The sequence below is a fragment of the Aotus nancymaae genome, unplaced genomic scaffold (genome assembly GCF_030222135.1).
Source record: "Aotus nancymaae isolate 86718 unplaced genomic scaffold, 86718_ANA_hifiasm-v0.15.2.pri h1tg000001l, whole genome shotgun sequence".
NCBI lineage: Eukaryota > Metazoa > Chordata > Mammalia > Primates > Aotidae > Aotus > Aotus nancymaae.
Window position 1 is genome coordinate 14,696,884 of NW_026988412.1, and position 72,089 is coordinate 14,768,972.

At 38.6% G+C, this 72,089-nt stretch overlaps 1 protein-coding gene and 1 pseudogene across 1 annotated transcript; both read left to right on the forward strand.

Moving 5' to 3' along the window:
• The first annotated feature begins 2,577 nt into the window (after positions 1 to 2,577).
• On the forward strand, positions 2,578 to 24,362 carry LOC135273437 (zinc finger protein 726-like). Its single transcript, XM_064372729.1, has 4 exons — positions 2,578 to 2,596; positions 3,521 to 3,663; positions 23,657 to 23,783; positions 24,259 to 24,362. Exons 1-4 carry the CDS (start codon positions 2,578 to 2,580, stop codon positions 24,360 to 24,362), a joined length of 393 nt encoding a protein of 130 aa, XP_064228799.1.
• A 17,273-nt stretch (positions 24,363 to 41,635) lies between these two features.
• On the forward strand, positions 41,636 to 42,360 carry LOC135273452 (MAPK-interacting and spindle-stabilizing protein-like; annotated as a pseudogene).
• The last annotated feature ends 29,729 nt before the right edge of the window (positions 42,361 to 72,089 follow it).

Below are 72,089 nucleotides of genomic sequence, written 5' to 3' on the forward strand. Positions count from 1 at the left end.
CAGCCACGACAGTATCCCTTTTCCAAAACCTCTCCTAGGGATCAGTACATGGGGAAGAAATGGTGAAAGAAATTTCATGCCCCTGAGAAACATTGACAAAGACAGGAAATTACTTAAAGTGCTGTGCCACTGAGCATATTATCTGACTTCTTTTTAACAGTCCTCTTAGTGCATTATAAGAATTGTCTAAAGGCAGGTGGGTAAAAACATAATTGCACATGTTTATTATTTATGCTTCATTTTAAAATATCTTTATTTTGGCATAATTGTCAAATGATAAATTTCATGTTAATATTGTATAATTTGATAAGTTTTAGCATATATATGTTTGTGAAATCATAACCATAATTGATATATAAACATGTCTATCATCTGTGAAGGTTTACACATCTCCCTTCATAATCTCCCTGTAATGGCCCTCTCTGTCCCTTGCTCTCCCATCACCAGACAACTCCTGCACTGTCTTCTATCACTATAAATTAGTTTTCATTTTCTAGAAATGTATGTAAATGAAGCCATCTACTATGTAACTTTTTTGTCTGGTTTACTACTAATAATGGAAAGTTGGCAAAATAATTGAACTGATAATTGACCAGAAGACATAAACATAGCAAAAAGCAAATAAGATTCTCAACATTTTTCATCAGCAGATAAATACAAGTGAAAACGTGACAAGCTACATGACACAAATACATAAGTTGTTAAAGTGATAATAAAAAATAAAACTCACAATCTCAAGTTAGAAAAGATGCAGAGTACCTGACACAGTGAAACAAAGCATGGAGGGATGTAAAATGATACAGCTACATTGGAAAATAGTTTGGTAGTCCCATATAGTTAAACATAAAATCACCAGACAAACAGAAACACTTTACTCATCATATTTTAGCCAAGCAAACACTTTAGTTTATGGAAAATCCTATACAGAAATGTGTATAGTGTCATTATTTGTAGCTGTTCTCAAATTAAACTAACCCAAAATTCTTTCAACTGGTAAACAGAGGAATACATTTGCCACAAAATTGAATATTACTCAGTAGTTAAAAAAAACTGCTTGATATACACAACAGTCTGCACAAATGTCAAATGAGTTTTGCTGCCTGAAAGATAACAAACTCAGATTGCAGGGACCAAGGATATGATTAGATTTCAGTACATGATACTGCTTGTATGACATCATGGACAAGGCAAAACTATAGGAACTAGAAACAGATTCCTGTTGACAGGAGCTGGCAGTGTGAGGAAGGATTATACAAAGCGTTAAAGGAGAATTGGGATGAGATTGATGGAGTTGCTTTACATCTTGATTATAGTGGCAGTTAACATGCTTATACATTTGTTGAAATTCGGAGAAATGTACAATGAAAAGGGAAAATTCTATTGTAAAATTATCATCTTTAATACAAAAAGTGGAATAAAGGATATGCAATTATATATTTTGTATAAAATGCACATTTATTTGCCATAGCCCCCTTTTCCTTCCTTCCTTCATCCCTTCCTTCATTCCTTCATCCCTTCCTCCCTTCCTTCTTTTCTTCCTTCTCTCTCTCTCTCTCTATATATATATATACACCCACACACACATATATGTATTTACAAAGTAGATTGGCTTACTTGCAGTTTACTCTCTCTCTCTTTCTATATATATATATATATATATAAATTGATTCTATCAAATAATAAAGCCAAGACATTCTACTGGTAATTTTCCACATCTTTTTAGTAGAGACGTGGTCTTATGTTTTTCAGGCTCAGGTTATATATATATATATGTACAACAATTGATTCTATCAAATAATTAAACCAAGACATTCTACTGGTAATTTTCCACATCTTTTTAGTAGAGACGTAGTCTTCTTACTCATGCTCTGGGGTGGGCCTGGCTCAGCTCAAGGAGGAAGCCCTGCCTGAAAAGGCTGCAGCTTCGGTTGTCACACGTTCTTCAGCTCCGTCTGATCGCATCTTCTGTCACTCAGGGTCAGAGAAGGCGGGGTCTTAAATGTTATCCAATCAGGGACCCTGGTCTGGGAACTGTCCAATCAGGCACACAGCGGGAGCGGACATGGCGGCTTCCGGGATGTGGGGGGGTCTTTGTCTCTTGCTGCGGCCGGACCTCCATGTCTCTACTTCACTGGTCTCTGCCCTTTCCTTTTAGAGGCCGAGCCTCTGTGACCCTGTGACCTACAGGTATTGGAGATCCACAGCTAAGACGCCAGGACCCCGGGAAAGCCTAGAAACGGTGAGAGTGCTGGGTCCCACATTCCGACAGAGGGGTTGGGGCTGATTGGAACCAGTGGGACGTGGCTGTGGTGGGGCTCCGGCCTCCCCGCTGTCAGCTCCACAATCTGTGCCCCTAGTTCTCCTTGCCCAGCTGGGCTCCAGTCCCCTTCAGCCATAAGATGGCGGCTGCGTTGACAGTCGGCTCCCGGGCGTCTTGTCTTTTCCCTGCCCAGTGACTGTGCCCTGGCCTGGAGCCCTCGCTGGGCAGCTCTGCACCAGTAGGCTCCCTCTCTCTCAGATTGTGCAGGGACCACTGGAGGATCCTCAGGACGGAATCCTGACTCGGGGTGCGGGTTCATGAATGGGAAGAGCTTTGGTCCATGGAGTTCCCAGGCTTTCTTTTTTCCTATTAAAAATTTACGGGCGTCACCGTGGAAATATTAAATAATCAAAGAGTGATTCAAAAATTGTAGAGCACCCAGCTGTGGTTTGTAATTTGTGGTCCATGGAAGGGACTTGGTGGAAAGATTTTTCTGACGTTCAGGATAAAGAAAACCAAATTCAATAATTGGCAAGGTATGTAGTGTTTTTTTTTTCTCCCCGGAGACAGAGTCTCACTCTGTTGCTTAGGCTGGAGTGCAGTGGTGTGATATCAGCTCACTGCAACCTCCGCCTCCTGGGCTCAAGCGATTCTCATGCCTTACTTAGCCTTTCTAGTAGCTGGGTCTACAGGCAGCCGTCACCACACCCAACCAATATTTCTTTTATTTTTAGTAGAGACGGGGTGTCACCATGTTGGCCAGGCTGGTTTCGAGCTCCTTACCTCAGGTGATCCACCCACCTTGGCCTCCCAAAGTGCTGGGATTACGGGAATGAACCACCATGCCTGGCCTAATTTATTGATTTTTACAATCTAGATGGAAATACCCTGGTTGTGTAATCAGAGCTTACTTGACAGTTTAGAGTTGTTTAAGCCTGAATTTTGTTCCAGCAATGTAGGAATTTACCAAAAAAATGCTCTTCAGTTTAGTTGTTTTTTTTTTTTTTAAGAAATTGAAATCCGGGAGCTAGAGCCACCTCAGTCTAATTGCCTGCTGCATAATTATTTTCACACTCCACAGGGGACTGATTTTTCCCTGAATTTTTCACATGTGCTTCAAGCAAGGCCTCAAGTCTTCCCTTGTCTGCTATTCCTCCAGCCTAACTCTGGCTTGCAGTAAAATACTAAATTTCCATTTATTTCTGACATTTCCAAATGCCAATTTCCCCTTTCTTTTAATTTTCTTTCTTTGTTTTTGAGATGGAGTTTTGCTCTTGTTGCCCAGGCTGGAGTGTAATGGTGCAATCTCGGCTCATCGCAACCTCTGCCTCCTGAGTTCAAGCAATTCTCCTGCCTCAGCCTACCAAGTAGCTGGGATTACAGGCACCCGCCACCACACCCAGGTAATTTTTGTATTTTTAGTAGAGATGGGGTCTCACTGTGTTGGCCATGCTAGTTTCGAACTCCTGATCTCGTAATCTGCCTGCCTCAGCCTCCCAAAGTGCTAGGATTACAGGTGGGACCCCCTGCACCCAGCCCAATTTCCCCTTTCTAATTCACTTGATCAACGATTTGATTCTTAGTGTACATTTTGATACCTATATTAATTTGCCTTTTTTTAAAAAAAAAAATTCTTGAGATGGAGCCTTGCTCTGTCACCTAGGCTGGAGTGTAGTGGCCCAATCTAGGCTCACAGCAACTTCAGTCCCATGGACTCAAACTATTCTCCTGTCTCAGTCGCCCAAGTAGATGGAATTACAGGTGCCCACTGTCATGCCTGGTTAATTTTTTTATTTTTAGTAGAGACAGGGTTTCACTATGTTTGCCAGGCTGGTCTCAAACTCCTGGCCTCAAGCTATCTGCCTGCCTTGACCTCCCAAAGATCTGGGATTACAGACATGAGCCACCGAACCTGGCCAATTAGTTAGTTTTTGACAAAGCATTTGATGGCACATTAAAAAAATTTTTTTTTTTTTTTGTAAACATTTCCTATGAGAAGAAAGCAAAGAATAATTTCCTGACACTGTACTGTAAAATATCTCTGTGTGTTTTTTTGTCGTCTCTTTTCCCTAGACACAGATATTTTTTCAGAATGTTTTTGGGTAAAGTTTTCCTTTTGGAAATTTTATAGGGTGATGTGTCTTCAGTCACCTTTTAGTTTTTTCTTGGACCTGGGTTTCAGTACTGTATGGGGATAAACCGAGATACCCACCATGGCCCATGGCTATGTCTGCTACAATGTCTAGTGAATATCAGCTTCTGTATCATTTTCTCTCATAGGACAAGCTGAGGTATTGAGTGTAGCTTCTCAAGTGTTCAGGTGGTTGTTGAGAGGATAAGAGGCAATTCTTGGTGCACTTTTTTTTTTTTAAGCTAATTCCTTGAGACATTCATTCTTCACCCAACCCAGCTTTCATTTCTTGGAGACACGTTGCTGGTCAGCCAATCAGATACTAGTATTGAGGAGAAAACAAATAATTTTTGCCTGCTGGATTTTCTTAGGGGGCAGAAAAGTAGTAAAAAATTTCTAGGCTAAAAAACAAAAAACAAACCAGGCTGGGTGCGGTGGCACACGCCTGTAATCCCAGCACTTTGGGAGGCCGAGGCGGGTGAATCACGAGGTCAGGAGATCAAGACCATACCGGTCAACATGGTGAAATCCCGTCTCTACTAAAAATACATAAAATACAAAAAACAAACCAAAAACCCCTAGGACTCCAAAAGACAAAAAGAAAAAGAAAGAAACAAACAAAAAAATGACCCCAGTGAGATGGGATAAGAACTTGCAGAGTAAAATGTGCCCGAGGCATTCACTGGCATAGTTCAGAGTCTCTTGTGAGGAGGTTATTGAGCTCTCAAGTGAGCAGGACGGGGTGGGACAATCTCTCAAGTAATTGAATGGCCTGACTTCTTGACACATGAGTAAGACATATCTGTATCTTGAAAAGATTTGTTCACTTATTTTTACCTAAAGTTTTTTTTTTTTTTTGGACAGAGTTAATCTCTGCCACCCAGGCTGGAGTGCAGTGGTAGCATCTCGACTCACTGCAACCTCCAAATCCTGAGTTTATGTGTTTCTCATGCCTCAGCCTCCCAAGTAGCTGGGACTACAGATGTGAACCACCATACCCAGCTAGTTTTTGTATTTTTAGTAGAGACAGGGTTTTGCCATGTTAGCCAGACCAGTCTCAAAATTCTGAGCTTAAGTGACTCACCTGCATGAGCCTTCCAAAGTGCTGAGATTACAGGTGTGAGCCACTGTGCCCAGCGGACCTCAGTTTTTTAAGTGTATATTGCATTTTATTAGTAGAGCTTGAAAGGCAAGAAAATATTTCCAAAGGGCAGAAAAGACGTGAGTTACAAAAAGTTAATATCTAATAATATATTTATTTGTTGAAAATTTTCATTTACCTTTTTCTTTCTCAGAGTGAATTTAGAAATTTTCTCTGGTGTGTGTTTTATGGCTCAGTGATTTCAGACAGAATTCGATCTAGCTTTTAGAATGTTAGCTACCAAAGAAAATAATAAAGAAAATTTCTATTCAATTTCAGCTTTAGAAAATGAATACATTTCCACAAAAAATGTGGTAGATAATTGGTGAGTTACATAGATTTCTGAAAACTTCAGTTTTTTTTTTTTAAACCGGGTAAACTTGTGACAGTGAATATCTTTGTTTTATATTCTGGTTTTTGTTTGTTTGTTTTTGAGATGGAGTCTCACTGCGATGCCCAGACTGGAGTACAATGATGCAATCTCAGCTCACTGCAACTATCACTTCCCAGTTTCAAGTGATTCTCCTGCCTCAGTCTCCCGAGTAGCTGGGACTACAGGCACATATCACCACACCTGACTAATTTTTGTATTTTTAGTAGAGACGGGGTTTCACCATGTTGACCAGGCTTGTCTTGAACTCCTAACCCCAAGTGATTCCACCACCTTCACCTCTCAAAGTGCTGGGATTACAGGTTCGTGAGCCACCAAGCCTGGCCCTATATCCTGTTATTTTGATTTTTGAGTTTAATGCAAAATTTTATTTTATTTTATTTTATTTATTTATTGTTTGAGATGGAGTCACTCTGTTGCCCAGGCTGGAGTACAATGGTGTGATCTCAGCTCACTGCAACCTCCAGTTCCTGTATTCAAGCATCTCCTGCTACAGCCTCCCAAGTAGGGATTGCAGGCATCTGCCACCACACCTGGCTAATTTTCATATTTTTAGTAGGGATGGGGTTTTGCCATGTTGACTAGGCTGGTCTCGAACCCCTGACCTCAGGCAATCCACCTGCCTCAGCTTCCCAATGTGTAATTATAGGTGTAAACCACTGCATCTGGCTGTTTACTACATATTTTTTAATACAAATAATGAAATAATACATTTATTGTTTGAAAGAAATAAATACTTTTTCTTTTCTTACTCAGGTATAAAATGTAAGCACCTTAAAATTTTCTCCCCTTATATGAAGACTTTGAGGAATTTTGGGAAGGTCTTATTGAAGATAAAGTTGATATTTTTTAAAGATAGCTTCTTGACTATTTAAAATAAAACAGACACATGTAAAAAATTGAATTTCAAAGGAGTATTGCAACAGGAGGAAGCAGCAAATGTAAGATTTTTAAAGATTGCAAAGATTAGGCAGAAAAGGGCTATTTTTTTCTAGGGAAAAGCAAACAAGATTAGTAAGGAGGTTGGAGGGTAATGTTTAAATGTTTAAATGGAGGGTGATCAAGTCAGAATTTAGATCAGAGAATGTTTTACCCTGAAGCCAGCATGTTCTTAAGAGGGGCACAAAATGGGGTTGTATGGTGGCTCAGACTGAGTAGCTCAGAGTTCAGGAGTCATTGGGAAGAAAATAAACTTCAGTTCAGTTTGATTAAGAAGTATTTTATGTTGATTTTTAAATGAGAAAAAGGAGAAAATGTGCAATCATTTTTCTGGGTGTGTGATAGGTAAGAAAAGAAAGCACCATTTAAGTCATAGTGGAAAGTGTTTTTTCTTTTCATAAAGTGTTCCTGGAAAACACAAAGAATAGAGAATTTTATTAATCACAGCTGTGGATCATTTATATGCTTCATCTTTTCTCACCTTTTTCTTGGTCCTATACTTGACTTTCGGGGGGGTTGTATCTTTTTTTTTTCAGATGTTAGTTTTGCTCTTGTTGCTCAGGCTGGAGTGTAATGGCACAATCTCGGCTCACCACAACCTCCGCCTCCCAGGTTCAAGCAATTCTCCTGCCTTAGCCTACCGAGTAGCTGGGATTACAGGCATGTGCCATTATGCCCTGCTAATTTTGTATTTTTAGTATAGACAGGGTTGCTCCATATTGGTCAGGCTGGTCTCGAACTCTGACTTCAGGTAATCTGCCCATCTCAGCCTCCCAAAGTGTTGGGATTACAGGCGTGAGCCACTGCCCCTGGCTGGGATTGTATCTTTTGTATAAAAATGGTAAATATAACTACAGTGTTCTGCTGAGTTCTGTGAGTAACTTTATCAAATTGGTAAATTTCAGTAACATTGTGGGAGTCCTCAATTTTTAAACAGTATCTCAGAAGCATAGATGGGCTTATGGGGTTTGTGATTGGCATCTGCAGTGAGGACAACATTGTGGGACTGAGCCCTGAATCAGGGTCTGTTCTGATTCTGGGTGGTGTCAGAATTCAAGTGTTAGACAGTAAGTCGGTGTTGCAGAATTGCTTGTTGTTCAGAAAACTCGACAGATTTGATGGCAGAAGAAAGATATTACAGTCTCCTGGCCTAGAATAAAACTTTGGATGTCCAGGAATGGGAGGCTATGCTCTGCTTTACACAGGCTGTCACACTGTTTCTTGTTCTGTGATACCAGCTCTCCTTCCAAGGTGACAGAGGACTAAAGACTTAGAGAAAAGCAGCTCTGATGACAGGCCCCTTTTTCCACAGCTGCCACTACAAGATTTTCACCCACTCACAAACATACCCACTAGACATTAATGTATCCACGACTCTCCCAGGACAAGGAACCACACTCAGGTGATCAAAAATTTTGCCACAGCATTTTTGATCATCGTGTTTTTTTTTTTGCCAAAAACACAAAAGTGTCTAGAAGTCTCCTGACATATTCTCACCTCCAGACACTCAATCTGCAGTAGCAGCAACCTGTTTTCTCTACCAACCTAGGGTTCTGGACCACCAGTTCATAATGTCATCTGCCTGCATGGACCCAGAAATAAATCAGAGTACAGCCCCACCTGGGCCACCATAAGTAGCACAAACCAGTCCTTCGGCCTGCATTGCACTCTTTCCCACCCAGGTATTTTTTTTTTAAACTTTTATTTGTGGTTTAGGGATACACGTACAGGTTTGTTGTACAGCTAAAATTGTGTCATGGGGGTTTTGTGTGTACATTATTTTGTAACTAAAGTACTAGCATATCACCGAAGAGGTATTTTTTTCTGACCCTGTTTCTATTCCCACCCTCCACCCCTAACTAGGCCTCAATGTCTGTTGTTCCTCTCCGTGTTCCTGAGTTTTAACTTTTTAGCTGTTATAAATGAAATGCATTTGGTTTTCTGTTTTTACATTAGTTTTCTAAGAATAATTAGTTTTCAAGCTTTATCCATGTTGCTGTAAAAGACATAATCTTGTTTTTGGTTTTTTATTGCCACATAGTATTCTATCATGTTTATGTACCATATTTTTAAATTATGTATTTTATGTTACGTTCTGTTGTTTCATTTTTGGAGACAGGGTCTCACTCTATTGCCCAGGCTAAAGTACAGTGGCGTGATGTTGGCTCACTGTAGCCTCAACCTTCCAGCCTCAAGGAATCTTCTTTATGAGACAGTGTCTCTCTTGTTGCCCAGTGCGAGTGCAGTGGTGCAGTCTCGGCTCACTGCAACCTCCACCTCCTGGGTTCAGGTGATTCTTCTGTCTCGGCCTCCTGAGTAGCTGGGATGATAGTCACCTATCACCACCGTGCCTGACTAATTTTTGTATTTTTAGTAGAGACAAGGTTTCACTATGTTGGTCAGGCTGGTCTTGAACTTCTGACCTCAGATGATCCACTTGCCTTGGCATCCCAAAGTGCTGGGATTACAAGCATGAGCCATCATGGTGGGCCAAGCAATCCTCTTATACCCCAGCCTTTCAAGTAGCTTGGGACTACAGGTTTGTGCCACCATGCCTAGCTATTTTTTTTTTTATTATTGTTGTTTTAGAGATTGGATTTCTTTATGTTGCTCACTCTGGTCTCAAACTCCTGAGCTCAGACAATCCACGTGTTTCGGCCTCTCAACGTGCTAGGATTACAGGCATAAGCCATTGTGCCCGATTATACTAAATTTTCTTTATCCAGTCTACCATTGATAGGCATTCAAGTTGATTCCATGTCTGCTATTGTGAATAGTGCTGCAGTGAATACGCTTGTGCTTAGGTCTTTATGATAGAATAATTTATATTTCTTTGAGTATATACCCAATTATGAGGTTGCTTGGTGAAATGATAAATCTGGTTTTAGTTCTGCAAGGAATTGTCACACTACCTTTTACAATGGTTAAACTAACATACACTCTTAACAGCAGTGTGTAAGTATTTCCTTTTCTCAGCAACCATCACAACATCTATTTTTTGACTTTTTAATAGCTGTTCTCCCTGGTGTGAGATGGCATCTTGTGTTTTTTCTTTGTATTTTTGTAGTGATTATTGGTGATCATTTTATTATATGCTCGTTAGCCACATATTTTTCTTCTTTTGAAAAGTAACTTTTTCATGTTTTTTGTCTACTTTTTAGTGAGGTCTTTTTTTTCTGTAAACTTGTTGAAGTTTCTTATGGATTCTAAATATTAGATCTTTGTCAGAAGCATAGTTTGCAAATATTTTCTACTATTTTGTAGGTTGTCTGTTTACTGTGTTGATAATTTCCTTTTCTGTGAAGAATCTCTTTAGTTTAATTAGGTCCAATTTGTCAATTTTGGCTTTTGTTGCAATTGTTAAGTTGCAACAATTCCTAAGGTATCTTCCAGGGTTTTTTTTTTTTATGATTTTAAAATACACATTTCAGTCTTTAATTATTCTTGATTTGATTTTTGTATATGGGGTAATAAAGTGGTCCAGTTTCAGTCTTCTACATACTGCTAGCTAGTTATTCCACCACCATTAAAAAAATAGGAAATTCTTTCCACATTTCTATTTCCATTGTCACCTTTGTTGAAGATCACATGGTTTTAGGTGTGTGGCATTATTTCTGAAGTCTCTATTCTGTCGTATTGGTCTATGAATTTGTTTCTGTACCATTCCATGTTGTTTTGTTTACTGTAGCTCTGTAGTATAATTTGAAGTCAGGTAATGTAATGCCTTCAACTTTGTTGTTTTTGCTTGTGATTATCTTGGCTATTTGGACTCTTTTTTGGTTTTAAATAAATTGTAAATAGTGGGGTTTTTTTTCCTTTAGTTTTGTTAAAAATATTTTGGTCCTTTGATTAGAATAGCATTAAATCTGTAAATTTTGGGGGCAGTATGATCATACTTAGGATATTGAGCTTTTCTATTTATGAGCATAAAGTTGTTTTCTATTTGTTTGTGCCATTTCTGATTGCTTTAAGCATCGTTTTGTCATTCTTATAGAGATCTTTCACCTAGCTGGTTAGCTATATTCATAAATATTTTATTCTTTTTGTGGCAATTGTGAATGTGATTGTGTTTATGATTCATATTTGGCTTGGATGTTGTTGATTTACAGGAATGCAACTAATTTTGTACATTTATTCTGTATCCTGAAATTACACTGATGTTGTTTGTAAGTTTAAAGAGCTTTTCTGCCAAGACTATATGGTTTTTCAGATGTAGAGTCAGGTAGTCTGCAAACAGGGATAGTTTGATTTCCTCTCTTCCTGTTTAAATGCCCTTTATTTTTATATTTTGCCTGATTGATTGCTCTGACCAGGACTTCCAATTTTATCTTGAATAGTAGTGTTGAAAGAAGGCATCTTTGCTTTGTGCCAGTTTTCAGGGAGGAATCCGTCAAGCTTTATTTTTATTTTTATTTTTTATTTTTGAGATAGAGTTTTCTTTTGTTTCCGGGGCTGGAGTGCAGTGGCACAATCTTGGCTCACTGCAGCTTCCACCTTCTGAGTTCAAGTCTTCTCCTTTCCTAGCCTTTTGAGTATCTGGGATTATAGTCAACCACCCTCACATCTGACTAATTTTTGTATTTTTAGTAAAGACGGCATTTTGCCATGTCAGCTAGGTTGATCTCAAACTCCTGACTTCAGGTGATCCACCTGCCTTGCCCTCCTAAAGTGCTGGAATTACAAGTGTGAGCCACTGCATCTATCTGCTTCCAGGTTTTGTCCATTCAGTATGTTGGCTGAGGTTTTGTCATAGATAACTTATTATTTTAAAGTATGTACCTTCAATGCCTAGGTTATTGAGGGTTTTTAACATAAAACATGTTAAATTTTATCGAAAGATTTTTCAGCATCTATTGAAGTAATCTTGGGGTTTTTGTGTTTAGTTCTGTTTATGTCATGAATCACATTTATTGATTTGTGTGTGTTGAACCAGCCTTGCACACCCAGAACAAATTGTACTTGATCATAGTTGGTTAGCTGTTTTATATGCTGCTGGATTTGGTTAGTCAGTATTTTGTTGAGGATTTTTGCATTAATGTTCAAAGATATTGGCCTGATTTTTTATTTAAATCTCTGCCAGGTTTTGGTATTAGAGTAATGCTATTCTTATATAATAAGTTGGAGAGAAGTTACCTTTTCTTAATTTCTTAGAATAGTTTCAGTAGAAATAGTACCAGCACTTTTTTGTACATCTAGTAGAATTCAACCCTGAGAATGTCTGGTCCTTGTCTTTATTTAATTGGTAGGCTATGTATTACTAGTTCAATTTTTGAGCTTTGTATTTATCTATTTAAGGCTTTTTTTTTAAATTTGTTCATTCTTGGAAGAATGTATTTGTTCAATAATTTGTTCTTCTTTATTTTTTTGAGACGGGATCTCACAATGTTGCCGAGGCTGGAGTGCAGTGGCTATTCACAGGTGCGATCCCACTACTGATCAGCATGAAAGTTTTGACCTACTCCATTTCCAACCTGGGGTGGTTTACCCCTCTTTAGGCAACCTAGTGGTCCCACATTCTTGGGAGGTCACCGTATTGATGCCGAGCTTAGTGTGGACACCCGATCAGCATAGCTCACTTTAGCCCAAAACTCTTGGACTCAAGCGATCCTCCCACCTCAGCCTCCCTAGTAGCTGGGACTACAGGTGTGTGCCACAGCTCCTGACTTTTTTCTATCTTTTTTTTTTTTTTGAGACAGAGTTTTGCACTGTCGCCCAGGCTGGAATACAGTGGCCTGCTCTTGGTTCACTGCAAACTCTGCCTCCTGGGTTTAAGCAATTCTCCGCCTCAGCCTCCCAAGTAGCTGGGATTACAGGTGCCCACCACCACCTGGGCTAATCATGGGATTTCACCATCTTAGCCAGGCTGGTCTTGAACTCATAACTTCATGATCCACTTGTCTTGGCCTCCCAAAGTGCTGGGATTACAGGCGTGAGCCACCTGTGCCCGGACAGTTTATTTATTTTTTTCAAGATGTTTTTGTTTGTGTACACAGAAATGTTCATAGTAGACTTCATTATATTTTTGTGGGGTCAGTGGTAATGTGTCTTTGGTTATTTCTGATTGTGTTTATTTCAATCATTCCTTCTTTCTTCATTAGTTTAGCTAGTGGTTTATTTATCTTTTTTTTCATAGATTTAATTACTGGATCTCTTGATATTTTGTACAATTTTTATGTCTAAATTTAGTTAAGATTTGATTTTGGTTATTTCTTGCCTGCTTCTAACTTAAGGGTTGATTTGCTTTTGCTTCTTTCATTCTTTTATTTATAATGTCAGGTTGTTAAATGAAGATCTTTCTAACTTTTTGATTTGGGAGTTAAATGGTATAAATTTCTCTTTTAACACCACCTTAGCTGTACTGCAGAGATTCTGATGTGTGTGTGTGTGTTTTGGTTGTTCTTTTTTGGTTTCTTAAATTTTTTTTGAGATGGAGTTTCGCTCTTGTTGCCCAATTCAAGTGCAATGGCACGATCTCAACTCACTGCAACCTCCGCCTCCTGGATTCAAGCATTGTCCTACCTCAGCCTCTCAAGTGGTTGGGATTAAAGGCATGTTCCACCACTCCCACCTAATTTTTGTAATTTTAGCAGAGATGGGGCCAGGCTGGTCTTGAACTCCTAACCTCATATGATCTGCCTGCTTCACCTTCCCAAACTGCTGGGATTACAGGCATGAGCCTCAGTGTGTGGCCTGTTTTTTTGTTCTTATTTGTTAAAAAAACAAAAACAAAAATACATACTGGTTTCTGCCTTAATTTCATTATTTACCAATAAGTTAGTGCAGGTCATTTAATCTTTATGTAATTGTATGGTTTCAAGTTGTCTTCTTTTTATTGAATTATATTTGTGTCAAGCTGTGGTCTGTCTGTATGGTTTGCAAAATTTTGAGATTTTGAATTTACTGAGGATTGTTTTATTTCTGATTGTGTGGTCAGTTTTAGAGTATATATAAAAATATTTCTATATCTATATCTATATATTTTTTTGAGACAAGATGTTGCTTAGTCACTCAGGCTGGAGTGAAGTGTCACAGTCTTGGCTACATACAAATAAGAGAAAATAGCTTACTAAAATATTCTTAAAACATTTAGATTATGTGTAGATTTTTATCTTCTTTTGAAATATATGTAAATCATATTAACAGCTAAATAAATGTTTTGTCATTTTTTTTCTTTTTGACTCAGGATTGTCTTTATCTGGGACCTGACATCAATTGCTTGGTTTTTGTTTTGGCAAAAGATGATTCTTACTATTTTTAGTCTTTTAAAGTTGACTCAGATTTGTTCAGAGCAAAGCTCATTCCAAGAGCACGTAAAAGTTGAGCATAAATGCCGGATGAAATTTAGCAATACAGAATTATAAAGACTAAAAGATAGTGAGTAAGTTGTTTGACAGAAATGTGGTTATCCAAAGTGATTTTGCAGGCTGAATTATTTATACTACAAAAGCAAAAAGAGTTCAGTTTTCTTTCTATCTTTCTTTCTTTCTTCCTTTCTTTTTCTCTTTCTCTCTTTCTCTCTTTATTTCTCTCTCTCTCTCCTTTCTTTCTTTCTCTCTCTTTCTCTCTCTCTCTGTTTCTTTCTTTCTTTTCTTTTCTTTTCTTTTTTATAGAGATGGGGTTTCTCCATGTTGGTCAGGCTGGTCTCAAACTCCTCACCTCAGGTGTGATCTGCCTACCTCGGCCTCCCAAACTGCTGGAATTATAGGCATGAGCCACCGCGCCCGGCCTTTTTTTTTTTTTGAGATGGGGCTTAGCTCTTGTTGCCCAGGCTGGAGTGCAATGGAGGAGTCTCAGCTTACTGAAACCTCCACCTTCCAGGTTCAAGCCATTCTCCTGCCTCATCCTCACAAGTAGCTGGGATTACAGTTTCCTGCTACCACGTTTGGCTAAGTTTTGGTATTTTTAGTAGAGGTGGAGTTTTGCCATGTTGACCATGGCTGGTCTCAAACTCCTGACCTCAGGTGAGCTGCCCACCTCAGCCTCCCAAAGTGCTGGGATTATAGGCATGAGCCACCATGCCTAGCCTCAGTACATAAACTGAACAGTGGAGTCTGTTGTCAAACTTTGATTTCTATTTATTATTTAGTACAATTAGCATAGTTATGTGTAGTGTTCGTAAACAGCCTGCATTCATATACATTCAATAGTATTTTCTACAATAGTATGAGTATAAAGTCACAATATTTACTTTGAATGCATTCCTTAGTTATTTTAATATTGTGTTTCATACTTTTAAAAAGTAAAGTTTCTCAACAAATTTAATTACAGAAAATTTTTGAAAATCTTATATACATTTGGACTAGTACATTAAAATTATTGATATTTACATATTTATAAATAATATCCCAAAAATTTACTATCAAATTGTTACAGTAGCTATTAGTCTGATATGATTATCAATTTAACCAGTAAGGAGAATTATATGTAAGCATAATTTTAGTGTCTTTTATTTTACAAATTGGAATGCTGCTATTACAGGACAAATAAAGGCAGGTGTTGTGGCTGCCCCAAAACCTTAATAGCTTTCCATTTAGCTATGTTTCAGGTTCACATATATTCCACTATATTACCACAGGAAGTTTTAAATTTTTTATCAAAAAGTGCTGGTGGAAGTTGTCAGATATATTTCGATATAGATTCTGCATTCAATGGCTAGAAGATTAGAGAGCAGCAGAGATTAAAAAAAATCTTTTAAAATTCTACTAATAATATGGCCCCTTTCTTCATAATACTCATGTTTCTCATGCTGAGAGTAGCTATGCACTTTGAGCATTTAGAGAGAAATTATTTTTAGAGAAATATTTTTTGGCTGACTTAATAAATCTTATATCTGATCTCAGTTTTCTTCTTAAGATGCTTTTCTTTTCTTTCTTTCTTTTTTATTTTTTTGAGATGGAATTTCGCTCTTGTTACCCAGGCTGGAGTGCAATGGTGCGATCCTGGCTCACTGCAACCTCCTCCTCCTGGGTTCAGGCAATTCTCCTACCTCAGCCTCCTGAGTAGCTGGGATTACAGGCACGCGCCACCATGCCTAGCTAATTTTTTTAATTTTTAGTAGAGACAGGGTTTCACCATGTTGACCAGGATGGTTTTGATCTCTTGACCTCGTGATTCACCCACCTTGGCCTCCCAAAGTGCTGGTACTACAGGCGTGAACCACCGCGCCCAGCCCTTAAGATGCTTTTCTTTTTTTCTCTCAATATAGTCTTTCTTGAAGTGAGAGCTGTTTTTCTTTGGAATGCTTTGTGTCTGTTTTAGAAGCCCTATGGGTATCACATAAAGTTTGTGAAAAGTGTAGGCTGTCACAGTGAGAACTCTTGGAGCTATCTCTGGATGCATGGTGGAAATCCAGCAGTATTTCTTCCATGTCACCATTATAAATAGACACTGTAGATTAAATAATGCTCTTATTCCCATTATTGTGAAGGTGCAGTTCTACCCAGGAGCCCTGCAGGCTCTGCTCCTGCAGCTTAGGCTTCACTCTGTGATGTGACACTGAAGTGCTGCTGTGGCGATTGGCGCACACCTAAGATGTGAGCTGCTACCTGTAAACATTGTGCTGTGGGCTGTATCTCAGTGGCAGATGGTAGAAAACAAAAGAGAACGCTGGCCACCAGAAGAGGGGAAGCAGGAGTGCTCTAGCCCAGTCCTCAGGGAGTAGAGAGCCACTGCTTTAAAATGCAAATAGCCAAAAAGATACCAACCTATTCAAGCACTTTTGTAGAAGAGTGAAAGTCTACCTTAAGCAGGCACCTGGCTTCAAGTTGCAAAACTACCTTCTGTCCTGAAGATGTGAAAAGCTTATTTTGTTATTGAATATAACCAATTAGCATACATGAATGGCCTCTCCAAGGACCGGATGAATTTAGAATCAACTATGTATGACATGGTGCTTTAAATTCTTCTACTTGTGAACTAATTGTGGTAACTGTCTTTCTGTCTTTTTAATCTCTTAAGCCGACTGACTGTAATACATGTGACATTCAGATTTAATTGTGTAATGAAACAGTTTTCTTTCTGTTCTATTATTGTGGTTTCTCTGGAGCTGAAGATAATTTCTTTAAAAATTGTATTTCCCAAACACTGTGTAGAATTACCAGACCAAATATAAACATAAGGTGCCAACCAAGCTTTATTCTACAGGGGATGTTTCCTCTCAGGCTTCCAGTCAACCACTGGAATTTCATGCTGTCACCTAAATATGCAGGCAGAATTGTGTCTCTGCCTATTTGGTATCTATAGTCCTCTACAGTGACTTTTAGAGAGGCTAGACCAGCTTTTTACAAACTTAATGGGCAGATATTAATCATTTTACTTCTTTCAATGGCTCTTGTGTCTTCAGAACTGAAACTGACTCAGAGGCCATAGAGCACAGAAACCCAATCTGAGTAACACGTATGCATTGAGTAGACAAAGACATGAGAATCTCCACTTCTTTTTCCCTCCTCTCGCTGAAATGCTCACAATTGCAGGTAAAATCTGCTGCTACTCCACCCATCTGGGACCTAAATCTGGAACTCTAAAATCTAAATTTAGGTCTTGAAATTTTAAAAAACAAAACAAAATAAAAAAAAAACAAAACTTTTATTTGAGGAATGCAAGTCTTTTTACTTATAAAGTTTAGAGAGACTTTAAAATAAGAGCACAATTATGTTTTTCTCTTTTCTTTCAACTATTTGTTTATCTTTTGAAACCGTTCACTACTGCCACAAGTAGGTATACGTTAAACTAATAATGTCACACTGGACACTATGTTCTATACCTTAACATTAATAATGTTAAGTCAAAAAGTAATTAAACTTATTTATTTAAATAAGTCAGTGTCAGTAGCAGGAGAGGGCACCTGAGAACAAAAAAAGAGAAACTTATATTTAAAACTGCCGTCTTTATTTCTGTGGAGCAGCTCATTGTTCCTGAATCATTTCTGTTATAAAAGACAGAAATTGTAGTTTTTCTATCTTGGGCCATCTGCCTTTGGGTGTGGTGGTGACAGGTAAACATGTGGTGCTCAAAATTGTAAAGAACTATTCTAAAGATGCAGGTGTAATTAGTCCAGCAGATCTCACCTGAGAAGCAATTCTAGAGGTGGAGGAGAAAGAGAAAAAATGACTTTTTTTTTTTTTCCAGTTAAATATGTCTCAGATCAAGAGTTGTGTTTGCTCTGCCTCCTGCAGTGTGATGCATTTAGTACTTGCAAATCTTTACTTCTATTACCCGTGTTTTTTCTCCTTAATGAGTTTTTCAACTTAAAAAAATGCTTATGATAGTCAAGGGTCTCTGAAAAATATTGTTTTTTTCTAAATATCGTAGCCTTCTCTACATCGTGGCTTCTTATATGCCATGCAGAATTCTCAACATAAATTTATCATCTGCAATATTGAAAATGTTCACTTTGTGGCTGTTGAACATGGACAAGTGTGGATAATATTTCTATGGGGAAAACCTGGGGTTCCTAGTAAAGATGGAGAACATATAATGTTGAGGTTATATTTGTATTTTTTTATATCTCTATGTATTACATGATTAAGAAAATGCTCATTTAAACAGGATGACATTTATTACCCAGAAAGTTCTGAAAAAAATTATCAGGAGTTACTTGCTTATTAGGGTGCTAAAGAAAGACTACTTAAAATTCCTATTAAAAATTGTAGAACATGGAAGATATCTGTATCTTGAACTTTCCATAAAACTATTTTCTTAGGTTTAAATTTTGACTGTAATTTACTTTGGTGGTGGCAGTATCTCAGTAGTAATGATGTGTTCTGGGTGTATCAGTACAGTATAAAAACTTGTCCTAGTGCAGTTGATGTTAATAAGCTTTTTTGTAGATTTTTTCACTACAGAGTTATTTTTTTCTTCATCATTAATTATCTTTATGAAGGTAATATGCATAAACCATCACATTTAATCTGGCAGCTGTCCCCCCATATTTTTTAAGGTTTTTTTTTTCTTAATTGTACTTTAAGTTATGGGGTACATGTGCAGAACATGCAGGTTTGTTACATAGGTATAGACATGCCATGGTGATTGGCCATATCCATCACCCCATCATCTACATTAGGTATTGCTCCTAATGCTAGCCCACCCTAGACCCCCAGCCCCCGACAGTCATAGTATGTGTGATGTTCCCCTCCCTGTGTCCAGATGTTCTCATTGTTCCACTCCCACTTGTAAGTGAGAACATGCAGTATTTGGTTTTCTGTTCTTGTGTTCATTTGCTGAGAATGATGGTTTCCAGCTTCATTCATGTCCCTGCAAAGGACATAAACTTATTCTTATTTTTATGGCTGCATTGTATTCCATGGTATATATGTGCCACAGTTTTTAAGTCCAGTCTGTCATTGATGGGCATTTGGATTGGTTCCAAGTCTTTGCTATTGTGAACAGTGCTGCAATAAACATACCTGTGCATGTGTCTTTAGAGTAGAGTGATTTATAATCCTTTGTGTATATACCCAGTAATGGGATTGCTGGGTCAAATGGTATTTCTAGTTCTAGATCCTTGAGGAATTGCCACCCTGTCTTCCACAATGGTTGAACTAATTTACACTCCCACCAACAGCATAAAATTATATCTATTTCTCCACATCCTCTTTGGCATCTTTTGTCTTCTGACTTTTTAGTGATCACCATTCTAACTGGTGTGAGATGGTATCTCAATGTGGTTTTAATTTTCATTTCTCTAATGACCAGTGATGATGTGCTTTTTTTCCATATGTTTGTTGGCCACATAAATGTCATCTTTTGTGAAGTGTCTGTTCATATCCTTTGCCCAGTTTTGATGGGGTTGTTTATTTTTTTTCCTGTAAATTTGTTTAAGTTCTTTGTAGATTCTGGATATTAGCTCTTTGTCATATAGGTAGACTGCAAAAATTTTTCTCCCATTCTGTAGGTTTCCTGTTTACTCTGATGATAGTTTTTTTTAGCTGTGCAGAAGCTCTTCAGTTTAATTAGATCCGATTTGTCTAATTTTGGCTTTTGTTACCGTTGCTTTTGGTATTTTATTCATGAGGTCTTCGCCCAGGCCTCTGTCCTGAATGGTATTGCCTACATTTTCTTCTAGGGTTTTTATGGTTTTACGTCTTACATTTAAATCTTTAATTCATCTTGAGTTAATTTTTGTATAAGGTGTAAGGAAGGGATCCAGTTTCAGCTTTCTGCATATGGCTAGACAGTTTTCCCAGTACCACTTATTAAATAGAGAATTCTTTTGCCATTTCTTGTTTTTTGTCAGGTTGGTTAAAGATCAGATGGTTGTAGGTTTGTGGCATTACATCTGAGGCCTCTGTTCTGTTCCATTTGTTTATATACCTGTTCTGGTATCAGCACCATGCTGTTTTGGTTACTGTAGCCTTGTAATATACTTTGAAGTCAGATAGTGTGATGCCTCCAGCTTCACCCCCACCCCTTTAGAATTGTCTTGGCTGTGTAGGCTCCTTTTTTGGTTCCATATGAAGTTTAAGGTGGTTTTTTCCAATTTTGTGAAGAAAGTCAATGGTCGCTTGATGGGGATCGCATTGAATCTTTACATTACTTTGGGCAGTATGGGCATGCTCACCATATTGATTCCTCCTAACCATAAGCATGGAATGTTTCTCCATTTGTTTGTGTTCTCTCTTATTTCCTTGAGCAGTGGTTTGTAGTTCTCTTTGAAGAGGTCCTTCACATCCCTTGTAAGTTGTATTCCTAGGTATTTAATTATTTTTGTAGCAGTTGTGAATGAGAGTTCACTCATGATTTGGCTCTCTGTCTGTTACTGGTGTATGAGAATGCTTGAAATTTTTGCACATTGACTTTGTATCCTGAGACTTTGCTGACTTTGCTGAAGTTGCTTATCAGCTTAAGGAGATTGTGGGCTGAGACAGTGGGGTCTTCTAAATATACAATCATGTTGTCTGCAAATAGAGACAATTTGACTTCCTCTTTACCTATTTTAATACCCTTTATTTCTTTCTCTTGCCTGATAGCCCTGGCCAGAACTTCCAATACTGTGTTGAATAGGAGTGGTGAGAGATGGCATCCTTGTCTTGTGCCAGTTTTCAAAGGGAATGCTTCCAGTTTTTTGCCCATTCAGTATGATATTGGCTATGGGTTTGTCATAAATAGCTTTTATTATTTTGAGATACACTCCATCAATACCTAGTTTATTAAGAGCTTTTAGCATGAAGCATTGTTGAATTTAGTTGAAGGCCTTTTCTGCATTTCTTGAGATAATCGTGTGGTTTTTGTCTTTGATTCTGTTTGTGTGATGAGATACATTTATTGATTTGCATATGTTGAACCAGCCTTGCATCCCAAGGATGAAGCTGACTTGATTGTAATGGATAAGCTTCTTTATATGCTTTTGGATTTGGTTTGACAGTATTTTATTTGCAGATTTTTGCATCAATGTTCATCAGGGATGTTGGCCTGATTTTTTTTTTTTTTTTTTCAGTTGTGTCTCTGCCAGCTTTTACTATCAGGATGATGTTTGCCTCATAAAATGAGTTAGGTAGTATTCCCTCTTTTTCTATTGTTTGGAATAGTTTCAGAAGGAATTTTACCAGCTCCTCTTTGTACCTCTGGTAAAATTTGGCTGTGAAACCATCTGGTCCTGGACTGTTTTTGGATGGCAGATTATTAATTGTTGCCTCAATTTCAGACCTTGTTATTGGTCTATTCAGGGATTGAACTTCTTCCTGGTTTAGTCTTGGGAGGATATAATTGTCCAGGAATTTATCCACTTCTTCTAGATTTACTGGTTTATGTGCAAATAGGTGTTGGTAGTTATCTCTGATGGTAGTTTGTATTTCTGTGGAAGCAGTGGTGATATCCACTTTATCATTTTTTATTGCATCTATTTGATTCTTGTTTCTTTTCTTTTTTATTAGTCTGGCTAGTGGTCTATCTATTTAGTTGATCTTTTCAAAAAACCACCTCCTGGATTCATTAATTTTTTGAAGGGTTTTTTTGTGTGTGTGTCTCTATCTCCTTTAGTTCTGGTGTGATCTTAGTTATTTCTTGTTTTATGCTACCTTTTGAATTTGTTTGTTCTTGCTTCTCTAGTTCTTTTAATTTTGATGTTAGTGTGTTAATTTTAGATCTTTTCTGCTTTCTCTTTTGGCCATTTAGTGCTAAAAATTTTCCTCTACATACTGCTTTAAGTGTGTCCCAGAGATTCTGGTATGTTGTGTCTTCATTCTCATTGGTTTCAAAGAACATCTTTATTTCTGCCTTCATTTATTTCAGTACTCATTCAGGAGCAGGTTGCTCAGTTTCCATGTAGCTGTGTGGTCTTGAGTGAGTTTCTTAATCCTGAGTTCTATTTGATTGCACTGTGGTCTGAGAGACTGTTTGCTATAAATTCTGTTCTTTTGCATTTGCTGAGAAGTGTTTTACTTCCAATTATGTGGTCATTTTTAGAATAGGTGCAATGTGGTGCCAAGAAGAATGTATATTCTGTTTATTTGGGGTGGAGGGTTCTGTCGATGTCTGTTAGGTCCGCTTGGTCCAGAGCTGAGTGCAAGTCCTGGATATCCTTGTTAATTTTCTATCTTGTTGATCTGTCTAATATTGACAGTGGGGTGTTAATGTCTCCCACTATTATTGTGTGGGAGTCTTAGTCTCTTTGTAGGTCTCTAAGAACTTGCTTTATGAATCTGGGTGCTCCTGCATTGGGTGCATAGATATTTAGGATTGTTAGCTCTTCTTGTTGCATTGATTCCTTTACCATTATGTAATACCCTTCTTTGTCTCTTTTGATCTTTGATGGTTTAAAGTCTGTTTTATCAGAGACTAGAATTGTAACCTCTGTTTTCTTTTTGCTTTCAATTTGCTTGGTAAAAATTACTCCATCTCTTTATTTTGAGCCTCTGTGTGTGTCTGCGTGTGAGATGGGTCATGACTCTTTATCCAGTTTGCCAGCCTGTTTCTTTTTATTGGGGTATTTAGCCTATTTACATTTAAGGTTAATATGGTTATGTGTGAATTTGACCCTGCCATTATGATGCTGGTTATTTTGCCCATTGATGTAGTTTCTTCCACGCATTGATGGTCTTTACAATTTGGTATGTTTTCCAGTGACTGGTAGCAGTTATTCCTTTCTATGTTTAGTACTTCCTTAAGGAGCTGTTGTAGGGCAGGCCTGGTGCTGTTCTTTAGGTTTTCTTTGCACTTATCTTTCTTTGGTAAATGAAAGCTTTCTTCTTTGTTTACAGGCCAGAAAAACTGAAAACAAACACACAAACAAGAAAACAGGCTCTTTCACTTACTGGATGTTTGACAAAATAGTTTTTGGGGCCAAAACATTGGCATTACTGGTGAGCTTGTTAGAAATTCAGTAACTCAGACTTTATTTCAGATCTCCTGAAAAAATAATCTGCATTTACAAGATGTCCAGTTTTGTACACATTAAAATTTGAATGGTACCTTCTAACTCAACATGTCTATCTTGTATGAAAAATAAAAACAACTATGTCTTTTTCTTCTGAAAAATATACAGAACTCATTCTGTATTATGTAAATATAGCACACAAAAATGCACATGTTAGTGTTTATGCCCTCTATTTTCCACTTTATCATCCAGACGAGTATCATATATACACTGATGTTGTGGATATTATGCTACTCTCTTTTCTCAGAGTTAGAGAATATGTTACAAAATGTTTCTATATTGACAATTATTTTATTGGATAGTTTCAGCCACTCTTATAAGTCAGAACCAGTTCTATTCACTTTCTCATTTTACCTTGAGTCAAATGAAAAATTCTGCCCGTACCTACTTTGTAAATATGTGTGTTTGTCTATGTTTTCCAGGGACTGTTGACATTTAGGGATGTGGCCATAGAGTTCTCTCTGGAGGAGTGGCAATGCCTGGACACTGCACAGCAGAATTTATATAGGAATGTGATGTTAGAGAACTACAGAAACCTGGCCTTTCTGGGTGAGGATAGCTTTAATATGGAATTCCTAATATAAACTAAAGGTTTCATTACTTTTCTGTAGAATGTATTTTGCTTATTTATACTTTCAGATTTCTGTTTTCAAGAAAATCCTGGGGATTTGTCTGTTTAGAAAAGAATTTCTTCAAGATATTTTATTTTGGCCCGAAGTTTCCATATTTCTGAGCTGATCTGTGTCCTTCACTTTAGTGATAATTTCAGTAGTTTAGTGGCATAGAACATTGTTTCTCACACCTTAAAGTCTAATTGCCATCAGGAATTTTTGATTGAGTTGTAACAGGCAGTGAAATTAAGAATCTATAAAATTAAAATATTTCATAAATATTAAAAAATTTCTGTTATAAATTGGTATATTGGGATACATTTATTAGAATATTATATCCTCTTTACTGAGCACATTACTAAGTTGGTAATTGGAAAACATGAGCAAGATTCATGTTATTTTTAATAAAACAGGTATTGCTGCCTCTAAGCCAGAGTCGATCACCTGTCTGGAGAAAGCAAAAGAGCCCTGGAAGATGAAGCAACATGCGATGGTGGATGAACCCCCAGGTAGGTGAGAGTGAATACAACAGACGACATGGATGAGCGGTCCAAAGTCAAGGAGAAAGCCAGTCTTTAAAGTGATTTGGGAAGCTGTTATCCAAAGGAAATAGTTTCTGAGAAGCCTGTAATTAAAAAAAAAATTATACTCTCACATAAGGGCATCTTCTGTCTTATGCTTCTAAAGTATCTAAGAATTCTACTTTTCCTTAAATGATCTTCCTTCCTACAGTGACAGCCAAAGTACTGTTCATGGCAGACAATAAAGTGTAAAATCTGATTTATTTTTTCTTGTTTTTGTGGAGAGACAGGTATCTGCATAATTTTGATATACTGTATGTTAACCTATTTGTTTTTTTTTTTTTTTGAGATGAGGTTTCACCATGTTGGCCAGGATGGTCTCAATTTCCTGACCTCATGATCCACCCACCTCGGCCTCCCAAAGTGCTGGGATTACAGGTGTGAGCCACTGCACCTGGGGTTAACCTATTTTTTAAGTTCTCGTTTTGCATCATGACTGAAATGCATGACAGCAGTGGTTTCTGTTCCATTGATTTTTAAAAAATTTTTTCTGCACATTTCATCCTGTTTTCACTACTATAGTCTTGAAATATTGTTCAAAATTATAAAGTGTGATGTCATTCTGCTTTATTCTTTTTCCTCAAGATTGTGTTGGCTATTCAAAGTTTATTGTAATTTTATGTACATTTTAGGGTTATATTTTTTATTACTGTGGAATAATACTGGAATTTTGATAAGGAGTCTGTTGAATCTGTAGATCACTTTGCATATTATGGCAGTTTCACAATACTTATTCTTTCAATAGAAATCACATATTCTAAAATTTATTTTTGCCCTCTCTAATTTTTATCATTGATATAGTTTTCACTTAAAAGATTTATAAGTTCCTTGGTTAAATTTGTTCTAAAATTGATTATTTTACTGCTATTGTAAATTAGATTTTTTTTCTTTATCAAATAGTTTGTTTTAGGTATATGGAACCATAACTTTTATGTTAATTTATATTTTGCTAATTAACTGAGTAGTATTAAATTTATTAGTTTACACAGATTTTAATATAGTGTTTATGTTTTGTTAATATATAAGATTACATGATATACAAACAGCAACATTTTACTTATTGGTCTTCAATATCAATGTCTTTAAATTTTTCTTTTGACTATTTCTTCTTCCATATACTTTCAGTGCTATGTTAAAATAGAAGAATTGACAATAAGAAATAATAATTTTGCATTGGTGTCTGTAAATTTGAATGAGCAAACAGCTCTCCAAGTTTTTATAAACTGATTTGAGAAAGTAAAAATCTATTTTTGTTGGGTCTGCCAAGTGATAGAATGCCCTCTGGGTTTGTGGTGAAGAGGGGTTATAGCTTGGTCTTAAAGCTGCTGGGTTTGCACGCAGGTCCACCATTAGCTGTCTCATTAAAAGGGGCTTGGATAGTTGTAATTCTCATTTAACTTTTGGACAGAGTGAATATTCTTCAGGACTTTGCTCTGCAGGGCAGCTTCAAGGGCAGCTTTCTGCAGTCAGGTCTGCATATGGTGGGCTTTATATCAATATGTGGATGAGCATGGCTTTCACTGAGTACAAAAGAGGTTTCTCCCAGGTCACTCTGAGTTTGTACATAGGCAGAACTGGTCATGAACTGAGTCATGGATCTGCTTCAGGGATCACAGTAAAAGTCATGATCTGTAGGCCTGCTGGATGGCTATAAAATGGGGGACTTCATCCAGGCCTCTGGAAAAACAGGACCTCCCTCAGACTGTGGCTGGGAAAAGTTAGGGATAGTTATAGATTAAGTTCAAAATTCTCAGTGGAATCAAGTTAGGTGGAACATTTTCTCATCTGTAGCCAAAAACAGTAGTTTAGTAGTTTGCTACCTGAATGAGTGCCTTCCTTCTAAAAAAGATTGCCTTCAATCTTGGGCCTTAGCAGCGTTTCACAACTCCCTTCCTGAATCTCAGAGCTCTCTTAATGGCACTTATTTTTGAGATGGGGTCTTGCTACATTACCCAAGCAGGTCTTAATATTTTTACCAGAAGCAATTCTTCAACTTTAATGTACCATGTAGCTGACGTTTCAGGTGGGATCCGTGATGCCTGCTTCTCTCATAAAGGCATTTTTGTCAGGAATAGCTTACAAATTTTCTTGCTGTCAGGGGATAAGTAAATAGGGAACCCTTTTTTTAAAAAAAAATCTTATTAATGTCACTCTCCATATAAATTTTTACTTTCTATTTTTTACTTCAAATTTGTCTGTAATTCTAGATTCAGACACTTAGGGCAATATATTAAAATTTACATGTACCTGAATTAGATAGTATACAGGCAGGCAAAAAGGAATTATAGAATTTTCAACCATTTTTGTCAGCCTATATCTAAATAAAAACATAATTTATTTCCCAAATATTTGTTTTATATATGAGGCTCTGTTAAATATATGCATAATTTAGCAATGTAAGGCTATTTTTTGCTTCTAAACTTGGATTACAGTTGTTTTAGTTTGTGGAAAATGCATATATTTAAAACATAAAAATTTATACATTTTGGCTTTTCTTAATTTATACATATATTTTCTATATTTATTATATATATATGAATTTTTTATTGCACTTTATGTTCTGGGGTACATTTGCAGAACATGCAGGATTGTCACCTAGGTATATACATGGCAATGTGGTTTGCTGCCTGTATCCCTCCATCACCTATATCTGGCATTTCTCCCCATGTTATCCCTCCCCAACCTCCCCATCCCCTGCTGTCCCTCCCCTCTTCCACACCAACAGATCCCAGTGTGTGATGCTCCCCTCCCTGTATCCATTTGTTCTCATTCTTCAACACTTTCCTATGAGTGAGAACATGCGGTGTTTGATTTTCTGTTCTTGTGTCAGTTTGCTGAGAATGATGGTTTCCAGGTTCATCTATGTCCCTACAGAGGACACAAACTATTCATTTTCTGTGGCTGCATGGTATTCCATGGTGTATATGTGCCACATTTTTTTTTTTTTCAAAAAGGAAGCACAAGAAAAAGCAAAGAGAGACATAAAATGGAGGAGAAGTTATACCATTAAGAGTACTATCAAAGTAAGTCTATGGTTTAAATTCTGTTGTCATTGGTTTTACAATCCAATGTTCCACATTTTCTTTATCCAGTCTATCATCGATGGGCATTTGGGTTGGTTCCAGGTCTTTGTTATCATAAACAGTGCCATGATGAACATGTGTGTGCATATGTCTTTACAATAGAATGATTTATAGTCCTTTGGGTATATACCCAGTAATGAGATTGCTGGGTCAAATGGAATTTCTATTTCTAGGTCCTTGAGGAATCACCACACTGTCTTCCACAATGGTTGAACTAATTTACACTCCCACCAACAGTGTAAACGTGTTCCTATTTCTCCATGTCCTCTCCAGTATCTGTTGTCTCCAGATTTTTTAATGATTGCCATTCTAACTGGCATGAGAGGTTATCTCAATGTGGTTTTGATTTGCATTTCTTTAATGACCAGTGATGCTGAGCATTTTCTCATGTTTATTGGCCTCACATGTCTTCTTTTGAAAAGTTCAGTTCATGTTCTCCCACTTTTAAATTTTTTTTTTTTTTCTTGTAAATCTGTTTTAGTTCTTTGTAGATTCTGGATATTAGCTCATTGTCAGATGGTAGATTGCAAAACTTTTTTCCCATTCTGTTGGTTGCCTATTCACTCTAATGATTGTTTCTTTTGCTGTACAGAAGCTCTGGGGTTTACTTAGATCCCATTTGTCTATTTTGGCTTTTGATGCCAATGCTTTTGGTGTTTTAGTTGTGAAGTCCTTGCCTATGCTGGTGTTCTTTTTGCCTAGGTTTTCTTCTAGACAAGAAGAAACATTTTATGGTGTTAGCTCTTATGTTTAAGCCTTTAATCCATCTGGAGTTAATTTTAGTTTAAGGTGTCAGGAAGGGGTCCAGTTTCTGCTTTCTGCATATGGCTAGCCAGTTTTCCCAACACCATTTATTAAACAGGGAATCCTTTCCCCATTGCTTGTTTTTGTCAGGTTTGTCAAAGATCAGATGGTCGAAGATGTGTCACGTTGCCTCTGAAGGCCTGTGTTGTATTCCCTTGGTGTATATTTCTGTTTTGGTACCAGTACCATGCTGTTTTGATTACTCTAGCCTTGTAGTATAGTTTGAAGTCAGGTAGCATGATGCCTCCAGCTTTGTTCTTTTTGCTTAGGATTGTCTTGGCTATGCAGGCTCTCTTTTGGTTCCATATGAAGTTTAAGGTGTTTTTTTCCAGTTCTGTGAAGAAGGTCATAGGTAGCTTGATTGCAATAGTGTTGAATGTATAAATTATCTTGCGTAGTATGGCCATTTTCACAATATTGATTCTTCTTAACCATGAGCATGGAATGTTTTTCCATAGTTTATGTCCTCTCTTGTTTCATTGAGCAGTGGTTTGTAGTTCTCCTTGAAGAGGTCCTTTACATCCTTTGTTAGTTGTATTCCTAGGTATTTTATTCTCTTTGTAGCAATTGTGAATGGCAGTTCATTCTTGATTTGGCTCTCTTTAAGTCAAATTAAGGTTAGTGTATGGAATGCTTGTGATTTTTGCATATTGATTTTGCATCCTGAGACTTTGCTGAAGTTGCTTATCAGTTTCAGGAGATTTTGGGCTGAGACAATGGGGTCTTCTAAATATACAATCATGTCATCTGCAAATAAAGACAATTTGACTTCCTCCTTTCCTAATTGAATACAATTACTTTCTTTTTCTTGCCTGATTGCTCTGGCTAGAACTTCCAATACTATATTGAATAGGAGTGGTCAGAGAGGACATCCTTGTCTAGTGCCAGATTTCAAAGGGAATGCTTCCAGTTTTTGCCCATTCAGTATGATATTGTCTGTGGGTTTGTTGTATATAGCTTTTATTATTTTGAGTTCTGTCGATACCTAGTTTATTGAGAGTTTTTAGCATAAAGGGCTTTTGAAATTTTTCAAAGGCCTTCTCTGCATCTATTGAGATAATCGTGATTTTTGTCTTTGGTTCTGTTTATGTGGTGAATTACCTTTATAGATGTGCATATGTTGAACTAGTCCCCAGGATGAAGCCTACTTGATCATGATGAATAAGCTTTTTGATGTGCTGTTGCAGTTGGTTTGCCAGTATTTTATTGAAGATTTTTGCATCTATTTTCTTCATGGATATTGGCCTGAAGTTTTCTTTTCTTGTTGAGTCTCTGCTGGGTTTTCATATCAGGATGATATTGGTTTCATAAAATGGTTTGGGAAGGATTCTTTCTTTTTGTATTGTTTTGAATAGTTTCAGAAGGAGTGGTACCAGCTCCTCTTTGTATGTCTGCTATAATTTGGCTGTGAACTCATCTGAACCTGGGCTTTTTTTGGATGGTAGGCTATTAATTGCTGCCTCAACTTCAGCCCTTGTTATTGGTCTATTCAGGGTTCAACTTCTTCCTGGTTCAGGCTTGGGAGAGTGCAAGTGTCTAGGAATTTATCCATTTCTTCCAGGTTTACTGGTTTGTGTTCATAGAGTTGTTTGTAGTAATCTGATGGCAGTTTGTATTTCTGTGGAATCTGTGGTGATATCCCCTTTATCGTTTATCATTTTTTATTGCATCTATTTGATTCTTCTCTCTTTTCTTTTTTATTAATCTGGCTGGTGGTCTGTCTATTTTGTTGATCTTCTCAAAAAAACAGCTCCTGGATTTATTGTGTTTTTTTGAAGGGTTTTTTTGTGTCTCTATCTCCTTCAGTTCTGCTCTGATCTTAGTTATTTTTTGTCTTCTGCTAGCTTTTGAGTGTTTTTTTTATCTTGCTCCTCTAGCTCTTTCAGTTTTGATGATAGGGTGTCAATTTTAGATCTTTCCTTGCTTCTCATGTGGACATTTATTGCTAAAAATTTTCCTCTACACACTGCTTTAAATGTGTTCCAGAGATTCTGGTACATTGTATCTTCATTTTTGTTGGTTTCAAAGAACATCTTTATTTCTGACTTCATTTCATTGTTTATCCAGTCAACATTCAAGAGCCAGTTGTTCAGTTCCCATGAAGTTGTACAGTTCTGAGTTAGTTTCTTTCTTTTTTTTTTAATTGTATTTAGGTTTTGGGGTACATGTGAAGAACATGCAAGATTGTTGCATAGGTACACACATGGCAGTGTGATTTTCTGCCTTCCTCCCCATCACCTATATCTGGCATTTCTCCCATGCTATCTCTCCGAACTGAGTTAGTTTCTTAATCCTGAGTTCTAATTTGATTACATTGTGGTCTGAGAGACTGTTTCTTATAATTTCCATTCTTTAGCATTTGCTGAGACTTAATTTACTTCCAATTATGTGGTCAGTTTTAGAGGAGGTGTGATGTGGTGCTGAGAAGAATATATATTCTATGGATTTGGGGTGGCGAGTTCTGTAGATGTCTATTAGGTTTGCTTGGTCCAGATCTGAGTTCAAGTCCTGGATATCCTTGTAATTTTTTGTCTCATTGATCTGTCTAATATTGACAGTGGAGTGTTAAAGTCTCCCACTATTATTGTGTAGGAGTCTAAGTCTCTCTGTGGGTCATTAAGAACTTGCTTTATGTATCTGGGTGCTCCTGTATTGGGTGCATATGTATTTAGGATCATTATCTCTTCTTGTTGCATTGATTATTTTGCCATTATGTAATGCTCTTCTTTGTCTCTTTTGATCTTTGCCAGTTTAAAGTCTAGTTTTTCAGAGACTAGGATTGCAACTCCTTCTTTTTTTGCTCTCCATTTGCTTGGTAAATCTTCCTCCATCCCTTTATTTTGAGCCTATGTGTGACCTTCCATGTGAGATGGGACCTGGGTACAGCACACTGATGGGTTTTGGCTTTTTATCCAATTTGCCAGTCTGTGTCTTTTGATTGTGACATTTAGCCCATTTATATTTAAGGTTAATATTGTTATGTGTGAATTTGATCCTGCCATTTTGATGCCAGTTGGTTGTTTTGACTGGTAGTTGATGCAGTTTCTTCATCGTGTCAATGCTGTTTACCATTTTTGGAGTGGCTGCTACTGGTTGTTCCTTTTTATGTTTCATGCTTCCTTCAGGAGCTCTTGTAAGGCAGGCCTGGTGGTGATGAAATCTCTCAGCAGTTGCTTGTTTGTAAAGGATTTTATTTTTCCTTCCCTTATGAAGCTTATGAAGTTTGGCTGGATAAGAAATTCTAGGTTGAAAATTCTTTTCTTTAAGGATGTTGAATATTGGCCCTCACTTTCTTCTGGCTTGGAGGGTTTCTGCCAAGAGATCTTCTGTAAGTCTGATGGGCTTCCCTTTGTGTGTAACCCAACCTTTCTCTCTTGCTGCCCTTAGCATTTTTTCCTTCATTTTAATCCTGGTGAATGAAATGATTATGTGCCTTGGGGTTGCTCTTCTTGAAGAATATCTTTGTGGTGGTCTCTGTATTTCCTGGACTTGAATATTGGCCTGCCTTGCTAGGTTGGGGAAGTTCTCCTGGATAATATCCTGAAGAGTGTTTTCCAGCTCAGATTCATTCTCTCCATCACATTCAAGTACACCTATCAAACATAGATTAGGTCTTTTCACATAATCCCATATTTTTTTAGATTTTGTTCATTTCTTTTCACTCTTTTTTCCTCTAATCTTGCCTTCTTGTTTTATTTCATTGATTTGATCTTCAATGTCTGATATCCTTTCTTCTGCTTGGTCGATTCAGCCATGAAACTTGTGTATGCTTTGCAAAGTTCTCATGTTGTGTTTTTCAGTTCCATTGAGTGATTTATATTCTTCTCTAAGCTGTTTATTCTCACTAGCATTTCATCAAACCTTTTTTCAAGGTTCTTAGTTTCTTTGCGTTGGGTTAAAACATGTTCTTTTAGCTCAGAGAAGTTTGTTATTACTCACCTTCTGAAGCTTGTTTCTGTCAATTCATTAGACTCATTCTCCATCCAGCTTTGTTCCCTTGCTGGTGAGGAGTTGTGATCCCTTGGAGGAGGAGAGGCATTCTGGTTTTGGGTGTTTTCATCCTTTTTGCACTGGTTTCTTCCCATCTTTGTTGATTTATCTGCCTGTGGTCTTTGTAGTTGGTGATTGTCAGATGGGGTCTTTGAGTGGATGTCCTTTTTGTCAATGATGAAGGTATTTCTTTCTGTTTTTTAGTTTTCCTTCTAACAGGCCCCTCTGCTGTAGGACTGCTGGAGGTCCTCTCCAGAACCTGCTTGCCTGGGGATCACCTGTGGCAGCTGCAGAACAGTGAGGGTTGCTGCCAGGTTCTTCTTCTGTTATCTTTGTCCCAGAAGGATACCCGCCAGATGTCGGCGTGAACTCTCCTCTATGAGGTGTCTCTTTGGATATATAGGGGTCAGGGAGCTGCTTGAGGAGACAGTCTGTCCCTTATAGGAGCTGAAGTGCTGAGCTAGGTGCTCCATTGTTCCATTCAGAGCTGCAGGACAGGTGAGTTTATGTCTGCTGCAGCAGAACTCATAATCGCCTTTTTTCCCAGGTGCTCTGTCCTGGGAAGGTGGGGCTTTATTTAGAAGTTCCTGATGTGCTCCTGCCTTTTTTCAGAGCTGCCTAGCCCAGCAAGGAGGTAGCCTAGTCACAGTCTGCCAGCAGAGGTGCTGAGCTGTTGTGGGCTCTGCCCAGCTGCTGTGTGAACTTCCTTGTGGTTTTGTTTATAGAAGTATAGTTAGAACTGCCTTGGTAATGGTGATCTGCCTCAGTAATGGCAGACTGCCTTGGTAATGACGGATTTCCTCAATAGTGGTGGACTGCCTCAGTGATGGTGGATGCCCTTCCCCTCACAGAGCTGGACTGTCCCTGGTCCAGCTGCTCTTGCTTCAAAACTCTCAATGCAGAGCATTTCAGATTTCTGGTCTTTGTTGGGGGTGGGACCTGGTGAGCCAAATCACCTAGCTCCCTGTTTCAGATCCCTTTCTTTCAGTTGGATAGGCGGCTCTGTCTCCCAGGCATTCCAGGTGCCAGTTGAAGTGGCCACCCAGATTTGTGTGAGTTTTTGTGTAAAGACTCACTGCGCTGGCTGAAACAGCCGTGCTGGAAACTCATGGCACTTTTTAGCCTGGGAATCTCCTGGCCTGTGGTCAGTAATAACTTATTTGGAAATGTGGTGATCACTCACCCTCTGTTTTGTTATTGCTGGGAACTGCACTCCAGAGCTGTTCCTATTTGACCATCTTGGATCCGCCCCCTGCCTCCCCCACTATTTTCTTTTAAATGCTTCTGTAGTAAAAGGTTCTCACTAGCATCTCCTATTTATGGTTGTACTGCATTTTCTTTGAAATTTTATTGCCATACAATAGATACTAAATTTAAATTACTAAATTTAAAATGCCTGCCATCTCTGAATGCAGTTAATGTCAAACATTGCTGTTAACTAGACAAATTATTGGTTAATGTAAATTAATGTTGCCAACTATATTTTATGAGTAAACATTTCTTTCATTATTGTCTTGAAGTTCTATATTAGTGTGTCTTTTTAGTGTAAGTTTCTTAATATCAGTTTATTGTGTTTGTGGTTTTATGTATTAGAATTTTAGACAATTTGCAATTTTGTTTGTATACTTTAAGTGAATGTTGGGTTTAATTAAAAGATAAATGAGCCACATGTCTATCACAATCAGATTATACGTATGTATATGTTTATATTTACGCATATGACCCTAATATTGGTTATAGCTTATCTTGTATATATTCTTTCTTAGCTCATTTTCTTGTTTTTCTTCTTGTTTTATTTGAGGTGGAGTGTTGCTCTTGTTGCCGAGGCTGGAGTGCAATGCACAATCTCGGGTCACTTTGGTCTTCTTAAATTTATTTGTTGTTTTTGTTATATTTGTTGTTTTTGTTTGGAGATGTGATCTTACTCTGTCACCCAGCCAGAGTGTACTGGCCTGATTTTGGCTCACTGCAGCCTCGACCTATTGGTCTCAAGTGATCTTACCACCTCAGTGTCTCAAGTAGCTGGGACTATTCTTTGATTAGTTTTAGGGATAGTGTCTCACTATGTTAACCAGGCTGGCCTCAAACTTTTAACTCCAAGTGATTCTTTCACCTTAGTCTCTCTTAATGTTGGGATTGGAGGCAAGAACTACACCACCCAGCTGTCATTTCTATATTTAATAAGACTTAGTATGTGTCCTAACACAGTACCCAAGTGCAAAGAAGACTGTTTTGTATTCTCTTGCTTTTGACTGTAATGTTTTGTATGAGTCGGTTAAACCATGTTGGTTTATAATATGGTTTTCATGTTCATTTTCTTAAGCCACTAAATAATTGTATGATTTTTTAAAATAATTTTATTCTTTTTTTTTATTTTTTATTTATTTTATTTATTTATTTATTGCATTTTAGGTTTTGGGGTACATGTGAAAAACCTGCAAGGTTGTTGCATAGGTGCATATGTGGCAGTGTGATTTGCTGCCTCCCTCCCCTTCACCTATATCTGGCATTTCTCCCCATGCTAACCCTCCCCAACTCCCCACACCCCTGCTGTCCCCCCCAACTCCCCCCCAACATGTCTCCATGTGTTCTCCTTGTTCAACACCCACCTATGAGTGAGAACATGTGGTGTTTGATTTTGTGTTCTTGTGTCAGTTTGCTGAGAATGATGGTTTCCAGGTTCATCCATGTCCCTACAAAGGACGTGAACTCATCGTTTTTTATGGCTGCATAATATTCCATGGTGTATATGTGCCACATTTTTCCTGTCCAGTCTGTCATTGATGGGCATTTGGGTTGGTTCCAGGACTTTGCTATTGTAAACTGTGCTGCAATGAACATTCATGTGCATGTGTCCTTATAGTAGAACGATTTATAATCCTTTGGATATATGCCCAGTCATGGGATTGCTGGGTCAAATGGAATTTCTATTTCTAGGTCCTTGAGGAATCGCCACACTGTTTTCCACAGTGGTAGAACTAATTTACACTCCCACAAACAGTGTAAAAGTGTTCCTATTTCTCCACATCCTCTCCAGCATCTGTTGTCTCCAGTTTTTTTAATGATCGCCATTCTAACTGGCATGAGATGGTATCTCAATGTAGTTTTGATTTGCATTTCTCTAATGACCAGTGATGATGAGCATTTTTTCATGTTTCTTGGCCTCATGTATGTCTTCTTTTGTAAAGTATCTGTTCATATCCTTCGCCTATTTTTGAATGGGCTTGTTTGTTTTTTTCTTGTATATCTTTTTTAGCTCGTTGTAAATTCTGGATATCAGCCCTTTGTCAGATGGGTAGGCTGCAAAAATTTTTTCCCATTCTGTTGGTTGCCGATTCACTCTATTGACTGTTTCTTTTGCCGTGCAGAAGCTGTGGAGTTTGATTAGGTCCCATTTGTCTATTTTGGCTTTTGTTGCCAATGCTTTTGGTGTTTTGGTCATAAAGTCCTTGCCTACGCCTATGTCCTGAATGGTTTTGCCTAGGTTTCCTTCTAGTATTTTTATGGTGTTAGGTCTTATGTTTAAGTCTTTAATCCATCTGGAGTCAATTTTAGTGTAAGGTGTCAGGAAGGGGTCGAATTTCTGCTTTCTGCATGTGGCTAGCCAGTTTTCCCAACACCACTTATTGAACAGGGAATCCTTTCCCCATTGCTTGTTTTTATCAGGTTTGTCAAAGATCAGGTGGTTGTAGATATGTTGTGTCACCTCTGATGCCTCTGTTCTGTTCCATTGGTCTATATCTCTGTTTTGGTACCAGTACCATGCTGTTTTGATTACTGTAGCCTTGTAGTAGAGTTTGATGTCTGGTAGTGTGATGCCTCCCGCTTTGTTCTTTTTGCTTAGATTTGACTTGGCTATGCGGGCTCTCTTTTGGTTCCATATGAAGTTTGAAGTGGTTTTTTCCAGTTCTGTGAAGAAGGTCATTGGTAGCTTGATGGGGATAGCGTTGAATCTGTAAATTACTTTGGGCGGTATGGCCATTTTCATGATATTAATTCTTCCTAACCAGGAACATGGAATGTTTCTCCATCTGTTTGTGTCCTCTCTTATTTCGTTGAGCAGTGGTTTGTAGTTCTCCTTGAAGAGGTCCTTTACGTTCCTTGTTAGTTGTATTCCTAGGTATTTTATTCTCTTTGTAGCAATTGTGAATGGCATTTCGTTCTTGATTTGGCTCTCTTTAAGTCTGTTATTGGTGTATAGGAATGCTTGTGATTTTTGCACATTGATTTTGTATCCTGAGACTTTGCTGAAGTTGCTTATTAGGTTCAGGAGATTTTGGGCTGAGATGATAGGGTCTTCTAGATATACAATCATGTCGTCTGCAAATAGAGACAATTTGACTTCCTCCTTTCCTAATTGAATACCCTTTATTTCTTTTTCTTGTCTGATTGCTCTGGCTAGAACTTCCAGTACTATATTGAATAGGAGTGGTGAGAGAGGGCATCCTTGTCTAGTGCCAGATTTCAAAGGGAATGCTTCCAGTTTTTGCCCATTCAGTATGATATTGGCTGTCGGTTTGTCATAAATAGCTTTTATTATTTTGAGGTACGTTCCGTCGATACCTAGTTTATTGAGAGTTTTTAGCATGAAGGGCTGTTGAATTTTGTCGAAGGCCTTCTCTGCATCAATTGAGATAATCATGTGGTTTTTGCCTTTGGTTCTGTTTATGTGGTGAATTACATTTATAGATTTGCATATATTGAACCAGCCTTGCATCCCCGGGATGAATCCTACTTGATCATGGTGGATAAGCTTTTTGATGTGCTGTTGCAATCGGCTTGCCTGTATTTTATTGAAGATTTTTGCATCTATGTTCATCATGGATATTGGCCTGTAGTTTTCTTTCCTTGTTGAGTCTCTGCCGGGTTTTGGTATTAGGATGATGTTGGTCTCATAAAATGATTTGGGAAGGATTCCCTCTTTTTGGATTATTTGGAATAGTTTCAGTAGGAATGGTACCAATTCCTCTTTGTATGTCTGGTAGAATTCGGCTGTGAAACCATCTGGGCCTGGGCTTTTTTTGGGTGGTAGGCTCTTAATTGCTGCCTCGACTTCAGACCTTGTTATTTGTCTATTCAGGGTTTCGACTTCTTCCTGGTTTAGGCTTGGGAGGAGGCAACTGTCCAGGAATTTATCCATTTCTTCCAGGTTTTCTAGTTTATGTGCATAGAGTTGTTTGTAATAATCTCTGATGGTGGTTTGAATTTCTGTGCAATCTGTGGTGATATCTCCTTTATCATTTTTTATTGCATCTATTTGGTTGTTCTCTCTTTTCTTTTTTATTAGTCTGGCTAGTGGTCTGTCTATTTTGTTGATCTTTTCAAAAAACCAGCTCCTGGATTTATTGATTTTTTGAAGGATTTTTCGTGTCTCTATCTCCTTCAGTTCTGCTTTGATCTTAGTTATTTCTTGTCTTCTGCTAGGTTTTGAGTTTTTTTGATCTTGCTCCTCTAGCTCTTTCAGTTTTGACGATAGGGTGCCAATTTTAGATCTCTCCTTTTTTCTCATGTGGGCACTTATTGCTATATATTTTCCTCTAGAAACTGCTTTAAATGTGTCCCAGAGATTCTGGTATGTGGTGTCTTCGTTCTCGTTGGTTTCGAAGAATGTCTTTATTTCTGCCTTCATTTCAGTGTTTATCCTGTCAACATTCAGGAGAAAGTTGTTCAATTTCCATGAGGCTGTGCGGTTCTGGGTTGGCTTCTGAATTCTGAGTTCTAACTTGATTGCACTGTGGTCTGAGAGACTGTTTGTTATGGTTTCCGTTCTTTTGCATTTGCTGAGGAGTGATTTACTTCCAATTATGTGGTCAATTTTAGAGTAGGTGTGATGTGGTTCTGAGAAGAATGTATATTCTGTGGATTTGGGGTGGAGAGTTCTGTACATGTCTATTAGGTTTGCTTGTTCCAGGTCTGAGTTCAAGTCCTGGATATCCTTGTTAATTTTCTGTTTCATTGATCTGTCTAATATTGATAATGGTGTGTTGAAGTCTCCCACTATTATTGTGTGGGAGTCTAGGTCTGTTTGTAAGTCTTTAAGAACTTGTCTTATGTATCTGGGTGCTCCTGTATTAGGTGCATATATATTTAGGATCGTTAGCTCTTCTTGTTGCATTGATCCTTTTACCATTATGTAATGTCCTTCTTTGTCTCTTTTGATCTTTGTTGCTTTAAAGTCTATTTTATCAGAGATGAGAATTGCAACTCCTGCTTTTTTTTGCTCTCCATTTGCTTGGTCAATCTTCGTCCATCCCTTTATTTTGAGCCTTTGTGTATCCTTGCATGTGAGGTGGGTTTCCTGGATACAGCACACTGATGGGTTTTGGCTTTTTATCCAATTTGCCAATCTGTGTCTTTTGATTGGGGCATTTAGTCCGTTTACATTTAGGGTTAATATTGTTATGTGTGAATTTGATCCTGTCATTTTGATGCCAGCTGGCTGTTTTTCCCATTGGTTGATGCAGATTCTTCATTGTGTTGATGCTCTTTACCATTTTGTGCATTTTTGGAGTGGCTGGTACTGGTTGTTCTTTTCTATGTGTTGTGCCTCCTTCAGGAGCTCTTGTAAAGCCGGTCTCGTGGTGATGAAATCTCTGAGTACTTGCTTGTTCACAAAGGATTTTATTTTTCCTTCACTTATGAAGCTTAGTTTGGCTGGATATGAAATTCTGGGTTGAAAGTTCTTTTCTTTAAGGATGTTGAATATCGGCCCCCACTCCCTTCTGGCCTGTAGGGTTTCTGCTGAGAGATCTGCTGTGAGTCTGATGGGCTTCCCTTTGTGGGTAACCCGACCTTTCTCTCTGGCTGCCCTTAGTATTTTCTCCTTCATTTCAACCCTGTTGAATCTGACGATTATGTGCCTTGGGGTTGCTCTTCTAGAGGAGTATCTTTGTGGTGTTCTCTGTATTTCCTCAACTTGAATATTGGCCTGCCTTGCTAGGTTGGGGAAGTTTTCCTGGATAATATCCTCAAGAGTATTTTCCAGCTTGGATGTATTCTCTTCGTCACATTCAGGTACACCTATCAAACGTAGATTAGGTCTTTTCACATAGTCCCATATTTCTTGTTGACTCTGTTCATTTCTTTTTACCCTGTTTTCTCTAATCTTGCCTTCTCGTTTTATTTCATTGAGTTGATCTTCGACCTCTGATATCCTTTCTTCTGCTTGGTCAATTCGGCTGTTGAAACTTGTGCATGCTTCACGAAGTTCTCGTGTTGTGTTTTTCAGCTCCATCAATTCACTTATATTCCTCTCTAAGTTGTCCATTCTCGTTAACATTTCGTCAAGTCTTTTTTCAAGGTTCTTAGTTTCTTTGCATTGGGATAGAACATGTTCTTTTAGCTCACGGAAGTTTCTTATTATCCACTTTCTGAAAGCTGATTCTGTCATTTCATCACACTCATTCTCCATCCAGTCTTGTTCCCTTGCTGGTGAGGAGTTGTGCTCCCTTGTAGGAGGAGAAGTGTTCCGGTTTTGGGTGTTTTCATCCTTTTGCACTGGTTTCTTCCCATCTGTGTGGATTTATCCACCTATCGACTTTGTAGTTGCTGTCTTTCTGATTTTAGTAATTTTAAGTCTGCAGTAGCTGAACTCATAAACCCCCTTTTCTTCCCCCCAGGTGTTCTGTCCCGAGGAGTTAAGACTTTATGATTTTTCCGCTGGCTTGCAATTGTTTTCCCTGCCCACAAGGTGGCAGCCTAGTCACACTCAGCCTGCAGAGGCTTCGCTGAGCTGCTGTGGGCTCCGCCCAGGTTCCGTGTGAACTTCCCTGCAGTCCTGTTTATATGGGTGTAGTTAGAACTGCTTCCGCTATGCTGGCCTGCCCCTGTAGTGACGGAGTCACTGTAGTGACGGGTTGTCTTGGTTACGGCAAATTGCCCTGGGAACTGCAGGGTGTTTCCCGGTGGGGGTCGCCCCTCCTCCACAGAGCTGGACCGTCCCAGGTTCAGCCGTGTTTCCAGTGGCTACCTCTTTGCCCGGGAATCTCTTGGCTTGACTCCCTGCCTCAGTTCCCCTTGCTGGCCCAGTGGGGACCCAGTCTCGCTCACTCTGCACAAGAATTTGCTCCTCCCTGCCCCAGGTGCAGGCCGAGCGTCCTCGCCAGTCCAACCAGTGGCACTGGCAACCCGTGGGGCTCTTCTACCTGTGAATCTCCTGGTCTGTGGGCAGTAAAAATCCACTGCCCTGTGAGCCGCTGCATCAGCCAAAGCAGCCAAAGAAGCGGCTCTGAGATTCATGGCGCGCCCTTGCTCTGGAGTCTCCTGGCTTGGATCCCTGCTTCAGCTTCCCTTGCTGGCTCAGAGGGGACTCAGTCGCTCTTGCTCTGTACAACGAGCCGCTGCTCCCCGCCCCAGGACTCGAGCGGCCTTGCCGCTCAAACCAGCGGCGCTGGCGACCCGTGGGGATCCTCCTCCTGTGAATCTCCTGGTCTGTGGGCAGTAAAAAATCCGTCTGGAAATGCGGCGTCCACTCACCCTCTGCGCCTTCTCTCGGAGCTGCAATCCCGACTTCCTCCTAGTCGGCCATCTTGGATCTCCAAAATAATTTTATTTATTTATTTGTTCATTCATTTATTTTTGAGAGAAGTCACACTCTGTCAACCAAGCTGATTTGCAGTGTTGTGATCATGGCAGCCTCAACCTCCCAAACTCAGAAGATTCTTTCATTTCAGCCTCTCAGGTAGCTGGGTTATGAGTATGTAGCATCACACCTGTAATCTTCTAAGATACAGTAATTAGCCCACCTTAGCCTCCCAAAGTCCTGAGATTATGTTTCTTTTTCATTCATTCTTTATTTATTTATTTCCTTTTTTTTTTTTTTGAGACTAAGTTTTGCTCTTGTCACCCAGGCTGGAGTGCAATGTTACGATCTTGGCTCACTGCAACATCCGCCTCCCAGGTTCAAGTGATTCTCCTGCCTCGGTCTCTTGAGTAGCTGGGATTACCGGCACCCACAACCATGCCCAGCTAATTTTTGTATTTTTAGTAGAGTAGGGGTTTCACCATGTTGGCCAGGCCAGTCTCGAACTCCTGACCTCTGGTGGTCTGCCCTCCTCGGCCTCTCAAAGTGCTAGGATTACAGGTGTGAACCAGTGCACCCATCCTACATTTCTTTTTATTAAGTAGTTTAATTAATTTATATTTAAAATTATTTCTTAAAAATAAAATTATGGGCTCCAGGTGGAGCCACGCCCTGCTGGTGCTGTTGCCACTGCTGCTCTCGCTGCCGTCAGTCAGAGTGTGCCCGCTTCTTCAGGGCCCAGTCCCTCAGACCCATCACTGCTTCTAGACTCTACTGCAGTCTCGGATCTTGCTGGGAAAATGTCTGATAATTTTCGTTGGCAGATGCATTACCTGAACTCTCCCCTGCCAAAACTTCTGCTGTGAGCAATATAAAACCTGGCCAACCTCCTCAAGGCTGTCCAGGCTCCAAACCTTGGAATAATCTGAGTGCTCCACCTTCTGTACCATCTGGACTCCCACCACAGGCAACACCCTGTACTGTGCCTTTTGGACCAGCACCAGTGGAAATGTCTCCCTCCGTGCCTCCCACCGAACCAACTTCAGGACCCTCAGCACCCTTTCCTCCTTCCAGACCATCACACCCCCCACCTGGTGGTCCTTATCCAGCCCCAACTATGCTGGGCCCTGACCCCACAGGGCCATATCCTACATCAAATATACCCTTTCCAGAGCTACCTAGACCATATGGTGCACCCACACATCCAGCTGCAGCTGGTCCTTTAGGTCCATGGGGATCCATGTCTTCTGGACCTTGGGCACCAGGAATAGGAGGACAGTATCCTACCCCTAATATGCCATATCCATCTCCAGGACCATATCTGGCTCTTCCTCCTCCCCAAGCCCCTGGACAGCACCACCTGTTCCATGGAACACTGTTCCACCAGGAGCCTGGGGACCACGAGCTCCATATCCTGTCCCTACAGGATCTTATCCTACACCAGGACTCTATGCTACTCCCAAAAATCCTTTCCAAGTGCCTTCAGGAACTTCTGGTGCTCCACCGATGCCTGGTGGCCCCGATTCTTACCATTAAGTTAACAATGGATGAAGAGATGATACTTTGTTTTTTGAAGTACATCTCTCTGCACATGAATGCATATATAAAAATTGCTGGTTTCACTATTAGAGGGCATTCATGGAAGAACACTCTTGCACCTCTCAGAGAAGATAACTGTCTCTTGTACTTGGATGTGTCATACATTATATGTATACAATCAGATAAAAAAGCATGGAAGTAAATCATTCAGATGTGATTTTTATTTGGTTTTCATGGAAAGTTAAAGTGATTAAGTATATTGAATAGCTCTTTGACAGAATTTGTTTAAACTATGAAACTATGCACTTAAATATCTAAGATGATGTGGAGTATTGTTAGAATCTGCAACTCATTGACAATTTATTTCAAGAATTTTTCTATAATCACTTTCCCCTCCTAAATAAATGAACTTTGAGAATAACCCCTCATATCTAAACAAATGATGCCTCTCAACATTTTGAGCTGCTCTGTTGGATAAATAAACCTGGTCCTCCTGAGGTTATATTTTGGATATACATTTTAAAACTGTCAGTAATTATTGTCAGATGTGGAGTTCAGTAGCCAGCCAATGTTCAGTTTTATCCTTGAGCTTTTAATAAAAACTTCCTGGTTTGTTTTTAGTTATGTGAGTCATACAGCACTAAAGTCTCCTCTTTATGGAAACTTTTTTCTTTTTAATCCAGGCCAACATGTATGTAAATTAAATTTTTAAATAACTGATTATCTCTTTGTACTATTTAAGATTTGATTATGAGATGCGCATATTGCTTTGGAAAAAGCTCAAGGAAAGAAATAATTCTCTCCTTTGTTTTGAACTTCAGACTAGATAAAACCTAAGTATTGCTTAATTGCGACAAGTTGTTTTCATTGCCACAAAAACCCGAGGCAGCTCTTCTGCCCAGGGTGTTCCTGCAGCTACCCCACCCCACTTGCCCTTGGTTCTTTAGAAGGAGCACATCCCTTGATTCCTCCTTGATGTGGTAAACTGGCACACTCAAGAGGTCTAAAACATAAAACAGTTGTGTTTAGACAACCTTAAGTCATGCAGATATGACTGTTCTTTTTGTACGTGTGAATCAAAATAATGTGTCGTTCAGAGTCTGGTTAAGCTATGTCATTGTCTCCTGCATAATTTCCTGAGTCTTTTTGTAAAGTGCTTGTGTGCTTATGGCTAACAGTTCAGTTCTGTATTTGTTGACAGGTAACTAAGTGGAGTTGAGTGCCAATTTTGAAAAATTACCCTCTAGCTCTAACACTGAAAGTAATAATAAATTGTAGATCTCTGCAACTGAGTTTAAAGCCATATGACTGTATTGTTTATACATTAAGTATTGTTTATAACCAACAAAAAACAGCCCTAGTAGTTTTGTGGCACCTTATGTTTAAATCAGATTCTTAGATTTGGAGTAGACCTGACCTTGTTATTTATTAGATAACATTTTGAATATATCCATTAGATTTCTAAAATGTATTGTGAATTTTCTCAAACAAACAGGATTTATGCTGGAGTTCTGTTTTTGCTTAGAAATAAAATATTTAGTTTATTTCTGTTCTAATTAAAATGTCAAAAAAAATAAAGTTACTAGTTTATTGTTTTATGTGTTCCTGGGTGGTATATTTTTTCTTATGTACTGTTTTATTTCCTTAAATTTTATTTTATTTGTGTAGTGATGTGCTTCAATTATTTTTTAAATTTTGTTTTGCATAGTCTCTATAAATATTATCTTCCTAATCATCTTCTGTATTAATCTATTTTCATACTGCTGATAAATGCATACCTTAGACTGGGCAATTTACAAAAGAAAGAGGTTTATTGGACTTATAGTTTCATGTGACTGAGGAGACTTCACAATTATGGTGGAAGGTGAAAGGCGTGACTTACATGGTGGCAGATGAGAGAGAGAAAGCTTGTGCAGAAAAACTCTGTTATAAAGCCATCAGATTTCATGAGACTTATTCACTTTCATGATAACAGCACAGAAAAGACCTGCCCCCAGGATCCAGTTACCTTCCACAACATCCCTCCCAGAACATGTGGGAATTAAAGATGAGACTTGAGTTGGGACTCAGCCAAACCATATCATCTTAAAAAGTAAGGTTTACAGCTGGGCACGGTGACTCACACTTGTAATCCTAGCACTTTGGAAGGCCAAGGCAGATGGATCAACTGAGGTCAGGAGTTTAAGACCACCCCGACCAACATGGTGAAACCCCGTCCCTACTACAAATATAAAATTAGGCAGATGTGGTGGTGCATGCCTGTAATCCCAGCTACATGGGAGGCTGAGGCAGGAGAATTGCTTGACCCCAGGAGGTGGAGGCTGCAGTGAGCTGAGATCTGCCATTGCACTTCAACCTGGGCAATAAGAGTGAAACTTTGTCTGAAAACAAAAACAAAACAATGGAGTTTACATGTAACATTTTAAAATAAAACAATATATTTTAATCGCATGACAATTTCAATTGACTATAAAAATTACATGTCTATATTTTTCAGTTATTAATATTAAAATTATACTGTGTATTGACATACTTATGCAGATTTTTGTTCTTTTTTAAATATTCTGCAGAAGAGCTTTAAGGGTTTTATGCATCATCATTATGATAGTAAAGAGTTTTATATTTCTGTATTTACATTTAACAGAGAGCTTTATTTTATATATGGTTTTATGCTGCTGTCCAGTATTATTTTATTTTTAAATAAAATTGACTCATTTTAGCATTTCTTTTTTTATTTGAAGAGTCTCACTGTATTACTCAGCCTGATCTTAAACTCTTGGTCTCTAGTGTTCTGACAGCCTTAACCTCCTGAAAGTGTAGAATTACAGGCATGAGCCACGGTGTCTGGCTACCACGTAGCATTTTTTTTTTATTTTTTTGTAGAATTGTGCTAGTGGTGATGAACAACACCCTCAACTTTTATTTTGGAAATTTTTTTATTTTCATCTTTTTTAAAGTGAAACAAATTTAAATCAAATAATATTGGTTAAAAGTATTTTTAAAATTATATCAAAATTTGGAAAATTTTCATTGTTTTAATCTTCAAGTAACTTCTGTATTATGTTTCCCCATATTCTTTTTCTAAGATTTTCTTAATATATTGATCTACTTGATGAAATCTAATAAGTTTTACACTTCATAGTTTAATTTTATATTCTGGTGTTATGTATTTTAGGGTATGCTACTCCACATCTGTCAATTGTGTTTTTATTTTTTAGTAGATATTATAATTATGCATGACAATATTTGAGTTTGTACAATTTAAGACAGTGTGGAGCAAAATGAAATATGAATCAGCCATTTTTTAAAAATATGATTCAAATATGAATCAGTCAGATATTTTTCCAACGGAATTATCTCTATGTTTGTTTGCCTGCACAAGTGTTATCCTTGTATTATTTTTCTTTTATTTTTTAATTGTACTTTAGGTTCCGGGGTACATATGCAGATCATGCAGGATTGTTGCATAGGTACATACATGGCAATGTGGTTTGTTGCCTCCTTGTATTTTTTTTTTATAGTTTATATGTTTGTTGTACAGGTTTGTTGTGAATAGTTTTTTAATACTGTGTAGATGAGTAGTCATAAAATTCTTGTAATTTCCTGAATTTTTTTTTTTCCTGAGACAGACTCTTGCTCTGTCATCCAGGCTGGGAGGCAGTGGTGTGATCTTGGCTCTCTGCAACCTCCACCTCCCAGGTTCAAGCAATTCTCCTCCCTCAGCCTCCCGAGTAGCAGGGCTTACAGGTGCATGCCACTGTGCCTGGCTAATTTTTATATTTTTTTTGAAGAGGTGTTTCACTATGTTGGCCAGGCTGGTCTTGAACTTCTGACCTTGTGATCCACCCACCTCAGCCTCCCAAAGTGATGGAATTACAGGCGTGAGCCACCATGCCCAGCAATTCTTGTAATTTCAATATCTCATTTATTTGTGAATCTGTATGATTTTTGTGTAGGAGAAACACTTTTGGATTTGAATAAATTTAAAACTATCATAACTCTTTTATAGGTATTATTGTTTATTGTTACTTGCACAAAATTAACAAAATTTACCACAAAATATTTTTAAATATTCAGTTTAGTCATATTATTTTGACATTGTCATGCAACATATTGCTAACATGTTTTTATCTTGCAATGCTAAATCTTAGTAAATATTAACCAACTACCTTTTTTTTTCTTTTTTTAGATTCAGTCTTGTCTGTCACCCAGCCTGGAGTACAATGGCATGATTTCAGCTTACTGCAACCTTCACCTCTCAGGTTCAAGCAATTCTTGTACCTCAGCCTTCTGAGTAGCTGGGATTACAGGTGCTCATCACCATGAATGGTTAATTTTTGTATTTAATAGAGATGGGTTTTCACCATGTTGGCCAGGCTGCTTTCAAACTCCTGACCTTAGGTGATCCACCTGCCTTAGCTTCCCAGACTGCAAGTATTACACGTGTGTGCCACCACACCTGGCCCCATTTTTTTCTCTTTTATGGCACTTTGCACAGACCACTCTGTTCTTTTTTTCTAAGAGTGAACTGCTTCATGTATCACATACAATCTCTGTCTTTTTGTGGCTGGCTTATTTCATTTTACATAATGCCAACAAGATTTATCTTTATAGTTGGTAGACTATTTCCTGATTTTTGAATACTGAGTGATTTTCCAGAATTTTTGTATTTCAAATTGTATCTACTGAATGATTTGTTGAAAGAAATTTGCATTGCTTTTACCTATTGGCTTACAGTAACAATGCTGCAGTAATTATGATTATGTAAATGACTCCTTGTATGACCATATATGTAAAAGTTTATATATATATGCTAGATTCTATTTTATTAGTCTACTTTTTCACATTTATATTTATACCAAATTGTTTTAATTCTGTAGCTTTGTAATGTGTTTTGAATCAAGAACTTTAGTGCCTCTGGCATCGTTTCATTTCCTTCCTTCCCTTCCTTCTCTTCCTTCCTTCCTTCCCTTCTTTCAAGATTGTTGGGTACTTTATTGTCTCTTCAGATTCTTTATATTTTTGGGGTTGCTGTTTCTGTTTCTTCAAAAATGCAGTGAGAAATTTGAAAAAACATTGCATTAAATCTGGAGATTGCATGGAGCAGGATGGACCTCTTCACAATATGAACTATTTCAACCTTTGTATAAGAGCACACTCAAGAGTGTGTTGCTTAATTTGTATATATTTATAAATTTTTCAGTTTTTTTCTCTTATCATTGTATATATGCTCATTCCATTTTGGTCATAGAAAGTAGTTCATTGAATTTTATTTTTAAAAATTTTGGTAAGACTTCCTTTTTGGCCTAAGATGTGGTCTAGAGAGGAATATGTATGAGCTATTGAGAAGAGTGTGTATTCTGATGTTGAGGAGTGTTCTCCATAATTTTGTTTGGAATACTGTTTTTATACTGCCTTTAAGTAGTCTGTTCCCTTATTAACATTCTTTCTTGTTTTATTTTTATTATAGAAAGTGTGGTATTAAAATACCTTGCTATAATTATATTGCTTTCTATGTGTTTCTTCCATTCACATAGGGCATATATGTTTTCATTGTTCAACACCCACTTATGAGTGAGAACATGCAGTGTTTGCTTTTCTGTTCTTGTGTCAGCTCACTGAGAATGATGGTTTCCAACTTTATTCATGTCCCTGAAAAGGACATGAACTCATCCTTTTTTATGGCTGCACATAATATTCCATGGTGTGTATGTACCACATTTTCTTTTCTTTTTTTTTTTTCAACTAAAACTCAAGTACTAGAATTCAGATGTACCAGATTTTCTTTATTCAGTCTATCATTCTTTGATTCTGCCATAAACTTGCTTTATATATTTGGGTATGTATATATATATTTGGATATATATACATATAGGATATATATATATATAAATTTGCTTTATATATTTGGACATAGTTGCTTTATATATATAAATTTGCTTTATATATTTGGAACTCTAATGACACATACACATACACACACACACACACACACATCATAGGCTCCCAGTGAGTGAATCTGTTATTTCTTGATGTCCTTCTTTGTTTCTTTGGAGTTTCAATTTCAATTATATTTTATAAAATATCATACTTTTTGACTTAAGATGTACCTTGTGTAATATTATTTTGACTGTTTCTGCTCTCATTTGATTAGTATTTGCATGGGATGTCTAATTCCATTCTGCCACTTGAGTCTTTTTTTATCATTAGATTTCAACTGCCTCTTGTAGAAAAGCAAGACGGATCTTGGCTTTTAAAATTTTTAAATAAATCTGTTTATTGAAAGTATGTCTCAATTTAAAAGTTAATTTTATATATATTTAAATAATTTTCTGAAAGAGAAGGACTTATTTTATTAAGTATTTTTATTTATTTGACAAAGAGATATCTTTCTTATTTCTTTGTGTCTCTGATGTTTTTATTGATATGCTTTTACTTATTTTCTTTGTGTATTTATACAAATATTTTTGTGGTACCCTGGGGATTATGTATAACCTCTAAAAGATATAACAATATATTTTAATCTGGTAAAAACATAAACAAGTTCATATAAAAATTATTTATGATTGCATCTTCCCTCAAATTTGTCATTGATGTTGTTAATTATATCTTTTTGTGTTGTATATTCACTAACAAGTGTTTATATTGATTTCTATGCTTTTATTCTTCAAATTTCAGAGAATAATTATAAATGTTTTATTTTCTTTTTTCTCTTTTTCAAAAATTTTATTTTTCTTACATTTCCAAGGAGGTGTGTATAAATGTTTTCTTTTTTAAAAATTATTATACTTTAATTTCTGGGGTACATGTGCAGAACCTGAAGGTTTGTTAGGTAGGTATACACATGCTTTGGTGGTTTGCCACATTCATCACCGTGTCATGTACATTAGGTATTTCCTCTAATGCTATCTCTCCCCATTCCTCCACTTGTTGCTATCCCTCCCCTAGCCTCCAACCCTCTAGCAGGTCCTGGTGTGTGATGTTTTCCTCCCTATGTCCATGTGTTCTTATTGTTCAACACCTACTTATGAGTGAGAACATGCAGTGTTTGGTTCTCTGTTCTTGTGACAGTTTGCTGAGAATGATGGCTTCCAGCTTTATTCATGTACCTGCAAGGGACATGAACTCATCCTTCTTTATGGCTACACATAATATTCTATGGTGTATATGTGCCACATTTTCTTAATTCAGTCTATCATTGATGGGCATTTGGGTTGGTTCCAAGTCTTTGCTATTGTGAACGTTTTCTACACTACTGAAATAATGCTATGAAATTCTACTTTTGAGTATTTGCATATTTTTCCCAGAAAATAATGTATTTTTATATGATTATGTGTTTTTAAAAAATCATGTTATTTTCAGTAGAAGGAACTGTTTTCAGCATGTTTTATATGTAGGGGCTATGTAGTTACAATATACTTTTATAGAATTTGGTTACTTTGAAAGGTTTTTATTATTTTATTTTGCAGGACAGATTCACTGATGATATTATTCCCACTTAATTGAAGCTAATTTTTTCACAGCTTTTTTCATGACTGCATCACAGAGTTTCCTTATTGCCTGCAAAATTTTTGTTAACAGTTATGATTATATCTCATAAGACTGTATTTGTAAATGGAACATCACTTTTGTTGTTGTTGTTGTTGTTGTTGTTGTTCTTCTTCTTCTTCTTCTTCTTCTTCTTCTTCTTCTTCTTCTTCTTTTTTTTTTGGAGACAGAGTCTCACTCTACTCCTTAGCCAGACTGGAATATAGTGGTGTGACCTTAGCTCACTGCAACCTCCACCTCCTGGGTTCAAGTGGTTCTTCAGCCTCAGCCTCCTGAGTAGCTGGGATTGTAGGCACATGCCAGCATACCCAGCTAAGTTTTGTAGTTTTAATAGAGACTAGGTTTCACCATGTTGGTCAGGCTGGTCTCAAACTCCTGATGTCAGGTAACCTGCCCACCTCAGCCTTCCAAAGTGCCTGGACTCCAGGAGTGAGCCACCATGCCTGATTTGGGACATCACTTTTATATTCAGCTCCAAAGATAATCATTTTGTCTGTGGCTTTTGAAATTGTGCTTATATATGTGTTTGTTATAAATATCTTTTTGTGTTCCTAGTTTGTTAAACTTCTTTATTTTTACATTTTTTTTTCTTTTAGGATCTGTTGATCTTTTTTTTTTTTTTTGTATTTTTTTCTCCAGAATTTCTAATATTTTGTAATCTTACATAATTTTATTTTCATCCTCATTTTTCTGATTTTCCATATTTGTCTCTGTATTTTAATCAGTATTTTTCAATTTATTAGCAATTATTTAAATTAATGTATACTTTTTTATGTTTTATTCAGAAAATTTTATATTTTTGGTGGGATTATGCTGCCCTATTTTGTATATATTATGATCTTTGATTTAGATTTGGACATTAAAAAAAGTTACTTGTCAAAATCTTTATGATGTAGCTTTTTTCTGGCAGTCTGAAAACAATTGTCTTGACTGGTGATTATGGGAGTTTCTCATACATGTACTCTAAAATTTTGTGTTTAGTTTTATTTCTTTCTTTTTACAGGCTTATTTCATTTATTTTTCTTGTATGAAATCCTGTGTTGTAGCTGCTGGAGCCTGGGTCCTCTGCACAGAGAATCTGGTGTAGGCCTTGTCGAGGTGGTCAGTGAATTTCTGATAGGGAGACTTGGTGAATACAGCCTCCTTCTGGAGATCGAGTGTCAGGTAGCTGTAGTTCTTAGAGATGGCATCAAAGGTGGCCTTGGTGAAGTTGTCCAGGGTGGCAGTGCAGCCCCTGGGTGAGGTGTAGCAGTCATCAATACCTGCCATCATGAGCAGCTTCTTGGGCACAGGCACATGTGGCCCTGGGCACAGGGATGAGGCTCACTAGCACAGAGCCACAGTGGTCTTTAACCTTGTGAGAAATAGTGTGGAGCTTACCGATCTTGTTTCCCAGTAGCCTCTGCACACAGGGACAATGGAGAGCTTGGCCAGGACAATGGACCACTAAATACCCAGACCAATGTGGCCGTTGTAGTCCCCGATGGAAACAAACATTTTACACCTGGTGCGCTGGCTGACACGGGTCTGCTTATGCACCGCGTAGTCTTCAAATCCTCATTCTTGAGACAGGCCCCCAGGAAAAAGTCAGTGATCTCAGATTCCTTGATAGGCATGGAGAAGAGACAGATCTTCAGGGACTTGATCTTCATGTTCTTAACCAGGCTGCCCAGATTGGTGACGGGCATCCACGCCTTATCTTTGGCCTTGCCTCCATAAGCTCTGTGGCCCAACCGCAGACCGGGCCCCAGACCTGTCCAAGGCTGAGACACTGGCTCTGATGCTGCTGCCCAGACATCCTCAGAAACCACCACTGTTCCCCATCCCAGGGCCCCCCGCCGCAATGGCATCCTCCATTTTTTTTTTTTTTTTCCCCTCAGAGAAGAAGCTGTGTTTTTTATTTAAGAGAGTTTACTAATGTTACTCTGTAGAAGTCAGTAATCACTTGCCATTCGGTTCCCGGTCTGTAGCTCTGCTGTCTCTCTGCTGCTGTAAGGTTTTTCTTTGGTCTCAGCAGATTCAAACTCTCATTTCAAAATATACCACCATTTCTTTCAGCACTTTATGTCATGAGAGATAGAAACCAGTGTCAGAAAAAGCCCCTAAAGCCAGAAATAACAGTGAATGTGCCGGTATTTTATTTTAAAACAGAAACCAAGAGTTGATGATTTACTTCTAAAGGCACTATGTTATAGTGGGAAGCAGGAAAAGCTGTGTTGGATAAAGTTAACAGACTTTTATTTTTCTTTTATGTGGTTTTTTGTATTGTGTTCACCTGGGACACTGCACACAATTAACTCATTTATAAATTTTCCATAGAGGTATTTGGGTCTGTATGTTTCTGTTACACTTATATGTCTATGAAAGAATTGGGGCCTGTGGTATTTTGCAATGCCATTTTGATTATGTAGTTTGTATAATGTTATAGGTAAGATTTTTAAACTATATCCATGTGACTTTAGCAAGTGGAGTAATTTATTATTTTTATTTATTTATTTTTCAGTTATATGTCCTCATTTTGCTGAAGACCTTTGGCCAGAGCAGGGCATGGAAAATTCTTTTCAAAAAGTAATACTGAGAAGATATGAAAAATGTGGACATGAGAGTTTACAGTTTAAAAAAGGCTGTAAATGTGTAGATGAGTGTCAGGTGGGCAAAGAAGGTTATAATGGACTTAACCAGTATTTCACAACTACCCAGAGCAAAGTATTTCAATGTGATAAGTATCTGAAAGTTTTTAATAAATTTTTAATTTCAAACAGACATACTGGAAATAAATCTTTCAGATGTAAAAAATGTGTCAAATCATTTTGCATAATTTCACACAAAATGCAGTATAAAGGCATTTATACATGAAAGAAGTCCTACAAATGTAAAGAATGTGGAAAAACCTTTAATTGGTCCTCAACCTTTACTAATCATAAAAAAATTCAAACTGAAGAGAAACCCTACAAATGCGAAGACTTTGGCAAAGCTTTTAAGCAACCTCAACCCTTCCTACACAAAAAATAATTCATGCTAGAGAGAAACTCTACAAATGTGAAGAATGTGGCAAAGCTTTTAATCAAGCCTCAAATCCTACTACTCATAGGATAACTCATAGTGGAGAGAAACCTTATAAGTGTGAAGAATGTGGCAAAGCATTTATCTGGTTCTCAACTCTTACTAAACACAAGAGAATTTGTACTAGAGAGAAACTCTACAAATGCGAAGAATGCGACAAAGCATTTATATGGTCCTCAACCTTATCTAGACACAAGATTCACACTGGAGAGAAACCCTTCAAATGTGAAGTATGTAGCAAAGCTTTTAGCCAATCCTCAACCCTTAATACACATAAGATAATTCATACTGGCAAGAAACCCTACAAATGTGAAGAATGTGGCAAAGCTTTTAAGCAACTCTCAACCCTTACTACACATAAAATTATTCATGCTGGAGAGAAACTCTACAAATGTAAAAAATGTGGCAAAGCCTTTAACCAGTCTTCAATCCTTACTAACCATAAGAGAATTCATACTGGAGAGAAGCCCTACAAATGTGAAGAATGTGGCAAATCTTTAACCAGTCTTCAACCTTTACTAAACATAAAGTAATTCACACTGGAGTAATACCCAGAAATGTAAAGAATGTGACAAAGCCTTTTTCTAGTCCTTAACCCTAACTAAACATAAGAGAATTCATACAGTAGAGCAAACCTACAAATTGGAAAAATTTGGCAAAGCCTTTAACCAGTCCTCATATCTTACTTCAGATAAGATAACTCATATTGGAGAGAAATCTTACAAGTGTGAATAATGTGGCAAAGCATATAAAAAGTCTGAAATTCTTAATAGGCATAACATTCATGCTGGATAGAAACTCTACAAACCTGAAAGATGTGCTAAGGCTTTTTACAATACCTCAAACTATTCTAAACATAAAGAAAATCAAATATATTTTCAGTTGCAGTAAATATAAAAGTTATTCAATTCAAAATTAAGTAAATATCAGGGGATAATTCACAGAAATATCTAGGGCATTCTAAAATTAGACATTACATGAAATCAGAGTGCTGAGTATAGAAAATAGAAACTAAAGTTTGTGTAAGCATTATTTGTATATAACTTTAAAAGAATTAGAATATTTTTGGAGCATTGAAATTACATTCAAAGTATACTTTTGAAAATACAGATTTTTTTGAAAGTGAATAATAATGGTGTTAAACTCTGAAATTGCTTCATGCTGTTTTATTATTCCCAGTGTATTCACATGTGAAAGCATGTGCCTACTTGTTGCTGAATAAAAGATATGAGAGTTTCTTTTTTATTAGGCATTATTTATGATCTTTTTTTGGAAAGATAAGGACATAAAAATGTAAGATGCATGATGAAAATTTAAGTAGAGAGGCTCTTTGTAGTTAACTTATAATATTGAGTGATGCAAGAGGTAGGTGTTCAAAGTAATAGTCTTCTGAATTATTATGAAAGAGAAATATTCTTAATTTTACTTGAAATTTAGTAGTATGTTATTTTATTAATTGTGCTTTTATGGAGTAATATGCAGCATGTTTTAAAATTATAAGTTAGGTGTGAACTTAACTTTTCAATTCAACATTTTTAACATGTTAAATATGATTGTGAATTCAATAAATTGTTATTATGCCACTAACCTATTCCACGTTAATCAAGGGTGTAGGTAAAAGATGGTAAGAATACACTATTTGGTAAGGTAATGGACTAACATCTCTAGTAATCTTTTTTGCCAGTAGCTTTAAATTGCCAATAAGATAAAAAATATTGTTCCTATAGGTTAAAATTTTATTACTATTTTCACATTTAAATTTATTCTTCTTAATTTTTGTGGATACATGTGTATATATTTATGCCATATATGGCATATTTTGATACAAGCATACAAAATATATAATAATCACTTTAGAGGAAATGAAGTATCCATTAATTCTAGCATTTATTCTTTGTATCACAAGCAATTTAATTCTACAGTTTTACTTGTTTTTAAATGTGCAATTAAATTGCTGTTGATTCCAGGGTCATTTATATGGCCATAATAAAAATTATATGCTAAGAATTATATACAAATATAAGTAAAATCCATACATTTCTGAGTCCTGAATATTTTTATAAGTTTTAATATAATTTTCTTTGAACATGTGACCTCTGCCTGCAAGCACATAAGGACTCTTAGTATTGATTTACATAGAGTTAAATATACACATCTCTTAGTCTACAGATAAACCTTAGTTGTAAATAAATAATGGAGTAATTGTGTTTGTGTGAGAATACATATTTTTAAAATTTTATTGTTTTATAAGTTATTGGGGTACAGGTGGTATTTGGTTAGTTGTGTAAGGTTTTTAGTGGTGACTTGTGAGATCCTGGTACACCCATCACCCAAGCAGTATACACTGCACCATATATGTTGTCTTTTATTCCTCGCCTCTTCCACTCTTCCCCACGTCCCTGAAGTCCATTGTATTATTATTCTGCCTTTGTGCCCTCAAACGATGTTTGCTTTTCCATTCCTGAGTTACTTCACTTAGAATAATAGTCTTCAATCTCATCTACAACATTGCAAATGCTGTTAATTCATTCCTTTTTATGGCTTAGTATTCCAGAGTATATATGTACCAGAGTTCCTTTATCCACTTGTTGATTGATGGGCACTTTGGTTGGTTCCATGATTTTGAAATTGTAAATTGTGCTTCTAGAAACTTGCATGTGCACAGGGCGCAGTGGCTCACACCTATAATCCCAGCACTTTGGGAGGCCGACATGTGCAGATCACCTGAGGTCAGGAGTTTGAGACAAGCTTGGTTGGCATGATGAAATGCTGTTTCTACTAAATATATAAAAAATTAGCCGGGCGCGGTGGCATGCACCTGTAGCATTTGTAGAACCTGTAATCCTAGCTACTCGAGAAGCTGAGGCAGGAGAATTGTTTGAACACGGGAGGTGGAGTTGCAGTGAGATGAGACTGTGCCCTTGCACTCCAGCTTGGGAAACAACAGTGAAACTTTGTCTCAAAAAAAGGAAGGATAGGAGGCAGGGAGGGAGGGAGAGAGGGAAACATGTATATGCAAGTATTTCTTTCAAATAATGACTTCATTTTCTCTGGCCAGATACCCAGTAGTGGGATTGCTGGATCAAATGGCAGTTGTACTTTTAGTTCTTTAAGAAATCTCTACACGGTTTTTCATAGTGGCTGTACTAGTTTACATTGCCACCAGCCAGTGTTCCCTGATGGCTAGATCCATGCCAACATCTATAATATTTTGATCTTTTCATTATGGCCATTCTTGCAGGAATAAGGTGGTATTGCATTGTGGTTTGAATTTACATTTCTCTGATCATTAGTGATGTTGAGATTTTTTTTTTATGTTTGTTGGCCGTTTGCCTATCCTCTTTTGGGAATTGTGTATTCGTGTCCTTAGCCCACATTTAATGAAAGCTTTTTTCTTCTTACTGATTTGTTTGAGTTTGTTGTAGGTTCTGGATATTAATCCTTTGTCAGATGTATAGATTGTGAAGAATTTCTCCCACTCCAAGTTGTCTATTTACTCTGCTGACTGTTCCTTTTGCCATGCAAAAGCTTTTTAGTTTAATTAGGTCCCAGCTATTTATCTTTGTTTTTACTGCATTTGCTTTTGTGTTTTTGGTAATGCAATTTTTGCCTTGCCAATGCTTAGTTTTTCCAATGTTATCTTCCAGAATTTTTATAGTTTCATGTCTTAGAATTAAGTCCTTAATCTATCCTGAGTTTATTTTTTTTATAAAGTGAGAGATGAGAACTCGGTTTCATTCTCCTACCTGTTGCTAGCCAATTATCCCAGCACCACTTATTGAAAAGGGTGTCCTTTCCCCACTTTATGTTTTTGTTTTCTTAGTTGAAGACCGGTTGGCTGTATTTGAGTTTATGTCTGGGTTCTCTGTTCCATTGTAATATGTGCCCATTTTTATACCAGTACCATGCTGTTTTGGTGAATATGGCCTTACAGTATAGTTTGAAATCAGGTAGTGTGGTGCCTCCAGATTTGTTCTTGTTGCTTAGTCTTGCTTTGGCTATGCGGCCTCTCTTTTGGTTCCATATGAATTTCAGAATTGTTTTTTCTAACTCTGTAAAGAATGATGGTGGTATTTTGATGGGAATTGTGTTTAATTTGTAGATTGCTTTTGGTGGTATGGTCATTTTCACAATATTGATTCTATCCATCCTGGAGCATGAGATGTGTTTCCATTTGTTTGTGTTGTCTGTGATTTATTTCAGCAGTGTTTTGTAGTTTTCTCGTAGAGGTCTTTTGACTCCTTTATTAGGTATATTCCTAAGTATTGTATTGTTTTTCAGCTAGTGTAAAAGGGTTTGCTTTCTTGATTTAATTCCCTGGTTGCTATTGGTGAATAGAAGAGCTACTGATTTGTGTACATTAATCTCATATCCAAAAACTTTGCTAAATTCTTTTATCAGTTCCAGGAGCTTTCTGGAGGAGTCTCTAGGTTTTTCAAGGTAAATGATTATATCATCAGCAAACAGGGAGAGTTTGACTTCCTGTTTACTTATTTGTATGCCCTTTATTTCTTTATCTTGTCTCATTGTTCTGGCTAGGACTTCCAGGACTGTGTTAAAGAGGAGTGGTGAGAGTGCTCATCCTTGTCTTGTTCCCATTCTCAGAGGGAATACTTTCAAACTTTTTCCCCATTTAGTATTATGTTGTCTGTGGGTTTGTCATAGCTTTTATTATATTAAGCTGTGTCCCTTGTATGTCAGCTTTGTTGATGGTTTGTGTTAGCAATACTGGATTGTGTTAAATGCTTTTTTCTACATCTATTGAGATGATTGTGTGATTTTTGTTTTCATTTCTGTTTATGTGGTGTATCACATTTGTTAACTTATGTGTGTTAAACCATCTCTGTATTCCTGGATCCCTGGTATGAAACCCACTTGCTCATGGTGGATTATCTTTTTGACATGAGGTTGGATTTGGTTAGCTAGTATTTTGTCAAGGATTTTAGCATCAATATTTATCAAGGATATTGGCCTGTAGTTGTTGTTGTTTTTTTGTTTGTTTTTCTTGTGTCTTTTTCTAGACACAAGGGAGGGTTCATTCTTTATCTTTCTTGTGGAATAGTGTCAAAAACATGGATATCAATTCTTTGAATGTCTGGTAAAATTCTGTGAATCTTTCTGGTCCTGGACCTTTTTTGTTGATAATTTTTAAATCACCATTTTAAACTGATTCTTTGTTATTGTTCTGTCCATGCGATCTAATTCTTCCCAATTTAAGCTAGAAGGGTTGTATTTTTCCAGGAATTTATCCATCTTTTTGAGGTTTTCTAGTTTATGTGTGTAAAGGTGTTTATGGTAGCCTTGAGTGATTTTTTGCATTTCAGTGTTTCAGTTATAGTATCTCCTGCTTCATTTCTCAGTGAGGTTATATGGATTTTCTCTCTTCTCTTGGTTAATCTTGCTAATTGTCAATCAATTTTATTTATATTTTCAAAGAAGCAGATTTTTGATTTATTTAGTTATTTTTTGTTTGAAGTTAATTTAGTTCTGCTCTGACCTTAGTTATTTCCTGTTTTTCTGCTAGGTTTGAGTTTGGTTTGTTCTTGTTTCTTTAGTTCCTTGAGGTGTGACCTTAGATTTTCTGTTTGTACTCTTTCACACTCTTTGATGTAGGCATTTAGAGCTATGAACTTTTAGCACCACCTTAGCTGTATTCCAAAGGTTTTGATAGGTTGTGCCATTATAGTCATTCAATTTGAAGAATTTATCAATTTTCATGTTGATTTTGTTTTTGACCTAATGCTCATTCAGGAGCAGGTTATTCAATTTCCATGTATTTGCGTGGTTTTGAAGGTTCCTTTGGGAGTTGTCTTCAGTTTTATTTCACTGTGGTCTGAGAGAGTGCTTGATATAATTTCAATTTTCTTAAATTTATTGAGTTTCATTTTATGGCCTATTATATGATCGATCTTGGAGGAAGTTTTCTATGCTGTTGAGTAGAATGTATGTTCCGCAGTTGTTGGATGAAATGTATTGTATATATCTGTTATGTCCATTTGTTCCATGGTATAGTTTAAATCTGTTGTTTCTTTGTTGACTTTCTTTATTGATGACCTGTCTAGTGCTGTCAGTGGAGTATTGAAGTTCCCCACTATTATGGTGTTACTGGCTATCACATTTCTTAGGACTATTAGTAATTATTTCATAAATTTAAGAGCTCCAGTGTTAGGGTATGTATATATTTAGGATTGTGATGTTTTCCTGTTGGATGAGGCCATTTACCATTATATAATGTCTCTCTTTGTCTCTTTTAACCTCTGTTGCTCTAAAGTTTGTTTTGTCTAATATAAGAATAGCTACCCCTGCTTGCTTTTGGTGTCCATTTGCGTGAAATGCCTTTTTCCACCTCTTTAAGTTTATGCTAGTCCTTATGTGTTAGGTGAGTCTCTTGAAGATTGCAGATGGTTGGTGAGTTCTTTTTTTTTTTTTTTTTTTTTTTGAGATGGAGTTTTGCTCTTGTTACCCAGGCTGGAGTGCAATGGCGTGCTCTCGGCTCACTGCAACCTCCACCTCCTGCGTTCTGGCAATTCTCCTGCCTCAGCCTCCTGAGTAGCTGGGATTATAGACATGCACCACCATGCCCAGCTAATTTTTTGTATATTTAGTAGAGATGAGGTTTCACCATGATGACCAGGATGGTCTCTATCTCTTGACATCGTGATCCACCCGCCTCGGCCTCCCAAAGTGCTGGGATTACAGGCGTGAGCCACGGTGCCCGGCCTCCAGTTGGTGAGTTCTTATCCATTCTGCAGTTCTGTGTCTTTTAAATGAAGTATTTAGGCCATCTACCTTCAATGTTAGTATTGAAATGTGAGGTGCCATTGCATTCATCATGCTCTTTGTTGCCAGCATACTTTGGTGTTATTTGTTTATTTTGAGATGGAATCTCACTGTGTCACCCAGGCTGCAGTGCAGTGGCACAATCCTGGCTCACTACAACCTCCACCTCCCATGTTCAAGCGATTCTCCTGCCTCAGCCTTTTGAGTAGCCAGGACAACAGGCACTCGCCACCATGTATGGCTAATTTTTTAACATTTAGTGGAGATGTGGTTTCAGCATATTGACCAGGCCGGTCTCTAACTCTTGACCTTGTGATCCACCCACCTTTGCCTTTCAAAATGCTGGGATTACAGGCATGAGCCACCACACCTGGCTTTTTTTGTTTGTTTGTTTTTATTTTTGGTTTTGAACTCGTATTTTTGTTATATAGGTTCTGTTTGATTTATGCTTTAAAAATTCTCTTTGGATGTGTTTTCAGGATTTGTTTCAAGATTTAGATTTTTTTTTAACAGTTCTTTGTAGTGGAGGCTTGGTAATAGTGAATTCTCTCAGCATTTGTTTGTCTGAAAATGACTGTATCTTTCTTTCATAGATGAAGCTTCACTGGATGCAAAATTCTTGGCTGATAATTGTTTTGTTTGAGGAGGTGAAGATGGGGCTTCAATCCCTTCTAGCTTGTATGGTTTCTGCTGAGAAATCTGCTCTTAAGCTGATAGTTTTTCTTTATAGGTTACCTGGTGCTTCTGTCTCACAGCTCTTCAGATTCTTTCCTTTGTCTTAACTTTAGATAACCTGATGACAGTGTGCCTAGATGATAATATTTCTGTGATATATTTCTCAGATGTTCTTTATGCATCTTGAATTTGAATGTCTAGATCTCTAGCAAGGCTGAGGAAGTTTTTCTCTGTTATTAACCCAAATGCGCTTTTCAAACTTTAGATTTCTCTTTATCCTCACAAATGCCAATTATTCTTATGTGTGGTCATTTAACATAATTTCAGACTTCTTGGGGGCTTTGTTCATATTTTCTTATTATTTCTTCTTTTTCTTTGTTAAATTAGGTTAATTTAAATACCTTGTTTTTGAGTTCTAAATTTCTTCTACTTGTTCACTTGTATTGTTGAGACTTTCTAGAGCATTTCACATTTCTAAAAGTGTGTCCAAAGCTTCCTGAATTTTTGATTGTTTTTTCTCTAAGCCATCTATTTTGTTGAATATTTCTCCCATCATCACTTTTTGTATGATACTTTGGATTTTCTTGTATTGGGCTTTGCCTTTCTCTGGTCCCTCCCTGATTAGGTTAATAACTAACCTGAATTCTTTTTCTCAGATAAATTAGAAATTTCTTATTGGTTTGAATCCAATGCTGCTGCTGAACTAGTGTGATTTTTTTTTTTGGGGGGGGGTGCTGTGTTGACAAACCTAGTTTGTCATATTACCAGGTTTGCTTTTCTAGTTTCTTCTCATTTGTGTAGGCTCTATCAGAGGGAAGGTCTAGGGCCGGCCGAAGGCTGTTGTTCCCATTTTTTTGTCCCACAGGGTGTTTTCTTGATGTAGTACTCTTCCTTTTTTCCTGTGGATGTGGCTTCCTGTGAGCCAAACTGCAGTAATTGGTTGTCTCTATTCTGGGTCTAGCCACCCAGTGAGTCTTCTCAGCTCCAGGCTGATACTGGGGTTTTCTGCACAGAGTCCTATGATGTGAACCCTCCATGAGTCTCTCAGCTATGTCTACTAGTGCCTGTTCTAGTGGAGATGGTGGAAAATGCAATGGACTTTGTGGGGAGCCTTAGCTTGGGTGATTTAATGCTTTATTTTTGTGCTGGTTGGCCTCCTACCATGAGGTAGTGCTTTCCAGAAAACATCAGCTGCAGCAGTGTGGAGCAGGAGCAGTCGTGTGTGGGGCCTTAAGATGCCCACGATTATATGTTCTTTGTCTTCTGCTACCAGGGTCTGTATGAAGGACCATTGTGTGTGTGTTGGGGGCTCTAGGCCCATCTGAGTTAAGACACTCCTTGGGTGGATCTTGGTGTGGCTGCTGTGGGGGGATGAAGGAGAGATTCCCAGGTCACTGGAGTTGTGTATGTAAGAGACTTATGGCTGTCTCTGCTGAGTCATGCAGGGTGTCAGGGAAGTGGGGGAAAGCTGATAGTCACTGGCCTCACTCAACTCCTTGAAAACCAAAGACCCAGGTCAAGTCTCACTCCCACTGTGCCCTCAACAACATCCCTGAGTCTGTTTTCAGGTAGAGTGCAAGTTGTGCTTGAAAATAGCCCAAGGCTTTCCACCTTTGAGCTGTGAAGGAAAAGGGCTTTAGTGCTTTCCTGCCTGTAAAATCTGCAAGTCAGGTTCAGGCCTTCCCTTGAGTTCTGGCCCAGAGGCTTCTTACCCTGTTCAAATTGTTACAAAGTTCAGCTAGGGAAGTCCTTCTCTGCTTGGAGTTTTACCTCTCGTTCCTCTGTCCTCCCTCCTGATGGGTCTCTGTGGTGTCAGGCAGGAATGGGCTGTTTGGGGACTCTGTGAGCTCCCAGGGTCTCCCTGCTGTCTCCCCCACCCCTGTATTTCACTCAGCTTGGCTCTCTAACTTGACTCAGCTCCAGGTAGTCATGAACTGCTCCCACAAACAAACTTTCAGCTTCTCCAGTGAGGGTGTGTGTTCAGGAAAGGAGGATTTCTCTTTCCAACTTCTGCAGTTGGGGCACTCACAGTATTGGGGGTGTCTCCTGTGTCCTGCAGAAACAGTCTGCTTCCTTCAGAGATCTGTCTTCATGCTTTTAAGACACATTCTTAAGATGAAGGTGGTTATTTGTTCAGATAATCTTTCCCGAGAAGGAATCAGAGAAAAGAGAAAAAATAGTTGATTCTCAGATAAGTGTGTCCTGGGTCAATACTGTGTCCACATTTTCTTCTAGAATGTCATGTATTTAGAATTGTAATCATTTACATTTTTACTTCTGATGCTTTTGCCAAACAAGATTATTTCAAGTACTTTTCTCTTTTCTTTCATGACAGTGAAAGGACCTCTTTAAAATAAGGCTCAGAGCCTTATTTTATTCTCTTCATCGAGGCTTCTTACATATCACAGATAGTACTCACCTTGAATTTATAGTCTGAAATATTGAAAGCATTTCCTGTGTTGAAATATCAGCATGGGCAGGTCAGTATATAAAACATTCTTTTTGGGGATAGTGCTGGGTCCTCAGATATCAGTAAGGGAGAAAAGTGCACTGTTTAGGTTCCATCTGAATGCCCCATCAGCTAATACAGATGCACATTAAGTCTTGCTAGTACAGCGCTGTAGAGGTTAGCGCTACATGTGCTGGGTGCTGCTTGGCATGGCCAGTGGCTCACTAAGAGTAGGAGAGGAGGAAGAGGAGGATGAAAAAAGAAAATGAGACTATGAAAAGGAGGAGAAAACCAGAACAGGAGAAAAAAGAAAAGGAGAAGAACATAGTGAGAAGAGAAGAAGTGGAGAAAAAAATGAGAGAAGGATAACTGGACAAGGAGGGGAGATAAAAAAGAGGAATGGAAAAAAGGAGAAAAGGAGGAGGAGGAAAAGAGGAGAAAGTAGAAAATGAGAAAAAAGGGAGGAAGAGAAAAGAGATGAGAAGAAACTGAAAAGAGGAGGAGGAAGATAGAAGATGGAGGAAGAGGAGAGGAGAAGAAGAGGAAGAAAAGAGGCCAAGGAGAAAGGAGAAGGAGGAGAGGAAAAGAGGAGGAAGAGAATGGAAAAGAGAAGGAGAAGAGAAGAAAGGAGAATAGGAAGAGAGGAGGAGAAAAAGGAGAACAAGTAGGAGAGGAGAAGGAGAGCAGAAGAAAGAGAAAAAAATGAATTGAGGTGGAGAGGAGCAGGAGGAGGAGAAAAAGAGAATGTGGAAAAGGAGAAGGAGAAAAAGAAACCAGAGGAGAAGGGATAAAAGGAGAAGAGAAAAAGAGAAGAAGGAGACGAGAAAGAAGGAAAAGAGAAGGAGAGGAGGACAGGAAGAGGAGATGAGGCAGAGAAGAGAAGGAAATGAAAAAGGAGAGAAAAGAACAGGAGATGGAGAAAAATGAGAGAAAAGGGAAGAGAAGAGAAGGAAAGGGTGGAGGAGAAAAGAGGGAGTGGGAGATGAGTAGGAGAGGAAGAGTGGGGGAAAAAAAGGAGGATGAGAGGGATGAAAAAGGAGAAACTGAGAAAGAAGAGAAAAAGAAGGGGAAGAAGGAGACAAAGGATAAAGAAGAGAAAAGGAGAAGGAAAAGAAAAAGGAGAATGATGGGGAGAAGAAGAGAGAATAAGGAGGAGAAGTAAAAAAGGATAAAAGGCAAAAGGAGGAGGAGAAAATGAGTAGAAGAAAAGGAAAAAGAAGAGAGGAAGAGAAAAGGAGGAGAGGAAGAGGACAGTAGAAGGAGAAGAGAGGAGGAGGGGGAGGAGAGAAGAAGAAAAAAGTAAAAGGAAGAGCAGATGAGAAGAAGAAAGTAAAATGAGAAGAGAAAGTAGGATGAGGAGGAAGAAGGAGGAGGAGAGGCACAGAAGGAGAGAGGAGAAGAAAAAAGTAAAAGGAGAAGAAAGAATCGGAGGAGGAGGAAAGGAGGAAGAGAAGGAGGGGAAGGAGGAGAGGAAGAGAGGAGGAGGAAAGGAGGAGAGATAGAGAAAAAAGGAAGAGGAAAGCAGGAGAGGGAGAAAAGGGGGATGGGAGGATGGGAGAAGGAGGAGAAGAGATGAATCAGGAAGGGAAGAGAGGAAGGGAAGAACAAAGGAGGAGGGGGAAGAAGGAGGAAAGGAAAATGAGAAAGGGGAGGGGAAGAGAAAAGAATGAGAGGAAAGGATGAGAAGTAGGAGTAGAGCAGGAGGAGAGGAAGATGAGGTGTAGAGGAGGAGAAAATGGAGAAAGCAGGAGGAGAGGAGAAGGAGAGTAGGAGGTGGAGGATCAGAAGAGGTGGAAGAAAAAGGATGAGAGGAGGAGAGCATGAGAGGAAGAAAAGGAGAGGAAAATGAGGAACAGAGAAAGGATGAGAAGAGTAGGAGAGGAGCAGGAGGAGAAGAGGAAGAGAGAAGGAGGAGAAGAGGAAGAGTGAAGTAGGAGAAAAGGAAGAGAATGAGATAAAAGGAAAAGGAGAGGAGGAGGAAAACAAAATGGAGAGGAGCAGGTGGGGAGGAGGAGGAGGAAAAAAAGCAAACGAGCAAAAGGAAAGGATGAGGGGAGGAGGAATACCGGTGGTGAAGAAGAGGAGGATGGGAGGAGGAGAAGAGAAGAAGGAAGTGATGGAAAGGAGGAAGAGGAAAGGAAAAAGGAGAGACAAGTTACCACATTGTGGCATTTAGTAGTTATAACTATTTTCATGGCTGTTGGATTCAAGTTTAAAAGGAAAAGCTATGTGGTAATACACCTGTGAATGTTGACAGTCCAAGAGAGTTGCATTATCTTGGTTTTCGACCCAGCCGTATGTCACCATATGCGATGTATGGAGGGCCTAGGAGAAAGCAGAGAGCCACAGCACTTGGGCACTGGGCCCAGTGATACATCACAATCTCTCCTCGGTCAGAGCCCAAACAATAGAGGAGAGTCACGTCGTCTAGGTTCTATGCCCAGAAATACATCACAATACTTTCTGAGAGGAAGACCAAAGCAGGAGAGCCACATCACCTAGGTGAGAGCCCCAGTGATATGGCACACTGCCTTCTGTGGGTAGGGCTCAGGAAGAAGAGGAAAGTTACAGAATCTAGGGACTACAGCCAACTATATATCATAATCACCCCAAGGGGCAGGGACGATGCGTGAGAGGAGAGTCACATCAAGTAGGTGCTGAGAAAAGCAATATGTAACAATCAGAGGAGAGTGTCATCACCTATGTGCTTGGCCATGTGATATGTCACAACCTCCCCTATGGGCAAAGCCCAGGTAAGAGAAGTGATTTACATCAACTAGTTGATGGGTTAAAAGATAGTTCACAATGCCCCCTGTGAAAAGAGACTAGGAGAAATGAATCAGATTGCCTGGGTGCTGCACCCAGAGATAAGTCACTTTTTTATCTGTGGCCATGGCCCAGGCAGGAGAGGAGAGTCACATCACTTAGATGCTGGACACAGAGATATGTAACAATCTCTTTTATAAGAAAAACACTGATAAGAAAAGAAAGACATATCAAATATTTTATGGACCCAGAGGTATGTCACAATGCCCCCTCTTGATAGAATCAAGGCAAGAAAGTCACATAACCTTGGCCCTGGGCCCAGCAACAGGTCACAATACTTTGTGAAGACAGGGCCAGGGCAAAAGAATAACATCTTGGAACTGGTCCATCATATATGTAACAATCTCCTGTGTGGGCAGAACCTAGGAAGAGAAGTGTCACATTAGCTAGGTGCTGAGCTTAGGGATATGTCAGCTTCCCTCCTGTGAGCAGAAACCAGGCAAGAGATTAGAGCACGCTACCTGGGTGATGAGTGAATAGAGATGTCACAATCTCCCCTATAGTCTGGGCCTGGGCAGAAGAGTTACATCACCCCAGCTTTAGAATGAGCAATCTGTCACAATCGCCCTTGTGGGCAGCACCAAGGTAGTAGAGGAAACTTACATCACCTGAGTGCAAGTCCCAGTGATATGTCACAATGCTTCCTGTAAGAAGCACCAAGGCTTGACAATAGAGTCATCTCACCTAGGTGTTGGGTACAGCAATATATCGTGATTCTCTTTGTGAACCGAGCCCAGACAGGAGAGTCAAATCAGGTGTTTGACAGAGGCATATGTCACAATCACACCTTCAAAAAATTCCAGGAATGAGATTACCAGTTCCTCACATGTCCTAGTTCCAGGTGTGAGAGTCAACATGTCTTGTATCTTGGGTGAAGTACATGAGTCACAATCTCAACTGTGATCTGTGCAGCAGCTTCTCAATGTTTTCTAGGCAGTGTGCCCCCTTAGATAAATCACAGCCTGACACGTGGGTTAAATTTTGATTTGAGAGTCACTAAATCCATGCCTAACAAATCCATGTATGAGATTGAACACGGCATACCAAAATCCATGTGAGATTGAACATTGCATACCAAAATTCATGGATAACAGTCAACATTGCAACTTTTGACTACCTGTAGATATAAGATAGAAAACCTCAACAGTGGGCCATGCTCATGTGAGAGAACAACAATCTTTACTCTTGACCGTGTGTGTATACTAGTGTCACAATCTCACCTTTGTGCTGGGCTCTGTTAGTACTCTCTGTACCACCCAAAGAATTTATGAGATACATGGTTTTGCTCTCTGTCCTCACCCAAATCTCATCTACAATTGCAATCTCCACGTGTCAAAGGAGGAGGGTAACTGGATCATAAGACAGTTTCTTCCATGCTGTTTTTGGGACAGTGGGTGAGTTCTCAGGAGATCTGATGGTTCTATTAGTGTTGGAAATTCCTCCTTCATTCACTTTTTTCCTCCAACCACCTTGTGAAGAAGGTCCCTGCTTCCCCTTGTGCCATGATTGTAAGTTTCATGAGGCCCTCCCAGCCAGATGGAACTGGGAGTCAATTAAACCTCTTTTTTACATAAATTATCTGGTTTTGGGCAGTTCTTTTTTTTTTTTTTTTTTTTGAGACTGAGTCTCGCTCTGTCGCCAGTTACCAGGCTGTAGTGCAGTGGCACAATCTCGGCTCACTGCAACCTCCACCTCCTGGGTTCAAGCAATTCTCCTGCTTCAGCCTCCTGAGTGGGCAGTTCTTGTTAGCAGTGTGAAAATGAACTAATTTTCACATGAGATTTGTAATCTGCATTAGGACCTTCATGCTGATATGGACCCATCATTGTACCTGTCACTCTAAGCTCAGGTATGGGAGTGAACACCTCCCCAGTTGCTGGGTCTAAATAGAAGAGTACTTATCTGCATGTGAACTGGGTTTAGAAATGTGTCTCTATCATATGTGACCAGATGTTCACATACAACTGACATAATTCCATCTGTAGACTGTTTCTATGTGTGAGATTAAGGATCTCACCAGTGGGTTGTGTCCATGTGTGAGGATGACTGATTTTGTCTTTTTTATTTTATTTTATTTTCATCATGCTTAAATGACTAGCAGAGGATGACTATTTTAAGGATTGGCAGGGTGTACATAAGAGAAACAATATCTCCTGTGACCTTGAACCTGTGATGCTACTCTCTGTACCACTTGAGGGCTTTATATCACATGCAAGAGACTGGTAAACCTGTGTCACCTTTGTACAGGGGACACCAAGGATCTTACCTTTTCCCTAAGCCTAGCTATAATAGACAGTATCTATCTTATTGGCTAGTTGAAGGCATGAGGGTCTTTACCACACCTGTGTACTGGGCCACAATATGCCACAATTACTCCTCTGGATTGGGAGTCAGCAGGAGAGTAACATTACCTGAGTTTGGTGCCAGATGTATGTCACAATCTCTTCTGAGGGTTCAGCAATATGTCACTGAGCAATGTATTTAAGATTTAGTCAAAGGAGGCTCATCACCTTGTTGTGGGGTCCAGTGATATGTCATGATTATTTCTGTTAGGAGGGTGCAGGCAGAAAAGGAGAGTGACATTTCCTAGGTAGTGTATGCAGATGTATGTCACAAGGCCCCCTATGGGCAGGGCCCAGGCAGGAGCCTCTTATATTCTAGGTGTTGAAACCAGCATTATTTCACAATACACCAAATATTTGGTACCCAGGAGAAAGGAAAGTCATGTCTTGCAGGTGCTGGACCAAGTGATGTGTTAAATTCACCCTCATTAGCAGGGCCCAGGCAGAAAAAAAAAATGTGTTATATCACACCCAGGTGATAAACAAAAAGATATGGCATAATACCCCGTGGGCAGGGCTCATGCAGAAGAGTTGCATCACGTAATTGTTAAGATAGGCCATATGTCACACTACACGATTTATGCTGAGCTCAGGCAGGAGAAAAGAGTAACATTACCTGTGTGCTGGGCTCAGCGATACATCACAATATCTCCTCGGTCAGAGCCCAGGAAGTAGAAGAGAGTTACCTCATCTAGGTGCTGGGTCCATCGGTATGTCACAGTGCTCACTGAGGAAAGGGCCAAGAACGAGGATGACATCATATTGGTGAGGAGCCCAGAGATATGTGCCAGTGATCCCTGTAGGTAGGGCTTAGGATAAAAGAAGAGAGTCACATGACCTATCACATGGCCTAGACAGATGAGCCCAGCTCTATGTCAAAATTAAACAGTGGTTAGAGTCCAGGCATGAGAGGAGAAGGACATCACATAAATTTTGGGTGAAGGAACATATCATAATCCCTATTGGGGACAGAAGGAGAAGAATCAGGAGAATTACACCATCTAGGTAGAGGACCCAGAGATATGCTGCAGTGACCCCTGTGGGTAATGACCAGGCAGCAGAATCACATCACCTGTGTGTTGGACCCAGTGATGATTCACTCTACTTTCTGTGGGCATAGCACAGGCAAATGAGGAGTCACAACACCTAGGTGCTGGAATCAGAGGCATGTCACAATGTCTTCTAATGGCAAAGCCCAGGTAAGCAAGAAGAATCACATCAAATAGTTCATGAACTTAGAGATATGTCACAATGCCCTTTGTGGACAGTGTCCAGGCAAGAGACTCACATTATCTTGGTGCTGAGCCCAGCAATGTCACAAAGCTTTCTACGTCAGGACCAAGGCAAAAGCATGACATCACCTTACTGTTTGGTCCAGAGACGTGTCACAACCTCTCCTGCAGGAAGAACCTAAAAAGGATAGAAGAGTCATATCAACTAAATGTTGGGCCCAGTGATAGGTCATAATATTTCCTGTGAGCAGAGACCAGGCAGAAGTAAGTCACATCACCTGGGTAATGGGTGCAGCGATGTCACAATGCCTCCTGTAGGGCCCAATCAGGAGAGTTACATCACCTGGGTTTTGGAACCAGTAATGTATCACGATAGGCCATTTGGGCAGGGTACAGGCAGGAGAATCACATAACCTGGGTGTGGGGCCCAGTGATATGTCACCATGCTTTTCATGCACAGTGACAAAGCAGAAGGGTAGACTCACATTAACTGAATATAAGGCCTAGTTACAGTGATAATGTCACAATGCTGTCCGTGGGCAGTGCCAAGGCAGTGGAATAGAGGCCCATCATGAAGATGCTGGGTTTAGCACTATGTCAGAATTCCATCTGTGGGTTGGGCCCAGGCAGAAGGGTCAAATCGCTTAGTTGCTGGACTGAGGCATATGCAACACAATCTCACATGCAGAATGATACAGGGATAAAATTAAAATTCTTGCACATGACCCAATTCTAAGTACGGGAGTCAACATCCCCTCCCCTCCTCTTTTCTCTTTTCTTCTCTTTTTTGTCTTTGGCAGGGCTCAGGCAGAAGAGAAGAGTCACATCTAGGTGATGAATAAAAAGATACGTCACTATTCCCCTGTGGGCAGGGCTTGTGCATAAAAGTTGCATATTCTAGGTGTTGGACTCAGCAATATATCACAACATCTGCAGCACTTTGAAAGGAGAGGAGAGCCACATCACTTAGGTGCTAGGCCCAGCAATACATCTCAATCTCTTCTTGGGCAAAGCCCAAGAGTCACATCACCTAGGTTCAGGGTATAGCAATATGTCACATTACCTTCTGAGATGAGGACCCAGGAAAGAGAGTCACCATGGTGAGAATCTCAGAGATATGCAGCAATTCCATCTTTGGCTATTCACAAAAAGAAGAAAGTCCCATAACCTAGAAGCTGAGCTCAGCTCTATGACACAGTCACCCTAGTGGACAGGTTCATTAAAGAGAAGAGTGTCACATAATGAGGTGCTGGGTAAAGTGATGTCATAATCCTCATGGTGATAGGCACAGAGACATGTCAAAATGACCTCTTTAGGCAGAGACCAGGCAGAAGAATCATCACTTGTGTGCTAGACCTAGTGATAAGTCACCCTAATGTCTGTGGACATGGCCCAGGCAGAAGAGCAGAGTCACATTATTTCGATGCTGGGACAAGAGATATGTCACAATCTTTTATATGGGCAAAACCCAGATAAAAGAGGGAAGACTAACATCAGATAGTAGGTGTTAGCAGACATATGCCACAATGCCCCCGTATGAAAGACTCAGGCAGTCGAAACACATCACTTGGTTGCTTAACCTACTGATGTTACCATCTTTCCTGTGGGCATGATGCAGGCAGAAGAGGACAGTCATATCTCCTAGGTGATGGATGCAGAGATATGTCACAAAGCTCCTATGGGCAGGGTCCAGACTGAAGCCTTCCATCCGCTAGGGTTTGGGCCCAGTGAAACATCACAATACCCAAATTATGCAGGGCCAAGGCAAAAAATGAGAGTCACATTACTTAGGTACTGGGTTTAATATTATACTGCAATTTTTTATTTTGGGAGGGCACAAGCAAAAAGAAAAGTTACATCACCTAGGCGATGAATGAAAATACATACCACAATAGTTTTATGGGCAGGACCCATGTAGAAGAGTCACATTACCTAGGTGTTGGACCCAGAAATATGTCACAATATACAATGCATACAGGGCTGAGGCATGAGACAATAGTAGCATCACTTATTTGTTGGGCCCAGCTACAGAATCCTTTCTTGGGCAAAGCCCAAGCAGTAGAGGAGAGCCACATCACCCAGGTGCTGGGTCCAGCAATGTGTCACAGTAGCTGCTGAGGGGAGGGTACAGGCAAGAGAGCCATGCCACTTAAGCGAGGGGCCCAATGCCCTTTGTGGGTCGAACTCAGGAAAAAGAAGAGAGGCACATACTCGAAGACCTGAGCCCAGCTATATGTTACAGTCACCCCAGTGGACATGTCCCAGGTGTGAGAGTAGAGTCACATCACTAGGTGCTGGGCCAAGCAATTTGTCACAACCTGCACTGTGGACAAGCCCCAGGAAAAAGAGGGGAGTCACATCATTTAGGTAACAAAACCTGACTTATGTCACAGTTACTTGTTTGGGAAGAGGTCAGAAAGAAGTATCACGCAACCTGTGTGCTGGGCTAAGCAATATGTCACTCTTACTTTTATTTATTATACCTTAAGTTCTGGGGTACATGTGCAGGTCTTGCAGGATTGTTACATAGGTATGCACATGCCATGGTGGTTTGCTGCTCCATCCCCGTTACCTACATTACCAAGCAAACTAACTCTCAACTAATTACTTTAACCAAACATCAACACTTGCTGAATGAGAAACTAATTCTCCACAAGAATTAAATAATAGTGATGGTTTCTCTTAAATTTCATTGATACAAAAACATCAAGGGGGGATAAACGTGGGAAAGGGGAGCAGAAACTAACCCATGCCCTTACCCCTTGCTCTGTTCTACAACTTTTATGAGTTTGTAGATTCCTGTACCCTGTG

Bases quoted from the DNA above. Each gene is read 5' to 3' on its own strand.
- LOC135273437 (XM_064372729.1), top strand. The intron at 3,664-23,656 runs GTAATTTTTGTA...TATGTTTTCCAG, and splicing joins GCACCCGCCACCACACCCAG to GGACTGTTGACATTTAGGGA. The intron at 23,784-24,258 runs GTGAGGATAGCT...TTAATAAAACAG, and splicing joins CAGAAACCTGGCCTTTCTGG to GTATTGCTGCCTCTAAGCCA.